The sequence below is a fragment of the Schistocerca piceifrons genome, chromosome 5 (genome assembly GCF_021461385.2).
Source record: "Schistocerca piceifrons isolate TAMUIC-IGC-003096 chromosome 5, iqSchPice1.1, whole genome shotgun sequence".
NCBI lineage: Eukaryota > Metazoa > Arthropoda > Insecta > Orthoptera > Acrididae > Schistocerca > Schistocerca piceifrons.
In genome coordinates this window covers 192,865,882-192,937,970 of record NC_060142.1, presented here as the reverse complement: position 1 = coordinate 192,937,970, position 72,089 = coordinate 192,865,882, and the positions used below count along the sequence as shown (strand labels likewise).

Genomic DNA, 72,089 nt, shown 5'->3' with positions numbered 1-72,089 from the left:
TGACTTCCGTACAAAACTTTCGAAACATTGTTTGGGTCGTGAAGAAGCCACTCTTACAGCTTTTTAATCATTGATTACATTTCGTCTCATCAGCTTTACAGCATCAAATATTCCTTTTTGTAAAAATTAACTGATGAGTTCACGGGCACGATTAGATTTACTGCCGCATTGTATGTACGTTCAATTTAAACTGTTAGTGTATTCATTAAATGATTCACAGTTCCACCTTATTTCGTAAGTTGTACACCCCTCAGGTGATAGCAGTAATCCTTTACAAATGTCTTTCCCTTGTGTCAACACGTAGTACAAGTTTTCCGCATCATAATACCTTTTCCCACATACCGATAGCATGTGATGTAACAGACCAACAAATTTAGGCAACAATGTGAAATTCAGAAAGATTATGGTGATGTGAAAACATTATTTTGAGACACAGAATGACGTCGCCTGCTCTCAGTCACTCGATAGCGCCACCCTCATCAATGTTAGGATTCATGGAGTGAATAATTTTTTGCACTTTTAATAAAGACACCCAGTTCCGAACGTTTATCAACACACCAGAGGTATTGGCTTTCGTTGGCTACGAATTTGGTGTCATATTACTCCGGTAAGGAACCTCAATAATCTTCAAGCTTCTCCGTCTCTACTCACATTTCCACATGCAGATTAAGCCACCAATCCAGGTAAGTAGCAAACATTGTCCGAAACTATTCGCCAGACAATTACGCCAATATTCCAGTCTTACTCGCCTACCGGAACAGCACTGTGTCACAGCACCGACATCCACCGCTCGACTTCTCGCTGCCTTCACATTGCTTCCCTTTACGACTTCGGACGGCGCCAACAGCGTCGTTCAAGAAGGGGATAATTCGTAGTTCTGCCACTCATCGGCCCATCATGTAGTGAAACAAACAGAAAAGCGTCTCTCTTCACTTTAAACTAATCTGATGAAACCTTAGATGATACAGAATAATCAGTATCAGCACAATAAACAATAACAGTGTTAGTAACTGAGATATTGTTGATTGGTAACTGCTTATTCATAAATTTCACAATGATTTATTTTACTTAACTCTTATTCTGTTACCTGCAATGGTGTTAGCGTAAGGTAGCTCGAATTGGAATATTAGTTAACACATACGATAATATAGATATAACGTAGATATCAGCTACTTCCAATTTTCGTGGTAGAAGTGATATGAGGTGAAGAGCAGGCGTTACACGTAGGGGCTTAAATAATATTATTCGATTCCGAGCGGAAAAATCGTAATTTTTTAAATAGGTTTTCTTTACATTTAACGATAATTTGTTCTTCTTTAACTATGGCTTTTTAAGTAACAGTGATAGCTGTGAATTGCATTGTAGCTTATTCAGCGACACTTTTTTTTTTCTTTCTTATATCTCTCCATTCGTTCTTACAGGCATTCTCCTGGTCATAATACATTTCACCGAGAGGCTTTTCAACAAAGTTGTGTTCACGAAATTACGTTGTGTCTTTTGTTCTATCTTCATTCACCTCTTCATGAATGGTCTCTAGTTATAAGATATGATTAATATTGATGCTAGCCAACAGTTCGGTAACTCATTAAAAATGGTTTAGAATATTTTTTCTAAGTTTGTTCCTATCAAGTGCTTACAATATTTTTGTTGCGGCTGTTAACTTAATATGAGATTTGCTTTTAACAAGAAAATTATTTGTTCATTACATTTGGATACACTCAGTTCAGACTGTTTTAAAGTGTCTGATCATATGAAAATCTGTGGATCTGCATGCATCTCCAACCCGGTAATTATTATCCGACGAAATGAAGTCTTAAAATATTAATATTTTGCTATCATTATATACGATACATCAAGCATAGGCAGAAGTCATCCATTTAGTACAATTCACTGCATTTTTCAATAATTCGGAGACTCAGAATAATTGTTTTACTCATCCCAGGGAGCATCAATAGTAGACTTACTTACATCTGACAACGTGACTTGGTCCAATACACTGACTTCAAACTATACCACACGCCCTACTAGCGCTTTCGTGAGTCTGTCGACTTCTTCTGCACATTGTACTTCGATCAGTGACTGTTTATGTCGGTCTGTTAGAATGCCTTTTGACTCCTGGGTGATGTCTGTTTCATACTGGTGAAAAATTAATTTTATATTCTTAAAGTTATAAAGCTATATCAAGTCTCATGTACCGCACACTTTCAACCGCAAATATCATCTAATACTTGATACTTAAAAGTAATTTGACGAAACATGGAAACTTAATAACAATGAATTCATCAAATAAGACCTGATATGTTTTTATAAGCAAGCAAACAGTCCAGATATCCTTGTTGCTGAATTATACGTTGTCTCCATTGGTCACATCGTAAGTGTCCCACAAAAATTCCTCAAACACATTTGTTGCCTCTTTCAGGTGGCTGCTGATCGCTGCTGCTCTGCTCAGACCGTGTACTGTATACGTTGGCCGTTACCATTTCCTGCACTTTGCTTTCGTCTCTGCCCGTGCAGCTGCGGTGAGTGTTGACGGAACTGAGGGTAGCAACGCCCAGCTGCGAAATACGGTCCCCAGTCTCCGTGCTAAAGCCGTCGCGTGCGGAACACACTGTACGGGAATATTTTACATTCTAACCGCATAGTGCAGTGCTCCACGCCTGACTCAGTTGTAGATCGCTGTCTTTATTAATCAGACCATCTCGGACAGTAGTTTCTTTGACTTTATTCATCATGTAATTCTAGTAAGAAGAAGACTGCATAAGTATTTTGGTTTTGTTTTAATCTGTTACATGGCCACGGCTGATTTGATGTAATACTTTGTGCGTCTATGTTCACGGCACTCGTCCTGTTTCATACATACAGCCTTAATGTATGCCTCGCCGCACTGGCAGAGAATTTTCTAGACTCCTGGTTTGCGAAGGGCTAGTTCATCCTTTACCGTACCTATGGGTAGTAGTGCCAAGGTTAGTTCCAAGGTCTTAAGGGCGGTAGCTCCAAGAATCTGCTGACTTTTCTGGAGGTATTGCCGACAAATGAAATACAGGCTAGTGATTTCTACCCCTCTTTCTCTTCTTCCTGTTATGTACGTATAGCCCGTCTAAAACGCACACCTTGTGTGCTTGTTGCTTTACCAACTGCTTTGCAAGATTGTTTCCAGGTGCTTGAGCACAGCCGGATGGTTCGCGTCCTGTGAACTAGTGTACGTAAAATGCCCCCACGGAGGAAGTTGTGGTGACTACTGGAGGCGTATAAACACAGATTATTGTGTGTATGCTTTCTGTACACACTGTGTCCCGGCTTACAACCTGGTTTCTGTTCAACTGGATTTCAAGACACGGGAGGACGGTATTCCACCTCCATGACAAACTTTACGCTGGGGTCAAGCGAGTTGAGGCTATTGAGAGATTCACCTACGCTGTCCTGTCTATGTGACCAAATGAAGAACGTGCCATCTGCGGAAAGGGGGAAACAGGCAGGTTGCAGCTGTACTTTCTCCAGTGCCTTCTTCAAAAAATCTTCCATGCACAAATTCGCACAGAGGACACTTCGTGGCGACGCAGTTCATTCGTTTATAATATTTTCTATAGAACGAGAAGTACAGGTCACCACTAGCTCGAAGAGTCTCGTCAGACTGCGCTAGAATTTATCAATTCCATGGATTCTTTTGTGGTATTGTTGTGAATAGGGACATTGTTTCAAACGAACCAATAGTGCACTATCATCGAGGCGAATTTCTTGCAGATTCTGTGCAAAATGAATGTAGCTGTGGATTTGATGTTGCATTGGATGGACTATGGTAAACCGTCAAATGTTTGCCTAGCCGCCTGTTGCTGGCCCTATATTCCTTATCATGAGCTACAGTCCCCATCTTTCTGGACTTTTTGCAGCCCATAACGTCATTGCGGAGCCGCACCTCGTGGTCGACGTTCCTTGACAGTTTCGCATCGAAGGTCATGCAATGAGAACTATTTCGCAGCACTTTCGATGCGGAAAGCGTCAAGAATCTTCCACCACGAGGTGATGGTTTGCGTCTGAAACTGACTTGTCGGATTTCCTTCTGTTTACTTGTACTACTATAATTTCAACACAACACCTTTCCTAAACCGTAACGCTCCTGTGTTCAACGTATGAGCCACGCAGTCTTGGGTGCCTTGTCACTGTTCGAGCGGCTCCCTCCGTCGGAGGTTCGAGTCCTCCCTCGGGCATTGGTGTGTGTCTTGTCCTCAGCGTAAGTTAGTTTAAGTTAGATTAAGGAGTGTGTAAGTCTAGGGACCGATGACCTCAGCAGTTTGGTCCCATTGAAGTTTACCACAAATTTCCAACGTATGTTAATTTTTTATTGTTCGACACCACAATCGTGTTTAATTTGGGCATACGTTCTAAGTAATAAGCAAGTATATTACAGTAAGTAAGGCGACCGTTGTTGAGTTTAGATGTAGATAAACCAGTTGTAAGTAATTTTGATCCAAACTAAATAACCGTGTTACAAAAAGGTACGGCCAAACTTTCAGGAAACATTCCTCACACACAAAGAAAGAAAATATGTTATGTGGACATGTGTCCGGAAACGCTTACTTTCCATGTTAGAGCTCATTTTATTACTTTTCTTAAAATCACATTAATCATGGAATGGAAACACAGCAACAGAACGTGCCAGCGTGACTTCAAACACTTTGTTACAGGAAATGTTCAACATGTCCTCCGTTAGCGAGGATACATGCATCCACCCTCCGTCGCATGGAATCCCTGATGCGCTGATGCAGCCCTGGAGAATGGCGTATTGTATCACAGCCGTCCACAATACGAGCACGAAGAGTCTCTACATTTGGTACCGGGGTTGCGTAGACAATAGCTTTCAAATGCCCCCATAAATGAAAGTCAAGAGGGTCGAGGTCAGGAGAGCGTGGAGGCCATGGAATTGGGCCGCCTCTACCAATTCATCGGTCACCAAATCTGTTGTTGAGAAGCGTACGAACACTTCGACTGAATTGTGCAGGAGCTCCATCGTGCATGAACCACATGTTGTGTCGTACTTGTAAGGGCACATCTTCTAGCAGCACAGGTAGAGTATCCCGTATGAAATCATTATGATAACGTGCGGTGAATCGAGGAAGTGCAGTACATACTGACGAAACTAAAATGAGCTCTAACATGGAAAATATAGCGGTTCCGGACACATGTCCACATAACATCTTTTATTTATTTGTGTGTGAGGAAAGTTTCCTGAAAGTTTGGCCGTACCTTTTTGTAAAACCCTGTATATGAGCGAGGTTTCTACGGCTGCCGCCGCCTCTCGCATCCCAATCTCCATCGTTCACGGTCATTCCAGTCTCCTTCATTAAGACCTCTCGCCGCCATTGCTTTGTTGACTTCGTCTTTCCAGCATCTCGCAGGTCTACCGCGCTTTCTTCTTTGATGTGGATTCCATTGCCATACCCGTTTTGGCCATCTTGTATCTGGCATACGCTGTAAGTGACCATACCAGAGTAGGCGCTTCAATTCTATGTAGTCTAGGATTGTGCTGTTGACATTCATAACCTCTCTGATCCTATCATTTCCACAACTCCGTCTCCAGAAATCCATCTCGACAGCCAGCAGGCGATCTTTCTGCCTCTGAGTTAGTTCTCACAACTCTGCACGATATGTTGTGATACTTTCAATAGTTGTGTGGTAGATGGTATGGTTTGTTCTGCGCATTAAGTTTTTGTTCCAGAGAATACCATTTAGTTGTTTTATGACTCGTTTGTCCTGTCCTATTTTATTGTTTACATCATCCATACTTCTATCATTGGACGACAGTGTCACTCCAAAGTACTTAAAATTATGACACCCTTTAACAGTATCAGAACCGAGCTGTAAGTCGTTAACAGTATTTTCTCCCACTTTCAGGTATTCTGTTTTAGATACGTTTATGACAAGATCCCATTTCTCATATTCTTCTTTTAATTTGCGGATCATTTAATTTGCATCTTCCTCATCTCCAGCTACTAACACTTGGTCGTCAGCAAAACATGGAGTGAACAAGATCTCGTCATCTATGCGGGAAAAGGAAATGCGGAGGAATGGGTGTCCCTGCTTGCTTATTATAACATATATATGTCACTCTTAGTTCAATGTGGCATCGGCCAGTATTGGCCAATAGTCATGGAGGTATACTTGTTGTAACTGAAGATTGCGTAAAATAGTTGTACAGGATAACCAGTGGCAGGAGGCACATGCACAGGGTCCTTTGATTGGTAGTAGAGCTAAGGCAATAAAAGTCTGAGAATGTAGGCTGCAGCACAGCGTTGAGTGATAGTGAATCACTGACGGTGGAAAAACTGGAACAAAAGAAAATCGAAGGGTTAGAGATGTGGTGATACAGAAGAATGTCGAAATTTAGTTGATTGATCAGGTATGTAATGTGTGGGTTCAGTGGAGAATCGGAGTGTACGGTAAACACTGACAAGAAGACTCGACAGAATGACAGGGCATCTGTTAAGACATCATGGCATAACTTCCATGACAGTGGAGGGAGCTGTAGAGGATCAAAACAGTAGAGAAAGATACAGACTTAAATACATCCAGCAAATATATGAGAACTTAGGATGCAGATGAGGCTCAGAGACACAGAAGAATTCGGGGCAAGTCACATTAACCAGTAATAAGAGAGACGAACCGTAAAAAAATTAAAACCCTAAGGGAACTGAAAGAGAAGCAAGATTTTAAACTTCTAAAACATACCTTCTTTTGTATCGAAAGGAGTACGTTCTTTGTTATGTGTGAGTACGTAAGTCTAGCTATGGACTGTTTACATGTGCACGAACCAACAGCAAGCCGTTGCCGAGCCGTCCTATGAAAGCATTCGGCGTGTGCCATCGGACAGGCGGAACACTGCTCGTCAAGACACACAGTAGGGCAAGTTTGGATATCTGAGACCCGATCTTGGCAATCCTCGTGTTCCTGTAATCCTTTCAGCCATGTGTATGTTATCGTGTGTGTAAACCCCTAGTTCTCTCGTTAGTATGAAAATAACCAACTGTTGAACGTTACATACATGATTTTAAGCACACGCTAACGAATTACTGGACAGGATGATAGGACTGAACTGTTGAAGCTTTTTTTTCATTTGTGTCCCAGACATCACCACCAAGTTGTAGCGTAGAAGCCATAAGATACTGCGTAGAGCAATTGCGCTTACTCAGTGAAGATCAACTGTCCTCTAACGCTTACGGTGTTTGGTCAGAGGAGTGATACAATATGTCTCCATACCACACAACTTCTACTCAGAAGTAATTGAGGTGATTTCAGTGTCCAGCAAAGATTCACATGTTCGTATTTGTACATAGAAATAATGTGATATAGGAAAGGTCTAGTTGAACAGAAAGAGTCACCTATATCAGTTGTTTGGAGGCAAGGCAAACATTCCCATTTACATGAGTACCATCATGTCTCTTGCATTTGTATCCTGGAAACATAGTGCTTTCACATTTACTGTATCTACAGCAAGTCCTACGTAAAACAGATCGATCGTTTAATATGAACTAAACGTTTATGTTCTCATTGTTTTGATAGTGAGGAATATTGTATCATAACTTGCAGTACTATGAATGCTTTCTGTAAGGGATAATATCAGACAAATGGAAAACGGTGAATGTCCCAACTTCATATTTGCAGAAAAAACATAATCAAGGTAATATGCCAAGTTATTATATCTCGAAAGTCACGTTGATCTCTCACTCTCTCTCTTTTTCCAAAATACTGGAGCTTGGAATTGGGCCGTTATAATTTCCCAGCTTCCGTAAATTATGTTTTACGTGACTATTCCCCGCGAGCAAACTCTGCTGTCAGTACTAACTACCGTTTCTGGTATAATAGTTTCTCCTGATTAAGATCTTTGAGCTGGAAGCGGCCTCCAGCCACTGAGGACTAAGGATGCTGTAACGGTCCGCAAGGCTTACAGATTCGAAATGGAACAAAGTTATCTTGTTCAGGCTATTCTGTTCGACTCTGTTCTGGAGTGAAAGTGTGCTTTTGCTTATATCTGATGTGGTGTGCTAATTAGTGTGACTGTAATTGAATTAATGTCCGCCCCCGGTAGGTGAGTGGTCAGCGCCACAGAATGTCAATCCTAACGGCCCGGGTTCGATTCCCAGCTGTGTCGGAGATTTTCTCCGCATCAGGGACTTGGTGTTATGTTGTCCCTAATCATCATCATTTCATCCCCATCGATGCGCAAGTTGTGGAAGTGGCATCAAATCGAAAGAGTTGCACCCGGAGAACGGTCTACCCGGCGGGAGGCCCTAGTCAGACGACATTTTTTATTGAATTAATCTGAGAAAAAAGGAGAGTAATGTAAGAAAGCAGCAGCGGGTTTATATTCATGAAGATATACTAAGAAATGTAAGCAACACACTACCTTATGTCTGTTCTGGAAGACAAGGAAATGTTTGTCTGTAATTACGCGCGTGGTGAGCCATAGTGAAAAAGTAGTAGTCCATGGGTACTCAAGCAGAACGAACAGCGGAGTGGTATTTGTGGCTACGTTTAAAGTGGGCAACTTTCAGTTTCGTTTTCATGGTGTGTTTGATTCGTAAGCGAGTTTAACAGGCTTTTAGGATTTAATAATCACAAGCTCAAGGAGAATTTCATATCTTTATTTACATTTTGTGTCTTCATCAACTTAATTAAACTGAATTTACTTTTCCATTGTGGTGGCAATGAGGCTTGCACTACTGCCTTTTACAGGAATAATCAGAGAAATAATCTTGTGACTTTAGTTCAATCATTAGTTCGATAAGAACCACTTCTCACATCGTGTGAAATGTACGAACGGAAAATATTTCTACTACTTCAATAAACTGTTTTCAGTTTCCAGTTGGTAAGTTTACCTCGAGAATTCCAGAGCAGCAGTTGTTCTGCAATATTGATTCAACGGATTGTGGAAGCGTTCTGTTGTCAGGTGCGAAAATCAGATTGCTGCAAAACTCTAATTTAGTACACAATTATGGTAGGTCTCTGGTCTACTCAGATTCTTATGGAATTCAAGGTTAGGTTCAGTGAAGATAAATTGGCTCAGTTGTATATCTACATTTATATCGACATGAATACTCTGCAATTCACACTTAAGTGCTTGGAATAGGTTTCTTCGAACCACCTTCAGGCTATTTCTCTACTGTTACTCCTCTAACAGCACGTGGGAAAAATGAGTACTTCATTTTCTCTATACGACCTCTTGTTTCTCTTATTTTAATATGATCATTTCTCCCTATCAAGAACGGCAGAGTAAAATACTTTCAAACTAAAGGAGAAAGTTTGTGACTGAAATTTCGTGAAATGATCTCGCCGCAGAGGAAAACGTCTTTGTTTTAATTATTGTCACAGCAGTTCGCTTGTCATATCCGTAGCTCTCTCTTCCCTATTTCGCGATAATACCGATCGGCACGCCCTTCTTTCATTTTTTTCGATGTCCTCCGTCAATCCTCTCTGGTAACGATCCCATACCGTATAGAAGTGCTCCAGCAGAGACAAACAGGCAAAGTATTGGCCTGTTGCATTTTTAAGTCTTCTGTCAACAAAATACAGCCTTTTGTTTGCCTTTCCCACAACACTATCTGTGTGATCGTTCAACTTAAGCTGCTCCTAACTGTAACTAGCCGAACTGACAGCATTTAAGTTTGTGTGTTGTTTGCTGTAACCGAAATTTAAAGTGTTTCTTTTTGTACTCGTGTGAATTAGCTAATACTTCCTTATTCAGACACAATTACCACTTTTTGCACCATACAGAAATCATATCTAAGTCAGTTTGTAACTGGTTTTGATTCTGATGAGCTTACTAGACGGTAAATGGCAGCATCATCTGCAAACGGATCTAAGAGGCTGCTCTAACTGTCTCCTAAATCCGTTATATATATATCAGAACCGCTGAGGGACAATTAACGTTTTCTTTGGGAACGCCGGATATCACTTCTGTTTTAGTCGATGATCTTCCGTCGATTACTACGTACTGTGACCCTTCCGATATGAAATTACGAATCCAGTCTCACAACAGAAGCGATAATCCATAGGCACGCAATGTGATTAGAAGTCTCTAGTGAGGAATGGTGTCAAACGGCTTCTGGAAATCTAGAAATATGGAATCAATTCGAGATATCATATCGATAGCAATCATTACTTCGTGTGAATAAAAAGCAAGTTTTGTTTTACACGACATTTTCTGAATTCCTATTGACGGTGTTTGAATAGAAATTTACCTTCCAGGTTCGAACATGGGATACGAGTAAGTTTCAAAATCCTACTGCAAATCGTCGTTACTGACCTGGGCCTCTAATTCAGCGGATTACTCCTGTTCCCGTTCTTGAGTAGAGGAGAGTGAGTGAATCACGGACGTAGGATAATGTCGGACAAGTATATTCGGCTATGTTGGAGAAGGATGGAAGTCATTTCCAGTTGTGCAATCGTAGGTGTAACTGGGTTTCCTCTTTTGATGCTGGTCAATTGTCAGGATGAGCATTACTGCAAAGGGCATTTGATTCTAAAGCATTATGACAGCGCGAAAAAACACTAAATAAATTACTTTTTCTCCCTTAACAACATGTGGGCAAGGTGGGTTCTTCCTTGGCTCAGGTATGAGGTAGAATGAAACAGCATTTTTACATAAGATAACTTTTATTGAAGATTTGTACAACGGTTTTCTTACTGGATTGTTCTGGCTGGGAGAGCGGTAGCTGTGTCGTTTGCGAAGCCTTCATGCTACGTGAGCGGCGGCGTCTGATTACGCCTGGCGGTGTGTATCTCGTGTCGCCGTCTCGCCCAGTTGACTGGAGACGCGCATCGTGCTGTGGCCCGTTTAATTATTGAGAACGAAGTCGTGAATCGGATGGTGACACCTATGGTGTGGCGTCCCAGTGTTTTTCTTCTGTATGAGGCCGCGTGTGACAGTGTTGTGCGTCGGCCAGCGGAGCGGTGCGGCGGGCGAATGCCAGCGTCCTGAACTCGAACAACGGACTCCAGCTTGCCAGTCTTCGGCTGTCAGATCTTCATCCCCAGCTCACAGGTGACTGCAGATGTGAGGTCGTCTCCTTCCCGCCCTCATGAGTCACCCGGGTATGTACAAATCAGTCTTCAAATACCTTATAACTTCTGTTTTCTGGCGGCGAGGCTGCTGCTTGCTATTCCATTACAGCGGCGGACTTCGTGCTTCTGTGTACGATGTTATCTCTTCCTGCATGACGGTCTTCAGCTCCGAAACTGAACTGAAAACTACTCTTTTTGGGCCCAGTGCGTCTCGCGTATTTATTCACTTCAGTTCACTGGAGGTAAACGACTTCACGGTCATTGCCTCTTCTGTCACGTTGAAAAGCTTCTCGAAGAATCTTCTTAACGTCATCCATTGGCTCTTGGAAGGTAGGCGAGGGCCTGTGATCACATGTGACAATTGAGAAACACGTGAGCTGGTCGGGCGATGCCCTGACGGCTGAATCGACAGCGTCCACTTATGTGAGGTGGGCAATGGCTTCTCTTGAACGTGCTGACTTGCATGCGATGGACGTTGCCACTGCTGCTCTGTCCGCTATTTGCTAGTGTGTAATTCTTCTAAACTAAACTAAGTTTTTCATTTATTTTCTAATTTCTACTTCACTTCACATTGATTTCACTAATTTATTTACCTATCTTCAGTACCACTCAACATTCCTCCACTCTTTGGAGAAATTCGCCTTCGAATTTACCACTCAACATAGGATCGAGTAAAAGCGTATTTACTAATCGGCGCATGGCTTGCTATACAAGGTAGCATTTACTTCGTATTATTTCAGTAATTTCGTGTAACTTGCGAGTAAACTCGAGTAGATGTATAACATTCTAGGAATAACATAGCAACGCGGTATCATTTTTGAGAATTAACGTCTAATTAAACAACGTTTTACACAATCGTCGTATCAAGCGATTATAACCTCAAATGAAAACATTGTTTTGTGTTATTCTATGTGTCCGGAAATGCCGGAAGTTTTGAGTGGGGTAATACTGACCGTCCGTAATCACTCCTACACAATTACTCACATCCGTTTCAGATGCTACAAAATTATCAAAGAAAGATAAAGACCAAATACAAATTAGACGACTTAGAGAGAGACATTGAGGACTGTTGTTGTTGTTGTTTTTATGGTCTTCAGTCCAGAGACTGGTTTGATGCTGCTCTCTATGCTACTATATCCTGTGCAAGCCTTTTCATCTCCAAGTAACTACTGCAACCTACGTCCTTCTGAATCTGCTTAGTGTAATGCCTTGGTCTCCCTCTACGATTTTCATCTTTCATACTTCCCACCAATACTAAATTGGTGATCCCTCGATGCCTCAGAACGTGTCCTACCAATCAGTCCCTTCTTCTAGCCAAGTTGTTCCACAAATTTCTTTTCTCCCCAGTTCTGTTCAGTACCTCCTCATTAGTTACGTGATCTACCCATATAATCTTTGGCATTCTTTTGTAGCACCATATTTCGAAAGCTTCTATTCTCTTCTTGTATAAAATACTTATCGTCCATGTTTCACTTTCATAGATGGCTACACTCCATACAAATACTTTCAGAAAAGACTTTATATCACTTAAACCTATACTCTATGTTAACAGATTACTCTTCTTCGGAAACGCTTTCCTTGCCATTACCAGTCTACATTTTATATCTTCTCTACTTTGACCATCATTAGTTATTTTGCACCCCAAGTAGCAAAACTCATCTACTATTTTAAGTGTCTCTTTCCTAATGTAATTCCTTCGGCGTCACCTGATTTATTTCAGCTACATACCATCATCCTCGTTCTGCTTTTGTTGATTTTCATCTTATATCCTCCCTTCAAGACACTGTCCATTCGGTTCAACTGCTCTTCCAGGTCCTTTGCTGTCTCTGCCAGAATTATAATGTCATCGGGAAACCTCAAAGTTTTTATTTCTTCTCCATGGATTTTAATTCCTACTCCGAATTTTTCTTTTGTTTCCTTTACTGGTAACTCTTATAACTGCCGTTTGGTACCTGTACAAATTGTAAATAGCATTTCGCTCCCCGTATTTTACAGCTGCCACTTTCAGAATTTGAAAGAGTGTATTCCAGTCAATATCGCCAAAAGCTCTCTCTAAGTCTACAAATGCTAGAAATCTAAGTTTGCCTTCCTTAATCTATCTTCTAAGATAAGTCTCAGGGTAAGCATTGCTTCACGTGTTCCAACATTTCTGCGGAATCCAAACTGATCTTCCCCAAGCTCGGCTTCTACCACTTTTTCCATTCGTCTGTAAAGTATTCGTGCTAGTATTTTGCAGCCGTGACTTATTAAACGGATAATTCGGTAATTTTCACAACTGTCAACGCCTGCTTTCTTTGGGATTGGAATTATTACATTCTTCTTCAGGTCTGAGGGTATTTCGCCTGTCTCATATATCTTGCTCACCAGATGGAAGAGTTTTGTCGTGACTGGCTCTCCCAAGGCTATCAGTAGTTCTAATGGAATGTTGTCTACTCCCGGGTCCTTGTTTCGACATAAGTCTTTCAGTGCCTATCAAATTCTTCACGCAGTATCACATCTCACATTTCATCTTCACCTACGTCCTCTTCCATTTCCATAATATTGCCTTCAAGTACATGACCCTTGTATAGACCCTGTATGTACTCCTACCTTCTTTACTTAGAATTGATTTTCCATCTGAGCTCTTGACATTCATACAGGTAATTCTCCTGTCTCCAAAGGTCTCTTTAACTTTCCTGTAGGCAGTATCTATCTTACTTCTAGTGATATATGGCTATACATTCTTACATTTGTCCTCTACCCATCCCTGCTTAGCCATTTTGCACTTCCTGTCGATCACGTTTTTGAGACGTTTGTATTTCTTTTCGCCCGCTTCATTTACTGCATTTTTTATATTTTCTACTTTCATCAATCACTTCAGTATCTCTTCTGTTACCCAATGATTCCTACTAGCCCTCGTCTTTTTACCGACTTGATCCTCTGCTGCCTTAACTATTTCATCTCTCAAAGCTACCCATTATCCTTTTACTGTATTTCTTTCCCCCTTTCTTATCAATCGTTCCCCAATGCTCTCTTTGAAACTCTCTACAAACTCCGGTTCTTTCAGTTTATCCAGGTCCCATCTCCTTAAATTCCCTCCTTTCTGCAGTTTATTCAGTTTTAATCTACAGTTCATAACGAATAGATTGTGGTCAGAGTCCACATCTGCCTCTAATGACTTACACTTGAAAACCTGGTTCATAAATGTCTTTCTTACCACTGTATAGTCTATTTGATACGTTACAGTGTCTCAAGGCCCCTCCCGTGAATACAACCTGCTTTCATGATTCTTAAACCAAGTGTTGGCAATGATTAAGTGATGCTCTTTGTAAAATTCGACCAGGCGGCTTCCTCTTTCATTCCTTACCCCCATTCCATTTTGTCCTACTACTTTTCCTTCTCTTCCTCTTCATACTATTGAATCCCGTGCCCATGGCTATTAAATTTTGATCTCCCTTCACTGTCTGAATAATTCCTTTTATCGCGTCATACATTTCTTCAATCTCTTCATCATCTGTGGGGGCAGTTGGCATATAAACTTGTACTACTGTGGTAGGAGTGGGCTTCGTGTCTATCTTGGTTACAATAATGTGTTGACTATACTGTTCGTAACAGCTTACCCGCGCTCCTATTTTTTATTCTTTATTAAACCTACTCCTGCATTACCCACATTTGATTTTGTATTTATAACCCTGTATTCACCTCACCAGAAGTCTTATTCCTCCTGCCACCGAACGTCACAAATTCCCACTATATCTAACTATAACCTATCCATTTCCCTTTTTAAATTTTCTAACCTACCTGCCCGATTAAGGGATCTGACAGTCCACGCTCCAACCCGTAGAATACCAGTTTTCTTTCTCCTGATAACGACGTCCTCTTCAGTAGTCCCCGCCCGGAGATCCGAATGGGGGCCTATTTTACCTCAGGAATATTTTACCCAAGAGGACGCCATCATCATTTAACCATATAGTAAAGCTCCATGCCATCGGGAAAAATTACGGCAGTTTGCAGTACCAGCATATCAAGGCCGTTTAGCTTAAAGTTACAATGCCAGATCAGTCAATCATCCAGGCTGTAGCCCTTGCAACTACTGAAAAGGCTGCTGCCCCTCTTCAGGAACCACACATTTGTTTGGCATCTCAACAGATACCTCTCAAGGTTGCACCTACGGTACGGCTATCTGTGTCGCTGAGGCACGCAAGCCTCCTCATCAACGGCAACATCAATGGTTCATGAAGGATATCAAGAATAAAACGAGTTGTCTAGGAGGTGAAACCGAGGCCTAGGGATAGCGTCTGTGATTAATATTGGAAACGTCGTCTGTCCCGGTTTCGAAATCTGTGATTAATGGTCAGCATTTTCGGCCGAAGATAAGCGACATTATAAGTCACCCTCATTCTATCAACGGCCTTATCAAAGAGGGCGGAGAAGCATACAGAGTTTTGGGGCACTCTGTTATCTTTGGGGTTGGGACCTGCCCCAAAAGGCGGGGGAATCAGTAATGACCAACGATATGAGGATGCAACAGGCAGTGGAAACCACTGTATTAAAGATACATAACGTATATCCACAGACATACGACCTGTAATTGAGGAAGTATCATGATGATCTCTCCACTGGCAAAAGATTCCGGAATAGCCCCCATTCGGATCTCCGGGAGGGAACTGCCAAGTGGGGATGATGATGAGAAAAAGATTGAATAATCAACGGAAGGATAACGTTCTACGAGTTGGGGCGTGGAATATCAGAAGTTTGAATGTGGTAGAGAAGTCTGAAAAGGGAAATGCAAAGTCTCAAATTTAGATATAGCACTGGTCAGTGAAGCGGATAGAAGATGATGTGTTGGCAGAAGAGCATATGTCAGTTATGTCAGTTATGTCAGTTATGTAGAATATAAATGGGTATGTGACAAATATTTTTTTGGGATTAAAAATTCTATTGTTGGAGAAGGAATACATGTCTGGAACTTTAGTGGTCTTATAGAAGAGTTGATCGTGTTCTAGACTAGGAAATGGCAGAATTTAATGGATCATTCAGTTTTGATAACATGTGGTGTTGAATTGATAACAACACCCACCACCCCCAAATGGACCATAAAGCTCTTGTGCTAGGAGCTTGACTAAGAAGACGTTGTCAGATGTGTGAGAAATTTTGGAGACTGTTAATTATTTATTTGTAGATTCTGAGCAAATATTTGATGGGAGCTAAATTCTGACTTATGTGCATAGTACCTGACGTGTTGATTCTAGCCTGAGGAACTATTGAAAGAATTCAGATTCTCGAGTATCAATGGACAGTGTTTATGTTGAAAATTCTGCAGGGGATTTTTAGCTGTCTCCATTCTATGAAGATGTTTTAGATGTTCTAAGTTTTTCATATAGCTTTATTTTCTGCTGTAATTTGGTTTTGCTGGAGAGAGGTTCTGAGCTATATTCTTCAATTTTTTCACAATTAAATTGTTTGCTTTTGCTTATTAGGAAGTTTTAAGGATAATTGAGCAGTTTGGGAGGAGAGGAGATTAGTATTTAACGTCCCGTCGACAACGAGGTCATTAGAGACGGAGCGCAAGCTCGGGTAAGGGGAAGGATGGGGAAGGATGTCGGCCGTGCCCTTTCAAAGGAACCATCACATTTGCCTGAAGCGATTTAGAGAAATCACGGGAAACCTAAATCAGGATGGCTGGAGACGGGATTGAACCGTCGTCCTCCCGAATGCGAGTCCAGTGTGCTAACCACTGTGCCACCTCGCTCGGTGAGCAATTTGGGAATTGTAAGAGTTTTTTGCAACTTGATGTCTTGAAAATTAGTTATCAGGTTGTAATTAATTTTTTATCGTTTTAATAGTCTTATGATTTCGTTTTTAGATTGCAACTCGATTTTTAGTTTTATTGATAGTCATTAAATAATGGAGACTTGTAAATTTAGTGGCAGAGGGACCAGAAGTGTCCGTTTTGAAAGAAAAGATAAGAATCTCATCTTGTAGAACATTCTGATTCAGTTATCTCAGTTGCTGCTTCTCAAGGAAGCGAGAATGTATTTGATACTTATTACGCCTATTAGTGAAAGAGGGTTGTTATAGGCAGATATTGAAATCTAGAAACCAGCGATGTTGTCATGAATGAGAATATAGTTGTCTCTAGCCTGGTTTAGCCACTTTAGTCCGGTATTGATACTTCAGTGCATATTTCTTCAACTTATGTAGCAAATGCTAGTCAATTAACATCGACTGTGGAACTTAGCGGCTTATTTGCACAGTATTTACTAATTCTCAAGTGACAGGTCAGGCGTCTTGTCTCTTTATACGCATTATGGAGCTTCTAGGAAAAAAGCGTTCAAGGCCGGGAAAAAGCAAGTGTGCACTCGATACGTCTGCCATTCGCCCCATCTGAGATGTAGAGGAGGCGATGCGTGGGACTGTCGAGCGTGCAGGGTGCCTTCGTCTGCAAGTTGTGGCTCACGTCGGAACCGACGATGCCTGTTGCTTGGATTTCGATGCCATCCTAAGTTCACACAGGCTGCTGGTGGAAGTGGAGAAGGCTGTCGGCTCTGTAAGTGGCCAGTTGATCGGGGCCTTCGTTTTGGAACCGAGTGGAAGGTCTCAGTCAAAGGCTTCATCGACTTTGTGACGATCTAAGCTGCAGATTTCTGGACCTGTATAATCTGGTGGAGAGTTAGAGGACTCCTCTTAATAACTGAAATGTGCATTACAGAATGAAAGCAGTTGCTCGGGTACCAGAGTATTGTGCAGTGCACACTGGAATTTTCTAAGCTAGCCGATAGTTTGAGGTACCCTGCTGAACACCCGTCAGATAACAAGCAGATGGCGAATTCAGACTGCGTTTAGAGGTAAGACACTTTTACTTTCACTATTTTATCGGATAACTGTCGAATAGTTCGTAGCAGTTTGCTGCTCTTGAGGACATTTCTTGTGCTCAAATTACTCTTGAGTCATGTGTAACAGATCTAGGTGAAATAAAGTTAAATATGGGATGTTTTTACCAGACACCGATTCCATGACGACTGTTTTACACCATTAAAAGAGGGTTTACTGTCTGTAGCGCGGAAATACCCAGATCATGAAGTATTAGTTGCAGGCGATTTCAACTCATCGGGTATAGACTCAGACGTCTATAGGTTAAATGCACAGGTTACAGACAGACGGTCTCGTGAAGTACTTTTGAACACGTTATCAGACAACTGTCTGGAACAGTTACTTCGACAGCCTAGATGCAACGGAAATATTTTAGATCTCGCACCTAAAAACAGGTTTGACCTTATAGTCGGCGTCATTATAGAGACAAGGATCAGTGATCATGATGTCATCATACCAACTATAGTTATTAAATATAATAAATTAATCAAAGAGTCTAGGAAAAAATATCTGCTAGAAAGAGCTGGTAAGCAGTTGTTAGCATCCTACTTACACACTGAATTTACATAATTTAGTTCCACTGTAGTGGACGTACAGGAATTATAGGCAAAGTTAAACGGATTGTAAGTCATGGTCTGGAGAAATATGTGCCGAGTAAGTGAGTTAAGGTCCGAAAAGACCCACTGTATTTGAACAGCGAAATACGGAAAATTCTGAGGAAGGATCGGCTGTTGCGCTCTCACTTCAAAAGAGAACGCACGAAAGACGCAAAGCAAAAGATAGTAGAGATTTGTGTGTCTGTAACAAGATCATTACGCGAAGCATACAACTTCAACCGCCATAACTTAGCAAAATCTGTTGCCGAGAACCTACGAAAATTCTGCCCGTCGGTAAAACCGCTAAGCGTGTCTTAGGCTTCTATGCAGTCACAGGTTGACTAGTTTGATGTGGTAGCAGATGATGGGAAAAGGAAAAATAAAGTTCTCAATTTCACATTTGAGAAATCGTTCACGTGATAAAATCGTAGAAACATATTATCTTTTGACCACCGCACAGAGTCGAATGTGGAGGACATGGTTATAGGCATCCATTGCGTGCAGAAACATCTGAAAGATTTGAAATAAGATACTTCGCCATGTGTGGATAGAATCCCAGATAACTTTTACAAATATTACCCTTCGGCCTTGGCCCGTTACTTATCTCGCCATTATCGCGGATCTCTAGCTCAGTGCAAAGTTCCATACGACTGGAAGAAAGCACAGGTGAAGGGTAAAAGAAGGGTAAAAGAACGGACCTGCAAAATTACTGACCAATACCCTCAATTTCAGTTTGCTGAAGAATTCTTGAACATATTTTCATTTCGTAAAAAACAAATTTCCTTGAGACCGATAAGCGTCTGTCTACGAATCAGCACGGTTTTAGAAAACGTCAGTCGTGCAAAATTCAGCTCGCACTTATATCACATAGTGTCTTTACTGCTGTAGAACAGGAAAATTTCACATTCCTAGGTTTCGAAAACCATTTGACACGATGCCTCACCACAGGCTGTTAACGTAGCTACGAACATACGGAATAGGTCTCAGGATAGGTGAATGGCTCGACGACTTCCTGCGTAACAGAAATCAGTACGTTGTCCTCGACGGCGAATGTTCATCAGGGAGAAGGGTATCGTTAGGAGTTCCACAGGGAAGAGTGATAGGACCACTGTTAATTTCTTTATACACAAATTATTCAGTGCACAAGGTGAGCAGCAAATGTGCTGCTGTCTGCTGAAGGTGTCGTCCTTGGGTGATTGTACGAAATTTAAGGGAAGAATGTGTGAAGATTAAAACAGATTTATCAGAGAAACTTGAGAGGTTAGCTTGCCAGTAATTAGTTATTCGAATTAAAGAACAGAATTCAAATCATACCACACCATTACAAGATTTAGAGAAGCATTCTGACTAACTAAAGTTTACTTCTGAGGAGAGATTAAACAGTTAAGAAGTATGACGAGTTGAGTTTTTCCGTTGTGTGATTGGTAGTTAATACCGAACAGAGTTCTATTGGTACAATTCCCGCCAGAATTGATGAGTTACAGGAAGTTAGATGATTGTAAATATTTTGAGAGGGTTAAATAGAGATTGATAGGCGAAGAAGTGGATCAGCAGAAGAGTTAACTCAGAGATTATCAAAGGTCGAGGAGAAAAACGAAAAGGTGTTGAAGTTAATTTTTACAGTTGAGTTCATGTGTCTGATGATGATGTGGTTTGAAGTCATGAAAATGAGACAAGTATTGTGTCTCATTACAAAAGAAGGAGAACCTATCAAAGTCATTAAGATTTTCATTGGGGGAATGTGTGCCGTGATGGCTTGTTGTGAAAATTCGTTCAATGTGTGTATTACAAATAAACTTCTGCAGTAGTCGTTAAACGTGATTGTCTAGTAAATCAGTATTGTGGCAACTTGAAGTAACAATAGGAAATTATTCTACATTGACTACACAACAGACGATAGATTAGTCATAGGCATCTGCCTTTGTGCTAGGCTACTTCAGTCTCTGATATTCCAATAACTGAAGAAATGCCGTTTCAAAAACATTCAGTATGAGTTGAAGTTGTTGCAATATACCATTTTCGAGTCACTGATATTCCTTGGAGCCGAGTTAGGTGCAGGAATCCCTTTGTTGTACTTGTGATGACTTCAAGTACTGTGCTACAGATCTCGTTCTCATATAAAGCTCATAATGAATACCTCAGGCAAATAAAGCAAATAAACCAAACAGAAAGTTCTCGACAATAAATCTTCATGTATAACGAAAATATGCTGATTTGATGCATGCTGGATCGGGATGGTAGGTCCACAATTACTCGTGTTGAAGAAATTAGGTAATTTTTATTTTGTTGGTCTCAGTTGCATGAATATGTAGTATTTGCTACCGTGTTTACCAGTTTCAGGCTGGCACACCCATTCTCAAACAAGATTTCTGGTTTGACAATCTGACTGTCAGACCAAATCCAGTAATCAGTGTAGTATAAATTAAGTATTCATGCGATTAAGATGGATCAAATGAAAAATTATCCAGTATCCTCATAATAATGATTGTTCTAACACTCAAAATGACCTCCCTACTCAACTTTACCTATACAGACAACTGTGTCACGTCTTCGTGTGAAGTAATTGTATAACGATTGGAATTCACGATATCCAGTGATTTAAGGAGCTATACGACAAGATCGGTTATTTGGATAGAAGTGTATGGAGCCGGAAGATGGCATAATGAAATACAATAAAATAATATCTTGAAGTATACATCTGTTGGTGAATTTGATTGACATTGACAATTACTTACCAGCCGAAGCCCCCTGGCTATGATGGACCAACAGAGACTATGTATGTTTGTCCATTTATACATCAAACGATACATGATTTTCAAATTAATGAAAATGTTTTATAGAAACTGTTACCACTAAACTAGTTGAAACTCTCATACCCTCCCAATGTCTGCTTTTTGTTATATTCCTTTTTTATTTGTCAAAAAATTTCAAGTGTTTCGATATTCAAAAATTATTACTCATCATCATGCTTCATTGGAAAGAATCCGACTTTTCACTTCCACCTGTTTGGCCTACTGAATATTGAATCTGTGGTTACTTAGTTGGAAGGTGAAACTCCTGTACACGTGGTCACACTGATTAAACTTGTCCTGGTCTGCAGCTTGCTCTGAGGCAGAACAAGGCACATTAAACATGGACTTCTAGTAACGCAAAACTTAAGCAATTCTTGTTTTAGCAGTCCTGCATGAGTCTTTGGACACATGTTGCCGAAAAAACAATTCTTAAAAAATTCTTACATTCGTGTGAATTTGATTTGCATCTGTTTTATGAAATTTCTTTCTCATTTATGTTGCATTATTATCGCTGTTCGAGTGAACCATGACTTGGAAAGTTTCCATACCTTAGTACAATTACGCTAATGATCATAACAGTCATTGTAGAAGAAGTAATCAGCTTATTTTTCCTGAAGGCCACAATAAAGTAGGAAGTATGATCATGAGCAATATGATTCGTAATGTGATAAGTAGAAAAATGATGGAGACACTGAGATGAACGACCAGATCGCAATGAGAACGACAATTCTAGAAGAGATAGAGGCAGTGGCATGGTAGAAGTTTTTGTAACTACATAGGTACGAGAGATAACAGCAGAGGCAGTCACTGACACTATAGCGTTTCAGGTCCATGTGTTGTAGAAGTGTGGTGAGTCGACCTGCGGAATAATGTGCATGCAGAAAACCTACAGACGCACAATTGGTAATTGCCATCTGCAGCCAGAGTCTGTGCTGCAAATATGCTTAACAACAGCCATGAACAACTAGGCGTAATACATTTCAAACACGTGAGGAATATTTTGTTTGGTGCGAGACAGGAGGATGTAGATACTTTATTGTGGTGAGACCATTGATTAAGTGATTAAGGTGGATGTTACTGGAATTATTTGTTCCTGATTCGGGAAGGTAGTTGCCTGTGGCGAGGTAGCATTTCAGAGATGTGAAAGTGTAGTTTCTTGGCCTTTTCTTCCTTTGTAGAGGACTAAAGTGAGGGGGACAATTCTTGAGAAAAAGTGTCGAGTTGAAGAGACAGGTGTATGCTGAATTTTTGTGACAGAGTAAGAGATTTCTTACGAATTCTGTAATTGTGTTGAGGCTGGTGGTAAATTCTGTGTTGTGAATTGATTGTTAGTCTATTAACGAAGAAGTGATGGGCTTAGAGTGTGATGAAATGTTGTTGACTTGCAGTGCGCCTACCTTGATGTTATGTTTTGAAGAATGAACAGTATGGGGCCAGAATCTGAACCAATCACTTTCTTAAACTTCTCACAAGGTCTATGTTATATTTTGAATGGACATCTGTCGTGACTGAGAATATGGCTAATGCAGTTCTATTACTAGACTGCTAAAGAAGAGTTTGTACTGAACAAGAGATATGAAGATGGGGTGACTGTATTGAGGAGGCAGAGGAGCCAGCGAAAGGAAATTTGTTTTAAGTATTGTATCGTTATTGTTCTATTTCTTCTAAACACTCTACTACTATTAAAGAATTTCCTCACCAGTTTAAGGTTAAACAATGTAATAGACTTTTTTAGGCCATAACCTACAACTATACCAGTAATTTACAAAGAGAGGGCTGAAGCAGAAACTGAGAAGTCATTGCAGTAAGTAGTGATTGTACCTGCTGTCGGCAGTGTCACAGAAGGAAATGTAGGTTGGTGTTGGCCCCGAGGTAAATTAGTTCTTTTATTGTGTTAGCAACTGATACGCCATCGACATTAGATGAGTTATGCCAAAATTTCATGGTATTAAAATTCTGTCTCCAGTTGATTATCAGAAGACACTGGCAGATTGAGGTTTATCCTTCATATTTGAAGTTCGCAACATTCTTATGTTATGGCTTTTGCTATCAATTTCGCATATTACCCTTCAGCTTGAATGTTTTTATGCATTTATCACAAGTTTTAATGGTATTCTTCCATTAGATTTGAGAAAGAGGTAGACCACATATGTTGATGACACATTAATTGCAGAGGAAATTTAAAAGGAACTTAATGAGATTTATGATTGTCTTTGAAGAGCTCAGTGAAACTGTTAACTTGCAAAAAAAAAAAAAAAAAGAATTTGGAGGGAAGCAAGTGAAATTTCTTGGGCTTATTATGAACGCATCAGGGATTTTACCTACTCCAGGGCCGGCGGTGGTGGCGAGCAGTTCTAGGCGCTTCAGTCTGGAACCGTGCGACCGCTACGGTCGCAGGTTCGAATCCTGCCTTGGGCATGGATATGTGTTGCGTTCTTAGGTTAGTTTGGTTGAAGTAGTTCTAAGTTATAGGGGACTGATGACCTCAGATGTTAAGTTCCATACTGCTCAGAGCCATTTGAACCTACTCCATAGGAAACAGAGGCAATTAAATACTTCCCTGTTCCTAAGATGAGGAAGCTGATTCATACGTTTTCGGGGTTAATGAAATTTTGGAAAAGGTTTATGATTTTGACTCTTCTGGCTATGCCACACTTCTGTGCACTGACAGACTAAAATCTCCTCCGGTGTGGGACATCCAGGTACAGACAGTTTTGAGAGTATAAAGTTGATTCTTCTGGAGGCTCTTCTCCTTTCTCACAATTAAGTAAGGACTTCGGTATACGTTCATACGATTCTAAGACGAGTCTTGGTACCGCGCTATTCTATAAATTTGAAGTAGTTGGAGTGGTGAAACGTCATACTAACAGCTTTGTGGAACAGGTGCTCACAAACTGTGAACATAACTAATATTTGACTGAGCTTAAGGATGTAGCTGTTGTACGGAGATTTCTGAAATTTAGGTGTTATTTATTTGGTCAGACAACTGACCACAGAAATATGGAATTTCAGTTAGTGTGAAATTGACTCATAGTTGCTGAGCAAGATGAGCATTATATCTTCCAGAGTTTAATTTCACAGTTGCACACATTCCCAGTGAGGTTAATGTCATTGCTGATGGTCTACCTAGATCTTCTCTAGGGTTGAATCATGGCACCAAGGATGATCTCATATAAGACACTTTCAGTATCACGTATTTGCAAAATATTGCACTTTTTGATTTCGTTACGACTTTTCTTGAAAACGCTCCTGAGTAGCAATGCAAGGACCCATGATAAAAAAAGGATATTACAACAACACTGGTATTAGAAAATTACGCATTCTTTAATCATATTCCGATACAGTCAGACCTGGTATCTGACAATAGTCCACAATTCAGACGAATCTCTCTGAGTATGTCATGAAAGAACTGTGGAAATTATGTAGACTTTACTGTCAAAAGTGGCTCAAGTCGTCGATTTCTCATAATTCAATCTCCCTACCAACCATTCAGTTCTTGAGGATCCGGCTTCCACAGGATAAATTCGAGAGACAGTTCAAATGGTTCAAATGGCTCTGAGCACTATGGAACTTAACATCTATGGTCATCAGTCCCCTAGAACTTAGAACTACTTAAACCTAACTAACCTAAGGACATCACACAACACCCAGTCATCACGAGGCAGAGAAAATCCCTGACCCCGCCGGGAATCGAAACCGGGAACCCGGGCCCGGGAAGCGAGAACGCTACCGCACGACCACGAGCTGCGGACGAGAGAGAGTACTATTTCCAATTAACGCTTAGTTGAGTCACATAGAAGTGATGAGACTGATTGTGTCAGGAGTACAGAAGATAGCGAAGTCAGTCACATGGTGACCAAGATATTGATAAAGTCCCATAAATTATCTAGCATATGGCTTTCGGTAATGTACATATATTCTCAGATGTATTTAGGAGTGAGGCATTTTGTGCATCCAAAAACAGTACTCTCTCAGGAGCATGGAAAGCCAAACGTCCATTGTATTTGCATGTGAAAATACTTATAGAGTAAAATGTTAAGAGCAATGCCTCAAATTAATGAGCATCGTGCTCATAGATTATGGTAATACTCACATGTTCATGACTGTTTGTAATATGTTATAACATTTTCAAATGGTTGAGGTTTTGTAAGTATTTTGTAACTGAAAACAATGTTTTCTCCAGTTCAATAAGAATAGTTGCATAAAATACGACAATTGTAACTTCATCTCGCAAACTTTCTTGTCATAACACCACAATCAGGTAGTAACCTGAGGTGCAAACTGTTTCATTTAACAAATTTTTCTCTGTACTATTCAGTGCAGCACGTATATTTGTGAGCATAGTTAGGTCATTAAACAAGTCCACGAGGCATTCGAGGAACGACTATAGGTATTAATTCCAGAAACGTGTCGCTGCAAGTGCTGCTCTGACTGAGGACTGTATTTGGTGAATAAGGAAGTGGAAGTGAAGTCGACTGGCGCGATAAAGAGGAGTTCAGTCTGTCGCTTGAAGAAAACGATGCGGGTGCGGCCTTGAAGCGCTGTGAGCAAGTGGCAGACACCCAGCAACAGCGATGGACTGTTGATAGTTTGCTGGTGCAAGTTCATTGTTACTGTGCGTAATGAGAAACAGTTTACAAATGTGAAGTGAAAATGCGAAAGTGCAAGAAATACTGCAGATTGGCAAAAACTGACAAGTACAAGTGTGAATCGAAGTCTTTCGATGGTAACCACTGCTAGCAAGGAGGGAAGGAGCAGAATGTGTAAGTAAACACCAACCACCAGCGAAGATGCCTCATAAATAAAAGCAAAACGCTTCTAGTGTGATGTAATTAGACTGCAGTCAGCACAAGACGGATAACCAACAGTAACAGATTTTAACAGCTGCTGCGGAAGATGGCCACGCAAACAAAGGTAAAAACAGTACAACTTCCTCACAAAAATTAAAGTGTACTGTGTAAACCTGAGGACGATATAAACAAAAACCGCAAGTTTGGAAACACAACGAACAGCCAAAGACGTTTTAATACAATTACGGGAGTGAAACAACTGAAACTAGGTTAGCGAAAAACCGTAAATGTGTACGTAAAGGTAATTTATCTCTGCGCAGCTTTGACGGGTAGAAATAAACCATGAACTCGTAGAAACAGCATCCTGAGAATCGACGGTATTTTGCAAATACGGAGACAGTTTCTACAACACTCACATCAATGTGTACGTAGTAAACTCATGAAGGATCGTCGGTGTAAATTACCGCCAACAACAATCTGCTTGCCTACAGGAACTGATTGTGAGAGAGCATATTCCAGTGTTTGAATTTAAACTTTTCTCTGTACTCGACTGATAATATATATAGAAAAGACACTTGTGTGCACAGAGAAATTATTTTATTTTGAAGTGAAAATATTGAATAATGAACTGCTGTAGCAGCAAAATGAACCAATTTAGTATTGGCCGATGTGGTTTGTGAAGACACGACCCAGTATCAAATTTGGGTCTGTAAACAACACCAGTTCCCACACCTACAAGTCGTGATCACATAAATTAACTGCGAATTCGGTGTCAACAAACTGTTCAAGAGCGATAATTTTGTTGGCAGGTTAGCGATTTACAAACAGTTACAAGCACCTGATGCTGCTGTTTCATCTTTTTATAAACAAACTCGGACGTCGATGCAGACAGTTGTCGCCGCGATCGTCAGTTGTCAGCGCAAACTACGATATCTGATACGGCCATGTGCTGCCGTGTTCCTATCGCCAAAAGCTTGTCCGAGGATGTGGGGGTGGCCTCCCACTTCTCTGCGCCACGCCCACATCCACTGTCGCCAAAATCCAAAACAACAACAAATGCTCCAGAAACCAAACTGTATCACCTGTTTACTGTAAACTCATCAACTGTCGGGACTCAACGAGCCAACATGGCATTCTGTTTAACATAAAAACAGACTACTCAGAATTGTCTAAATTTTCATAAACCATCAAAAAGACTCAAATGAAAGATCTCTCAACGAAAGAAGTTTGTTTACTTGCCATTTATTCAACATATATATACCTGTAAAGTCATATTGTATGTACGTCTATGTAAGTTATTGTTTTCATTTTTCACATGTATAAATTTACAATACATTAATTGGTGAACGAAAGCAGTACCGAATATTTAAAGGTGACAACATCACCTACAAATTATAATCCAACACTGCAATCAAAAGGATATTTTTTCAAAATCAACTCAACATAACGAACATGTCCAAAAAATTTGTCCAAGCTTTCAATGTAATTTGTATGCACAATATCTTCAAGTTTTTGAGGAGTCGTTGCAGCATTAATTGAGGAATGTCGTTTCTTTTATGTGTGAATTATTCGAAAGAATTTTCTTTTTTGCATATGTGCGCCTTGTAATTCAAGAAATGTTTTAAATTGAATATAAAAAGTGTAATGAAACGTATAGAAGCGGAATACTGCGCACAGAAAATTATATGAACTGTATATTAAGATCAACGATATCGGGGAAACCAGCCTGTGGCTGAAACGAATGACAGACTGTTTAATTTCAAATGTTTTAGAAAAAGTGAGGAGTGAAAATCTTCACAGAAAACTTGACTTTCTTGTGATGTCTGCATTGATCTGAGAAGACGTATTTTGTGTGTCTCTGTAGTAGCTTATGGATTTAATTTATATTCATATATGTTTAAATTCTCTACGCTTCTTGCTATAATTTATAACTAGAAGTTCTCTCCCCAGTTATTAAGGTGTACGTGAATTTTAATTCTGCGATATTTGTTTCGTCAATGTTTGCTGGAACTACAAGCTCAGCAGACCACACCAAAGAGACACCGTGGTCGAATGCATTTCGCATTCAGCCATTGATTTTTTTCTGCCATAAGCGTAGTACGTCATTGAGATTATTTGCTGGCCGTTTAATAGTGTCTTACGGTTATTTTGAGCAAGAGCAAATTACCTATGATCTGACTATTGTCTCCAAACTGTGAATCTCTTTTTCTGGCGACTTTCTGATCCATTCTCAATAAAGCTGATGGTTTTGTAAATTTGCTACGACTGGTGAATGGTGATAACTTCATGAACCTATTTTATATTGAAAACGCTGCTTTCTTTTTGTATGCATATGTGAAGCAATATATGGAATATACGCAGCTATCGACAATGATCGTTGGTCCTATGCTCAATGAGAAAGGAATTAAATCCATTTAAGCAGTTTATTATTATAAATTTTGCTACACCGGAGCAAGAATGTCAGTGTTTTGATAATTCCTCTATATAACAGATTCCAAATCTGTTCTCTAATTCCAGGGCAGTCTAATAAATGTTATCTTTTATAATTTGGCAACTTCCATAAACAATGGCTGTCTACTACACATTAGCAATCCTTGCTGTCATATCAGCAATCACTGATCGATTTTGTGAATACTCATTCCTGTTTCTGCTATACTAGTTTTTCTTGACTAAATTTTTGAGTAGAGAGTGAGGCTCAGCCAATGAGGATTGAAGATGGTGTTACGGCCCGCATGGCTTCCAAGTATGAATGGAAACAAAGTTTTCTCTTCACGGTGCTCCGTTCAGTTGTTTGTCGGGAATGTGTGCTTTTGCTTGCATGTGATGTGGTGTGCTGATGGACATGGCTGCAGTTGAATTATACTGAGAAACAAGGGAGTGATGTATGACAGCAGTCTTGGGTTTGTATTCATGATGCTACAATGAGAGACGTACCCAACATCTCGCCAAGTGTCTACTCTGAAAGACAGGATAATGTTTTTCAATAATTGCGAACTTTTTGGGCTAAACTGGAGAAGTAATATTTCTTGGGTACTAAAGCTTAACCGGTAACAAAGTCGTATTCGTGGTCAAGAGTAAATGTGGGGAGGTAACTATTCTGTTTTCGTGTTGTACTTGATACATAACTGAGTTTAGCAAGCTAGTATTTCATTCACAAAACGTTTCTTGCACTTTGTATCATTAACGACTAGCTTGAATACCAGGTCATGTTACGAAAGTGATATGTGTACCATGACATTCACGTAATATTAGTCATATTGTTCTGTATTAAAAGCCTTCATTCTTTGGGGTTTAGGAATCACAAATAGAAAGAGAATCTCGTATCTTTATTTATATTTCGTTCCTTTCATTTAATTAAATGAAATACACTTTTCAGTGAAGGTGCTGTGAAGTGTTTTGGTTGAGCTCTTTAGCAAACTCCTAAGATACTGCAAGTCTGATTCCCGGTGACCTTCAGGGAAGCACACCACAAGATAATGCTAATTTAAGAGAAATAATAGCGTTCAATGGACAACGCCTTATTGAAGGAAATCCACTAGGAGTGGCCCAGTTAAGCATGAAACTACAGGTACCACAACTCATTTCCATATATTAACGAATAGTGTTGTCTAACTACAAAACTAGTGGTCACTGTAACAATTTGGTGTACTGTCAGAAAACATGAAACTAACGAATTATCCACTGAATTAAGCTGTAAATCACTCAATAATTGAAGAAAAGGTTGTAATTATGAAATATAGCGTTGGCACAAGTTGGTAGACACGTGAAAGCATAAGGATATATCGCGATACGTCTAATGATTGCAAAAATATTTAATGGTTTACAGAAAGAATCCCAGAAAAGCATGTACGAACAGCAACAGAATCGCCAAAGTGCAACTAAAGAGCTAGTACGTCATAGCTGCACAAATGAAACCTGAAATAAATTAATTCATCTCGAGTCTCCCTCGACTCGATGTTGGCAATACCGGCTCATGATTATCACTCGTAAACAGTCTCAGTATGGAAGGCGCCAGCAGTAGTGGCTCGAAATCCTGAGTCCAGTTCAGCGTCTGCACACTGGTCTAAGATGGCAACATCCCTCTCTGTAGTTCTCTGCAAAAACTCATCGATCTACTGGCAGGATGTGTCTACTGTTCGATACCCCAACAGTAAATCTGTTCTGACTTCAATCTCTGATACTTAGCTATTTCATCCAACATAGGAATTATGCTAGACAATTTCAGCAAATCTTTCATGTTCTGACCAATAATAATTTTATAAACATTTATAACAAATTCTCAGTCCTATGGATTTTGTCATGGTTAACCAATACTGGCGTGGCATGGGACGGACGGCAGGAAGTCTCTTCCACTACATGATAACTTTCAGATTCCATCCTAGTAAAAGGCTTGCCCATAGTACGCATGTGAAATTCGCCTTGTAACGAAATAATTATTGTGAGCCAGTCACAGCGCTGTTACTCGGATTTAAATTAACATTCTTGGCTGTGGAGAACGGCCGCTACCACTGTCTCAAGTTCTGAGTGTTGGAACTGGCTTTCAGATTTTCAGCTCTCCAAACAGAATTCCTTCTAGCATCTTACACAATGCAGTTTTTTTACGGAATGCAAGCTGTCCTCAGCATGCCTGCCTTGCAGAGATGGGACACAGTGAATTCCCTGTCCTGTACCTGCATAACCGGTTTATAACACCCAGGTCCTGCTAAGTTAACTTTCATCTCGTGATGCAGCTACAGATAACTCCCAACACTGCAGAAAATAACTGGTCCCCTCGCTGCAATAAAAGGAATAGGAGAAGTAATCAGCTGTGCAATCGTTGACAGCAGTGAATATTGCTCCATGAGTAAATGTTTGCACTATATTGACTATTGGGACGACCACACTGAATTATAAAATGGGTTCTGTGACAGGATGGCCTGGAAGAAAATAGTTCCAATTTTGGCCACCAGGTATAAATCTGGCGCTGTACAGCATCTGTTGTGCTCATATGGAAAAAATTGTGTATGAGGCCATTAATAATAAAATCAACATTAGGTCTTTTTCACTTGTTTGAGCTTCCCTGCCCACATCTCATTCCTAAGGCAAGGCATATATAAACATTTCCTTACTGATCTGATAGAATTACACTTTTCTGGGGACATCTGAGACTCAAAAAAAAAAAAAAAATGGAATTGAGCGTCTGGCATCGTTGGCCGGGAGGCCCCATCTGGGGAAGTTCGGCCACCAAGTGCAAGTCTTATTTCAGTCGACGCCACATTGGGCGACTTGCGCGCCGGTGATGAGGATGAAATGATGATGAGGACCCAGTCCGCAAGTGGAGAAAATCTCCAAGTCGGCCGGGAATCGAATCCGGGCCCGCTTGCAGGCGAGGCGAGCACGTTACCACCCAGCTAAGCCGGCGGACATCTGAGACTCAACGTTATCTTTAATAAGGATATAAACTAAAGTAATGAATTAAAATTGTGCCAAGGCACCTGGGTCGCTTATTAGGTGGATGTGCTGCTATCCATTACACCACCTTGGCGTTATGGGTAACAGACCTACATGGATTCCCCTAGTTCAAAGCCCTCCTTGACACAACTGAAATTTGTGTTTGGGGGAAGGGGGGAGGCAGTAGACTAGTAAAATGTCCTCCATAACACCTTCGAAGTTTGTGTTAGAGAGAGCATTGGACTATGGAAATCCATGTAGCTATTTTAGCCACAATGTCAGGGTGGTGTAGGGGTTTAGTGAGTTTGCATAGTAAGCAGGAAAACCAGGTTGAAGTTCGGGCCTTGGCACAAGCTTTGATCTTATGCATTCACAGCAGCTCCGGCCGCAGTGGTCGAGAGGTTCTACGCGCTGCAGTCTGGAACCGCGCGACCGCTACGGTCGCAGGTTCGAATCCTGCCTTGGGCATGGATGTGTGTGATGTCCTTAGGTTAGTTAGGTTTAAGTAGTTCTAAGTTCTAGGGGACTGATGACCTAAGATGTTAAGTCCCATAGTGCTCAGAGCCATTCACAGAAGCAGATTTGCACCTGGTGACCAAAATTGACAGTAATATTTTTCAGCGTAAATCTGTTCCACATTACTGCATTAGAATATCAACCAGGTCTTGCTGCCATACGATAATTACAGCCCACACTGGACCTCTGTGAGTTACTGCACTTTAATTATAACGGCCTGGTATTATTCATTGAAGTAGGTTGAAAAGTCGGAGTGAATCCGTCCACATTTGAATACTTTAGAGCCATTTACGTTTGTTGCGGTAGTTATAAATTCCATCCACATTTGAATACTTTAGAGCCATTTACGTTTGTTGCGGTAGTTATAAATTCCCTGAAATTAACTGTAAAGTGAAAAAATATCTCGTGTAAAGATAATTCAGAAATAGATGTTTACACGGTTTCCTCAAGTCTCTGCAGGAGATTACAAGTTTTTGTCCTTCCGATAAGCTCTTTCTGACTCTTGGTTCCCACTCTGTTCCCAACCATTAGGAGAAGTAAAATTAAATGTTACACTAAATATAAGGGTAGATCCCGTTGATTGTTTGGGAGGAGACATTCAGTACTGCTTGTTCTTTACAGTGTTCTGTCAAGTGAAGTAATTTGTTATGACTTATGCTACTTTTGAAATTATTGTAATTCTCTTTATCATTGTTAGCTGCATTTCGACATTTTCTGGCTTAATAAACCCGATATTCCTTTTTTTATATATAAATAGTTCTTGATATTTAACATGATGATCAAGGACTGTGTGTCATAACGAACATATACTGTAAGGTATACAGATAGATAAATATTTATGCAATGAATTATCAGCTAATCGTGGTATAGTTTGGTGTAAATGCCATTACATGAAAACAAGGAAACACAGAGTTTCAAATAAAGTTCGAAACAAACGGTTTTATTTCCCTTTCAGAGTAGTCCTCCACAAGTACAGGGATTTTGAACAGTCTTCGACGTGTGCCCGCCAGTCGCTACGAGTGGGCGCCCTCACCCTTGCCTTTGCGCCCTCGTGCTCAGACGATGATGCCCTTCTCCCTCCAGCTGTCACCGTACTTGGCGAGCGCCTCGCCCTTGGGGTCGTATTTGGCCAGCAGCTGCTTCATCTCCTCCGGCTTGTTCTTGGCGATGTGCGCCATGAACTTGGCCACGCCCGCCTTCTGATTGTCCGAGCACTCGGCGCAGTTCGTCTTCAGCATCTCAGCAATCAGGCCTGTAACATACAAAAATCTCGATGTCGTAAGCGGCTCTTCTTACCAACTTTCCTGTGAAACTGTTAATGAGCAAAAGAATTCTGCATTGGTTGTAGTACTTGATTTTTATATTATGGGAAACATGAAGAGGAGGGTCGTTGAGAAACAAAGCGGACTTAGTGACAGGACATAAAAAGCACAGACAATACGTATCTTGAGATGTGAACTACACTGACGGAAAAAAATCGCAATATCAAAACGTAATTGGATGGCCTTACGCCAGAGTGAACTAACTACAAATTTGGCGAAATTCTTTTTTTTAACGTATTTGATATAATCGATCTCTATATTTCACATTCCAGAGCGACGTAATGTTCCAGGCATTGCAGCCCACAATATACTATGTTGCCACTACCTGTGCCTGAACAATTGACAGACACTTCATTCAGCAAAGTGAACTAAGTCAGTTGTCAAAATGGCGACCCAGCATGTTGACTTTTTGTCAGGTGTGCTCAATAACAGTGATTTGGATGTAGAAAGTGGTTGAAGTGATGATTATTTGCCCTCATTAGATATTTCAAGTGGTGATGGTATATACATTCATAGAGTTATCCCGTTGCAAAACACCACCTGGAATACTGTTCGTGAGTGACAGCTCAGCTGTCCAAATCACCACACTGACATACAAGCTTGCCGGAAGGGTGTGTGGCATAACACGAGGTTCCCTCTGTCATACTAAATCGAGCACCAGGTGCAGATCCAGTGAGTTTAGCACCCAGATAGGTTGGCTGCAAGCTCTCACCTGGTCTCGTTTTAACCAACACATTGTCTTCACTGACAGCGAGGCAGTACCAGTTTTCATCAGCAAACACAACAGACCTCACACCCAGCCTTCCAATGAGCTCTCTCCTGACACCACTGAACTCGCAAAATGCCGGTGGTTTGCTGTCAGTGGAATGTATGCTCTATGGCTTCTGGCTCGGAGCTGTCCTTGAAGTAACACATTTGTAACAGTTTGTTGTGTCACTGTGGTGCCAACTGCTGCTCAAACAGCTGCCGCAGATGCAGTACGACGCGCCAGAGCCGTACGTTGAACACAGTGGTGTTCCCTCTCGGTAGTGCCATGTGGCCGTCCCTGGTCTTCTTGCGACTGTTCATTTCCGTGACCACCGCTGCCACCAGTCATGTATAGTGGCCACATTCCTGCCAAGTCTTTCTGCAGTATCGCAGAAGGAGCATCTAGCTTCTCGCAGCCTTATCACGCGACTCAGTGGGTTGTTGACAATGGCGTCTTTGTCGCCTTAAAGGAATTCTAGACTAACATCATCACCAAGTCCAGTCTCAAAGATAACTAACACTGACAACCATTATAGCAAGTATTTAAAGCAAACCAGATTTGCATCCTCGTAGTGTCGCTACTAGCACCTCTCTTACGGGAGTGACGCAGAATTGGAATATATACAGAAACACGCCCACCAACGTACGTTTATGTTGCATAGATCCACATTCGTGCTAGGATCTCCATTAGTGTATAACAAACGTATGGTTCGTAGTAGACGAGGAAATAGTATTTACAGAATAATTTCAAATGAACTTAAAGATGAAAATTGACAGGAGACATCTGCCAGTAGCTGATACCCTCGTTAAACGAATAAGCGGGTTATCACTGAGTGCTTCTGCAAATCAGGAGAAAATGCGTAGTCGATATAAAGGGTGTACATAAAGTCCGGGAACACTTTCAATTATTTATTGAGCAAGAACCAAACATCGTCCAGATATCGTAAATAAGTCATTTTGAAGAGAAACCCTGAAAGGTTTTTTATGTATTCCACCACAGCGTAATTTGGTAATTTGCCGATAGTCTGCGCTAGTCAAGAACATGGCGAATTCAGGTGCGGAGCGAGCTGTTTCATGAAATGGCCTCCCCAATCACCAGATCTCACTCCGTGCGACTTTTTTCTGTGGGGATACATTAAAGATATTGTGTATGTACCGCCTCTACCACGTGATTGCAGCAGAGCTTCGGGAGAGAATACGGGTAGCGACTGCCACAGTCGGCAATGCCATGCTGGGACGGGTATTCGACTGCCGTATTGATCTCCGCAGTTCGCACATCGAATGTTTGTAAAACAAAAAAAACCTCATAGTTTCTCTTTGAAATGAGATATGTATGACATCTGTAGAATGTTCAGCTCTTGTGCAATAAATAATTGAAAGTGTTGGCTCTGAGCACTATGGGACTTAACATCTATGGTCATCAGTCCCCTAAAACTTGGAACTACTTAAACCTAACTAACCTAAGGACATCACACAACACCCAGTCATCACGAGGCAGAGAAAACCCCTGACCCCGCCGGGAATCGAACCCGGGAACCCGGGCGCGGGAAGTGAGATCGCTACCGCACGACCACGAGCTGCGGACAATTGTAAGTGTTCCCAGACCTTATGAACACCCTGTATATGGCCATGATGCGAGGATTGTCTAAACCATGCTCATCTATATTTCACTGAAATATTCCTACATTCACTTCAAATTGTTGCATGATTTCTGCCCTTTAAAATTCGTTCTCAGTCATTCTTTTACGGAATAAATTCTACTTCGTAAGTGAACTCATTGTCTACGCGAATTTGAAAACTTTCAAATTAAAAACAAAATTTAAACGTTTGGTGAATAAAACTGTTGTGTCCAGCATGAATGTAGCTGCAGTGTATAGCATACTAGCATACGCATTGCGTAAATGGTGTGGAAATAATTCCAAAAGGAAAAGGGATACAGTAATCTCACTTGCAAAAAAAAGGCTGTTTATTTTTTTAGTCGTCAGTCTTCTGACTGGTTTGATGCAGCCCGCCACGAATTCGTCTCCTGTGCCAACCTCTACACCACAGAGTAGCACTTGCAACCTACGTCTTCAATTATTTGCTGGATGTATTCCAGTCTCTTTCTCTACAGTTTTTGCTCTCTACAGCTCTCGGTAGTATCATGGAAGTCATTCCCTCACGTGTTAACAGATGTCCCATAGTCCTGCCCTTTCTTCTTATCAGTGATTTCCACATATTCCTTTCCTCTTCGATTCTGCGCAGTACCTCCTTATTCCTTACCTAATCGGTCCACCTAATATTCAGCATTCATATGTAGCACCACATTCCTGATGTTTCGATTCCCTTCTGTTTCGGTTTTCGCACAGTCCATGTTTCACTACCATACAACTCTGTGTTCCAAACGTACATTCTCAGAAAGTTCTTCCTCAAATTAATGCCTATGTTTGATACCAGTAGACTTCTCTTGGTCAGGAATGCCCTTTCTGTCAGTGCTAGTCTGCTTCTGATATCCTCTTCGTTCCGTCCGTCATTGATTATTTTCCTGCCCAGGTAGCAGAATTCCTTAACTTCATCTACTTCTCGACCATCCGACCTGATGTTAAGTTTCTCGCTGTCCTGGTTTCTGCTACTTCTCATTACTTTCATATTTCTTCTATTTACTCTCAATCCATATTCTGTACTCATTTGACTTTAAGTGTGTGATGAATGAAACTATTGTGTTCCGCATGAATATAATTGTCATGCATAACACATGCATAACGTAAGTGATGTGTAAATAATTAATTAGAGGAGGCCGGAGTGGCCGAGCGGTTCTAGGCCCTTCAGTCTGGAACCGCGCGACCGCTACGGTCGCAGGTTCGAATCCTGCCTCGGGCATGGATGTGTGTGATATCCTTAACTTAGTTAGGTTTAAGTAGTTCTAAGTTCTGGGGGACTGATGACCTAAGATGTTAAGTCCCATAGTGCTCAGAGCCATTTGAACCATATGAGCCAATAAATTGGAACTAGTGTTACTAGAACAAAGGAAACAAAGAGGTGTAACCTAACCATTAAGCAGATTCCTTGCTATGGAACTAGCGCGCTTTCCTATTTGAATTAGGGTGCAGAAATTAGTTACTTTCTCGGATGAAGAATCACACAGTCTTCAGGCCACAAGTGGCCTATCTGGACCATCCGACAGCCGTGTCATCCTCAGTTAAAGATGCGGATAGGAGGGGCGTGTGGTGAGCACACCGCTCTCCTGGTCGTTATGATGGTTTTGTTTGGCCAGAGCTCCTCAATTGGCATCTCGAGGCTAGGTGCACCCAGAAAAATGGCAACAGCGCATGGCGGTCTGGATGGTCACCCATCCAAGTGCCGGCCACTCCCGACAGCGCTTAACTTCGGTGATCTCACGGGAACCGGTGTATCCACTGTAGCAAGGCCATTGCCACTTTTTCAGACGACAATGTGTAATTTTTTTATGCTTCATACTGTTTTCTCAAAAGTACGCTTTCTGTTGTTAAAAGAGCAAAACTTAGTAAAATGAGATCTCTCAATGTTCTATAAATATGCTGGAGACCAGTAAGCAGTAAAGGGGCCGTATTAATGAGAGAACTATATAGTATCTTGAAGTTAACCGGCTACCCACTTTTGCAGTAGGAAAGAAAAGTTAGAAGAGGTAAAGTCAATAGGTTACGTGGCATATTAAAGTTAATTGATAACCTTACGAAATAATATGTCTTGATGCACGTCGTTGTTCAGGATCCCATTTGTTATTCACAATTTGTCTGGAACTGAAAGAAAGCACCGAGCGAGGTGGCGCAGTGGTTAGACACTGGACTCGCATTCGGGAGGACGACGGTTCAATCCCGCGTCCGGCCATCCTGATTTAGGTTTTCCGTGATTTCCCTAAATCGCTCCAGGCAAATGCCGGGATGGTTCCTCTGAAAGGGCACGGCCGACTTCCTTCCCCATCCTTCCCTAATCGGATGAGACCGATGACCGCGTTGTCTGGTTTCCTTCCCCAAAACCAACCAACCAACCAACTGAAAGCAATAGAGATATTCACAAATACGATACAACATGGAAATATGAGCTGCGGTGTCCTCTGACGAGTATGTGATTCTGCTTCCGAAAGGACAGGAATACAGAAGAACCAAAAAGTGACTTTTCCATGGTGTTAAACAACTTTCCCACTTGTAATCGTCAGACGTGACAATGGTTTTCATCTTTCATTCCCTACCGTAGAGGTCAGGGAAAGCTTTTGTAGAACCTGGTTTCTTTGAAGCACTGCTACAGACCTGGAAGTGGACCAGAGGGGTTCGAAGTTAAAAATATTCGAAATGTAATTACCTATTCAAGTATTCTGGTTCGTGTGTATGTATGTGTATGTGTGTGTGTGTGTGTGTGTGTGTGTGTGTGTGTTTTATGTAATACAATCATTCCCCTTCTCCGTGCCCCTCTCTGTTCCATCACGGATGAACCACTGGATGAAAGATTGTCGGTACTATGTGGAAACCCACGGGTTTATTTTATTTTACTCGTGATTTGGGCGCGAGGAGCACAAAAATTTAAGAGTTAGGCTCTGCATAATACATAGTGCCATTCATGTCGGAGTTGAAAGAGAATTTGTATTAATTTTTCACGTTGATTAGGCACACCGCTCTCAAAGCACGTAGCTCTTATTTGGATATTATTTAGTATTGATCCTAGAGCGAGCACTGGTACTCTAAGACAATTTTTTTGTGCTGCCTCCATTATGGGTGAATTCTATTTACTTATATTATTCCGATAATCCTACTGCATGTTTATGTGATATTTCCTTTTAAAACTATTCGGACAGTTACTGCTATATCTATCTATTCGTAATGAGCTCAGGGATCATGTAATCAAGCGATGTCGAGTCTGTTAATCTGTTTACATTCGTGGTATTACTTTTAGCTACGTTGAGAACCAAATGCAAGTCCGCGAACCAGGTGCTGGTCATATATCGCAAGAAGCAAGGCCTGAGTGCTTTTTTCCTGAGGTACATTGGACACTTCTTTCGTTTCTAAAGATCTCTCCGTATCAAAAAGGAAGTAGTGGGTGTCCTAGACGGACTCTGATCAAGGAATCTGTCTAGTCGTCCGTAAAGGTAGACCGAAATTTTGAATGATAATCTGTCTAAGGAAACACGGTGTTTCATATGCAGTAGTACTGTTTCTAGACTCCGAATACAGTGTACACGTGCTTGATGAGCTTAATTAGAAGAGATAAGAAACCAAATAACTTGTTCAAAGAACTGATGGGTTTGGAATATGTAATCTTAAATGCATTGGAAATGAAACAGAAGTTGGCTTTTGAAAGCATTCAGTAGCAACTCTGAGGCGTTGCGCTGAAAATAGTAACACATGGAAAAATCTAGGGAAGGCATTATTTATCTAATAGCGTAGGTCAAATGTGTGCTATTTCCACTCACAGCATAATTTTCATCGTAAATATGATCTATGTAACTCGTGACTAAGCCAAACAGAGGCCAAGTCACTTTTCTAGCAGAAATAGCTCATAAGGAAATTATTGCTCCTTTGTTTCTTCAATCACCATCTGTATATAGAAAGATTTTGAGCCTCGTTTTTCGTAGTACGGTACTAGACATGTGATACCGCAAGTTACGACTCTGAAAGTGGTTTTTACAAGTACAGTGGATTGTGTAGAATGAAATGTGATTCAGCCCTTGCTGCAAGAAAATGTAACATCCAGTAGTTGAATCCTTCACCGAGAGATAATGAATGCGGTAATGATCTGGGTGTCCAATGGTCCACCGCATCACACACCCACCGTATGACAAGGTAGAACCCATCATTTAGCCGAGGCTTCACTATTTGGAAGTCACCATCAGTGTTCAGAAGTATCACGCACAGTTGTGCAAGACACTGTATTCGAAAAATGCGTTTTGGTGAACTCCTTATGCCGCAAGTATTACGAATGCTCATATGCGGTGATTGAGTAAGGAATTGTCCAATAATTGGGAAACACCTCTAGAAATGCTTGGTTGAACCTAAATACAGTTGCTAGCCGAGCCTGCAGATTTCTGTGTTGCATTTGACCGCGAGCGGCTCTTGTCCATTGTCCTCAACAAGTTGCAAGTAACAGTTGAGTTCAGAACAGTGCCCTGTGTAGTTGTGATTGCTTTACGTCAGAGTGACTAAAATCTAACTTGGACAAATTGCTGTTGCTCGTGTGGCGGACACTTTCGAACCAAGTGAGCCGAAGTGTTTAATGTTTCAAGTGGCACCCTATCGAAGATTTGTACCGCGTGAGAGGAAAGCGTATAACATCAGCCGCTAAGTCACGAGTACGAAAGTGTGTGCTGACGGCGCGTGACAGACGGTCCCTGAAGAGGTTTTTTAAGACAAACAAGAGGACGACGGATTCAAAAGTTACTGCGAAAGCGAGGGTGGCACTCATGAATCCTGCCAGCACCAAACAACACGAAGGGAGCTCCGGAAGCAGGGAATTGCAGGACGAACTAGAATTTCAAATCCACTCTTTACTTCAAAATGGTTCAAATGGCTCTGAGCACTATGGGACTCAACTGCTGTGGTCATCAGTCCCCTAGAACTTAAAACTACTTAAACCTAACTAACCTAAGGACATCACACACACCCATGCCCGAAGCAGGATTCGAACCTGCTACCGTAGCAGCAGCGCGGCTCCGGACTGGAGCGCCTAGAACCGCACAGCCACCGCGGCCGGCTCACTCTTTAGTGTTGCAGATGTTCGTAAGAGGTAAACGTGTACCGAAGCAATAAAACCTAGACAGTGGAGCAATGGAAGGAAGTCGTTTGGCTGGATGTGTTTTGTCTCACACTGTTTACGCTTCAGGTCGAGTTTACAGACCAAGAGTCAAAAGACGGGATTCAGTTATGAACTGGAGAGCCATTTCATGATATTCCGCGGTGCCAACAACTACTATATTAGGTCGCATTATTGCCTAGGATTATGTAACTACATTGGCAGATCAGGCCCATCGCACGGTGCAACGTTTGTTCCTCAATGGTGAGACTGTGTTCCAAGACGACAAGGCCACATCGTTCAGGACTGATTTTTTGAGCAAAAGGATGAAACATCGCCGGCCAGAGTGACCGAGCGGTTCTAGGCGCTACTGTCTGGAACCACGCGACCGCTAATGTCGCAGGTTCGAATCCTGCCTCGGGCATGGATGTGTGTGATGTCCTTATGTTAGTTAGGTTTAAGTAGTTCTAAGTTCTAGGGGACTGATGACCAAAGCAGTTAAGTCCCATAGTGCTCAGACCCATTTGAACCATTTTTGATGAAATGTCGCATCGTCCCAGGCCGTACAGTCAACAGATTGCAATTTTATTGAGCCTTTGTGGACTACATTGAAGGGCAAGCGTGTGATTGCTATAGACCACTATCAATGTTATATGAAGTTGCTGCTATTTTTCTGGATTAATGGCATAAAATACCTTTAGAAGTCATACAGTACCTGCATCTATCCGTTCTGTGAAGATTGGAAGTTGTTTTGAATGACAACTCGTTCCCTACACCGTATTAGGTGTAGAGAGTAAAACTAAAGTAGGGAAACAACAGCTGTATCTAGTTTCCTGTCGAACACTGTAGAAGTGTATGAATGTATACGGTTAATAGCGTCCATCTCCCCATCGTTGCTGTTGCTAAATGTAGGTGCGTGTGATGAAACGTTTTATTTCCCGGATAACGTTCGTATTCTTTCTGTCTGAGAAAACTTTTTGAATTAAAGAAAATATTCTAAATTGATTGACTTTATGGCAAGGCGCACGTCCGAACAATTATACTTTGTTGTATGCTTGGTACTCCCATAACTATGTCCTTGTATAACCATTAAAAATATAAACACGATTCTTCACTTTACATATACTTGCCACAGTCAACAGTGGCGATATAATGAAGACTTCTGACACTAAGTACGTCAAAGTTTTGTCGATTAAACAGGGAGCCACTTGTGTAAATAAAAACACGTCTAGCTGTCCTGCTTCATTTTTCATTTCAAATGATCGAGTCTTCAAGTATTTCTGGATACCAGACCTGTTATCTTTCTTTCCACAAATCTGGGTCGGATGAGTTTTGTTTGACACAGTTTCCAACTTGTGGCCAACTTTAAATCCCAAGAGTGAAACGTGTCTGGATTCGCCGAGGATTTGGGCAGCCATATTGTTGTACTCCGAGGGCCCCATAAAACAGACCGTCGTTGCGAGCTACATCGATTCATACAAAGACCTGACAACGATTCTTCAAACTTCAGGATGAATGGAAACGAAATATCGATGAATTTTAGAGAAGCTTCTCCGAAGATTAACTATTATAGTAGAGCCTATATACTACAAAGTCCATAGCTAACTTGTTTGTAACTAGCAGAGATATGCATCTGACGACACAACGCTTTGTCACGGACCTCTTGCGTCTCCATGTGTTACCCCTCAGTGACAGTCCCATGGTGCCATTTTTCAACAGCATCATGCTCATCCACACATAAAATGTGCTTCTATGATCCGTCTGTTCGAATCTGAAGTACTCCCGCGCACAAAAAAATCCCGAGATCTGCCCCCAATAGAACGTGTGTGACACCAGCTCGAACGTCAGTATCCAGGATATCCAGCAGCAGTTACGAAAGTTATCGTCCGCCTTGCTACATCGAAAGATACGACGGTTTTATGAGACCGAATCAGCGCATCGTCCAGGCCAAAAGTATTGGAATGTCACACTGATAAGTGGGTTCGTACTGTTATGTTCTTTGTTCATTTGGTTCGATTTTGTAAACACTGGCATGACGTCAGATACCCTTCTTGACGCTTTACATTTTTTGTCAGACAGTGTACATTTTCAGAGTGGTACACAACTAGTAATGTTGCGTTTTTATGGCCTTGAATCGGAAGACTTGTTTGATATACCTCTCCATGCTACTCTGTCCTGTGCAAGCCTTTTCATCTCCAAATGACTAATGCAACATACATCGTTCTGAATCTGCTTATTGTGTTCATCTTTCATCGTTTGGTCTCCCTCCACAGTCCCCCCCCCCCTCCACACACACACACACACACACACACACACACACACGTCCTTCCAGTAGTAAATCGGTACTCCCTTGGTGTCTCAGGATGCGTATATCAACCGATCCTATCTTCCGGTCAGTTTATGCCATAAGTTTCTTTTCTCCCCAATTCTATTCGGTATCTCCTCACTAGTTACGTGACCTACCCATCTGCTCTTCAGCTTTCTTCTGTAGCATCAAATATCAAAATCTCCTATTTTCTTCTTGTCTAAACTGTTTACTGTCGATGTTTCACTTCCATACATGCCTACACTCCTTAAAAATACTTTCAGGAAAGACTTCCTAACACTTAAATCTATATTCGATGTTAAAAAATTTCTCTTCTTCAGAAAAGCTTTTCTTGTCATTGGCAGTCTACATTTTATATCATCTCTACTTCGGCCATCTTCAGTTATTTTGCTGCCCAAATAACAAATCTCATAAACTACTGTAAGTGTATCGTTTTCTAATCTAATTCTCTCAGCATTAACTGATTTAATTTGACTGTATTCCTTTACCCTCGCTTCGCTTATTTTGTTTCTACATCCTCCTTTCAGGACACGGCCCGTTTCATTAAATTGCTCTTACAAGTGCTTTGCTGTCTCTCAGTTACAGTCTCATTGGCAAACGACAAAGTTTTTCTTTCTTCTCCCTGAACTTTAAGTTGTACTTCTAATTTTTCTTTGCTTTCCTTTACTGCCTGCTCAGCTTACAGATTGAATAAAATCGGTGACTGCCTACAATCCTATCTCACTCCTTCTCAACCACTGCTTACCTTTTACGCCCCTCGACTGCTTTAACTGGCTTCTGGTTTCTGTAAATAGCCTTTCGCCCTGTATTTTACCCCTGGTGTCTTCAGAATCTCAAAGAGAGTATTCCAGCTAGCAATGAAGTTATAAAAATACATTTCTTTCTCTTCAGCTAATCGCGAATAACATTCAAAAAATGTGATCGGCCGAAACTAAGCAATAGGATTCCGGGGGAATGAGGCAGTTCTACCAGATGTCTTCATCAATCAGGTACCAGCTGAGTAATTACCATATACACGATGGATCAGGTTCGATGCAGTTATGAGGAAAACAGAAAAGGAAGGAGTCTCGAGTACAATTGCTAATATCTACTATCAGCAGAAATGGAAATACTGGGCACAAAATTTTGAAGGGGGATTAAAATTGAGGGAGACGAAATTTAAACTTTGAAATTAGCCGATGATATTATAATTCTGTGAGGGACGACAAAGGACATGAATGAGCAGCTGAACTTAATGTTTAATGCCTTGAGAAAGAGACTGCAATAGGAACATCAACAAATGTGCAGCAACTGTAACGCAATGTAGTAGAATTATAACAGGCGATTTTCAGATTTTGATTAGGTAATGAGGAACTAAAAGTAGCAGACGAGTTTTGTTATATGTGCTGCAAAACAGCTGATGACGGCCGAAGCAGAGAGCATATACAATACAGTCTGGAAATACCGACAAAAGCATTTCTAAAAAGAGGGAAATTATTAACATCGCATATAAAGCTGCCTAAAGTTTTTGTTCGATTATTTTGTGAATCATTTCACCCGAGAGGTCATGTTTTGGCAGAACTATCACATTTTTACTGGGTGAATACCACCTGTCCATATCTTTTAAAGGTGATCTACTATTATTTATTGACATGCGATGACAGATTACATTTTAAAATTGTAGACATGTGGTATTTACCATGAAAAAGTTAGAAAGTTCTGCCAAATAAAGAACTCCCGGTTGAGCTAGTCGCAGAACAATAAAACAAAATCTTAATGCAGCCTAAAGTGATTATTCACAGCAAAATGACCAGGCGGCTTGTGTTTGAGATAAATTTAAATATTAGGAATATTTTTGAAGGTATTTGTTTGGAGCATTACCTTGCACCGGGGTGAAATGTGGATGAGAAATTGTTGAGCAGTAAGGTTTTGAAATATGGTGCCACAGAAGAATGTTGAAGGTTAGACTGTCAGATCGGTTAACTAATGAGAAGGTACTGAACCGAATTGGAGTGGAAACATATTTATTGTGTGACTATTGAAAGAGATCGTTTGATAGGAGAAATGTTGAGACATCGAGAAATAATCGTTGTGGTACTGAAGGGAAATGCGAAGTTAACAATTGTGGAGGGTGATCGATGCTTGACTTTGTAAGAATGTTCGAATGGATGCTTTAGTTACACAGAGACGAAGAGGATTGCTAGGGGTAGATTAGCGTGGAGAGATGCATCAAAGCAGCCTTCGGACAGAAGACGTCAACGACCCCCTGCTGGAAAGCTACCTACCCTTGATGACCTTGGCGCGGGTGTTGCAGCTGTCGTCGGTGTCGCTGAGGAAGCACTTGACGGCCGCGTCGACCCTCTCCGGATCGGCGAGCACGGCGTCGACGTCGATGTTCTCCAGCTGGGAGAGCAGCGGGTTTTCCGACGCGGCCAGCGCCGCGAGGGCGCAGAGGAGGACTACGAGTGAGCGAGCCATGTTGCCGAGCGTCTGCGGGCTGTCTCGCCGGTCTGCAGGCGACTCGGCGGGCAACGCTCTTATAGCCGCCGCCTTGACCCCCACCGCCGCCGGCGGCGGTCGCCATTCCGAGAAACGAGAGCGCGCCAGGGGCCGGCAACCTCTACCAGCGGCGGGAGGCGTGGGGCGTGCAGAGGCCGATTTGCGAAGACTGCCGCTCCGCCGCCGGGCTCGCAATGAGTTGCCACAGCTGTAGAGCCAGGAGGTGCCAACATGCCAACGAACGACATTATCGTCTATTGCAGGGGCGGGCAAACGTTGCACGCGGCTCATGAGCGCACGGCGCTGCACGTGTGCTACTCGCGTGCAATCGTCGACCGGGGCAGTGGCGACAACCGGCAGGTTGTGGCAGTGTAGTGCTAGCCTAAGCTGCGGACGTGAATGCGAAGCGACCACTACGTAGTGAACGTTGTATTTCAAGAACCGGAAAATGCAGAGTGAAAGAAGGAAACGGAGAAGTGGATATTTGCTATCTTTTAATAAGTAATGGGAGAATCATTTTTTCTTTGTGCAAAAACGTGAAAATTCGAAATGTTTAATATGTGGCGGTATTCTCGCCGGTCAATGGAAGTTTAGTATTGAAGGCCATTATAATTAATTTCACAAGGACGAGTACAATTTACTGTCGGATTCTGAGCGGATGGGGAAATTGACTGAGCTTAAGAAGAGCGATCTGACGATACCAGATGACTCTGTCGTAGTTGGCCGGCCAGAGTGGCCGAGCGGTTTTAGGCACTACAGTCTGGAACCGCGCGACCGCTACTGTCGCAGGTTCGAATCCTGCCTAGGGCATGGATGTGTGTGATGTCCTTAGGTTTAAGTAGTTCTAAGTTCTAGGGGACTGATGACCACAGCAGTAAAGTCCCATAGTGCTCAGAACCATTTGAATTTGTCGTAGCTGCTGTTGTCATGAGAGATCTGCGACTTTCTTTCGTCATGTATCTCATCTAACTGATTTAACATTTTAGGGAGCACTGTTTTCAATTTTTCAGGACGACAACAATAATAGCCCAGCGCTTAATAGAGCGAGAGCTGGAAAAACATTTGCTGAATTAATAAGTCTCGGTTAAGAGCAAACATCAGTGATGAAAATTTAAGTATCTGTTTGCGTTTGTCTGTATGTAGGAATTTTGTTCCAGATATTAAACGTACTGTAAACTCCACCTGTGATAATTAAATAAAAAGTATCGTAGGTAATAGGTACTCTTTCAAACCATGATTTCTTTCAAGCAATCCTACTAACGTTATTCATTCACTCAATAAAGCAAGCTAGGAAACAAAACACATTACAGAGGGAGGAGCGGACAGAAGGTATGGTGGGTGGGGATGGGAGATAAGCGGGTGCACAGCTTGCCCCTGTGTGCACGCAGAACACCTGTTAACTGCACGCGTGCAAGTGCACCGCACACGTGCAGGATTCCTGCCCGCCCCTGGTCATAATATAGTCTCCTTTACTATTTACAACAGTCTGACAAACGCAGGGCTAACTTTTCGACCAAACAACTGTAGAAATCATGTGTTTTTGAGGCGAATAACTCGTCGAGTCATGTTCTGAGCGTAGTTCCATCCGGAAAGGAAGTTTCTTGAAGGCCATTCGACAGAGAGTGGAAAACATGAAAATCTGAAGGCGCAAGATCTCGTGAACAAAGTGTGTACGGAATGCTTTACCACTCCCACTCCTGTATAGAGTTTTATTTCAGTCTAGCAGAATGCGGGAGAGCCTTATCGTGGAGTAGCGTCACTTCACGCACTCTTCCTGGTCGTTGGTCTTAAACTGCGTCTGCAAGACGTCCCAGTTGTTGACAGTAAATGTTGGTACTGACGGTTTCAATCTCGGGTAAGCAATCCGTGTTACACCAGACCATCACTGTAATACCAAATGCATAACATCCTTTGTGGATGAGCGAAGGCCTTTCTACGGGGAGTTGCTGCTTTGTTTTGGGTCCGCCATTCCCTCCTTTTCCATATGGTAGCATAAAGACACCGTTCCTCGTTACTAGTATAGATACAGCATAGGAATGGTAAAATCCACAAACGAGAAGTGTAAAACTTTAGGTATATATAAACTGTATCAGAGATACCAGAGCTGTAACCATATATGTAATCTCTAAGTGGACGAAGACCATCGACATAAGTGATTATATAAAACATTGTACAACGGTCCTCGATCTCATTTTCTGATTTCATTTTTTGCTTATTTTGCTCACTCGCTTTGTTAGGTCCTTCGATTCCGAATTGCGCCAGCTTTGATCGATCTTAATTTATTTGGGTTTTCAGCCTTAATCCCTGTTTAGAGAATAATGTTTATTCAGATTCTGGGATAATTAAATGTGTATAAAGCATATAAGTGTATTACGATCACAGACAATATCTTTTTTCGGTTTCCCCGTCATAACCATTGATTAGTAACTGTGATGGCCAAATGTAAGTGTGTGTGTCAATTACTTTGAAAATATATTGTTAAATTCATTTTTATTTCATTTAAAATACCACTACTTTACTTACAAAATTAGTAATTGTGGAATAATTAATTATGGAAGTTTTTCTTTTGGTCCGCGTAACTTTAAACAGCCATTTGATGCTCAGCTGTCTTTTGTCTTTAAATTCCGATAAAACCTGCAATCATTTTTACATCACGAAGTCCAGTTATGAATTACGTATTCTTTTCCAAAGGAAAATTTCACATTCAGTTCATGTATTACCCAAAAAACTCCGTTCCAAAATAACTGTGTATCTATTTTAAAGTTTCTACTGAAATTATATAGTGATTTTACGTAAAAAATTAACAGTAGAATCAAAGAAACTGTATTTCATCAAAAAGGGTTCCAGTTTTCCTTAACGTTGCCATCATCCCTAATTATTTCAAGTTAATTTAGAGAAGTTTCATTTAAAGCGAGGATGTGACGTTAACGCGGTACCTGTTTTTGAAGCTACTTTACTGTATGCAAATGCCACACAGCGGTGGAATAATCACAGTTCATGCGATTTGCCACTTCTCGAGTACAATAAAGTGGATCATTGTGGAATAATGCGTCTAAACGGCTTCATCGCAGCCCGAAACTCCTCAACGTGCAGAATCACTAATCTCAAAACGATTGTCCTTAAAACGAGAAAACTATTTTCTTGTCGGGCTCTGTCCAGTGCAATTATCCCCGTGCACGGCGCAAATATTTCTGGCTGCCTCCGCTGTTGCCACCGGTCTATTAAACTCAAATAGAATCATTTGACCGAAATGGTCTGATTTCTCCACTTGGCACTATATTGTAGCGTCCACAGCTTCTCTCAGTATCTCGAAATGACAAAATTACAATATGTAAAGGCAAATAGGATCAGTGAACTACCAATAAGCAATGACAATCGGTAAGTAAACCCTTAGGAACCGGAATACCAACATCCATAACAAATACGCTACGAAATTATGCACCAACCTTATACAAGCATACCGGGCAAACCGTCTTACGGTGCGTGACTGAGACTGCCTCTAGTGTCATTTGCCCCTTTCCTTCTCATACGCAGATATTTCGTAGCAGTAACAATAATTTTTTAAGAAGTTTCATTGTTCTCTTATGATTTAGCATAGTTAATGTAACGTTTTTAATTTGTGCAATCTATAGGTTTTGATACAATAATGGCTAAAAGAATTAATGAAAGATATACCAAAATATGAACATACAAATTATTAATTTGCAAAAAAACAAGTGTTTTTGTGTCACTCATCCGAAATCTGTTACGTTCCATATTCGTGATTCTTGGTAGTATGCGCTGCTGGAGGATCGTTGCCACTGTGTTTTTCTGGATGGGCGACTCTGTGTAGAGTGATTCCTCATTTGTCCGATTGCTTCAGCTTTGCTTTGCTTTACTGCTGCGACTTCATGTTCCTAGCGGCCCATCGGTTTTTTTTTTCACTTGAATGTGCATTTCAGTACTGTTGGAGTACCTTATCTTGCCATATCGTAGTAAGTTGTCTGTAAAAATTTGTCTAAGCACCTATTTGTTGGTCTATTGAAACGTTTTTTTCGTATTACTAGCGTTGTCGAGTCGTTCAAAATTTGTTTCACTGGCTTGCCGTGTAGGGTGGTGGCATGATGATACATAGACACGATTTTCCTGCGTTACTGACTGTAATTTAAATGTCTTCTTGTAAAGATTTTTGTGTATTTGAGATATGCATTTTAAAACGATTGTTACCGCATCTGCGGATACTCACTTACAAAAACTTAAAAAGAGAGAAACACAGAAAATACACAGAAGAGCCAAAGAAACTAATACAGCATCCTAATATCGTATAGGGTCTCCGCAAGCATGCAGAAGTGCGGCAACACGTCGTGACATGGACTCCACTAATGTCTGAAGTACTGTTGGAGGGAATTGACACCATGAATACTGGAGGGCGGTCCATAAATCCGTAAGAGTACGAGAGGGTGGAGATCTCTTCTGAACAGCACGTTGTAAGGCATCCCGGATATGCTCTATAATGAGTTGTGTGGTCAGCGGAAGTGTTTAAACTCAGAAGAGTGTTCCTGGAGCCACTCTGTAGCAATTTTGGAAGTATGGGGTGTCGCATTGTTCTGCTGGAAATGTCTAAGTCCGTCGGAATGCACAATGGACATGAATGGAGGCAGCTGATCAGACAGGACGCTTACGTACATGTCACGTATGAGTCGTATCCAGACGTACGAGGGGTCCCATATAACTCCAACTGCACACGCCCCACACCGTTACAGAGGCTCCACCAGCTTGAACAGTCCCCTCCTGACATGCAGGGTCCATGGATTCATGAGGTTGCCTTCATACCCATACATGTCCCTCTGCTCGATGTAATTTGAAACAGACCTCGTCTGCCCAGGCACCATGTTTCCAGTCATCAACAGGCTAATATCCATGCTGACTGCCACAGGCGAGGGATGAGGCTTTGTGCCGTGCAGTCATCAGGGTGCATGAGTGGGCCTTCGGCACATATCCATGATGTTTCGTTGAGTGGTTCCCATTCTGACACTTGTTGATGACCCTGCACTGAAATCTACAGCAATTTGTGGAAGGGTTGCACTTCTGTCACGTTGAACGATTCTCTTCAGTCGTCATTGTTTCCGTTCTTGCAGGATCTTTTTCCGGCTGCAGTCCGAGATGATGTTTTATCGGATTCCTGACATTCACGGCACACTCGTGAAATGGTTGTTCGGGAAAATCCGCACTTCATCGCTACTTCGGAAATGCTATGTCTCATCTCTCGTGTGTCGACCATAGCGCGACATTCAAAATGACTTGAATCTTGACAGCTTGCCACTGTAGCAGCAGTAGCTGATCTAACAACTGCCCAGACACTTGTCTTATATAGACGTTGCCAACCGCAGTTCCGTATTCTGCCTGTTGATATACACTATGTGATAAAAAGTATCTGGACACCCCCAAAAACATTCGTTTTTCATATTAGGAGCACTGTGTTGCCACCTACTGCCACGTACTCAATATCAGCGACCTCAGTAGTCATTAGACGTAGTGAGAGAGTAGAATGGGGCGCTCCGATGAATTCACGGACTTCGAACTGGTCGGGTGATTGGGTGTTACTTGTGTCATAGATCTGTACGCGGGCTTTCCATACTCCTAAACATCCCAAGGTCCACTGTTTCCGATGTGATAGTGATGTGGAAACGTGAAGGAACACGTACAGCAGAGAAGCGTACAGGCCGACCTCGGCTGCCGACAGTTGAAGAGAGTCGTAATGCGTAATAGTCAGACATTTCTACAGACCATCACACAAGAACTCCAAACTGCAAGTAGTGAGACAGTTAGGCCGAAGGTGAGAAAACTCGAATTTCATGGTCGAACGGCTGCTCATAAGCCACACATCTCGCCGGTAAAAGCCAAACGACGAACGGTGAACAAACGATTTAACGGTGGAAAAACGTTGTGTGGAGTGACGAATCACGGTACACAATGTGGCAATCCGATGACAGGGTGTGGGAATGGTGAATGCCCGGTAAACGTCATCTGCCAGCGTGTGTAGTGCTAACAGTAAAATTCGGAGGCGATGGTGTTATGGTGTGGTGGCGTTTTTCATGGAGGGAGCTTACACCCCTTGTTGTTTTGCGTGGCATTATCGCAGCAAATGCCGACATTGATATTTTGAGCACCTTCTTGCTCCTCACTGTTGAAAAGCAATTCGGGGATGGCGATTCTAACACGATGGAGCACTTGTTCGTAATGCACGGCCTGTGCAGAGTAGTTATACGACAACAGCACCTCTGTAATGGACTGACCTGCACGGAGTCCTATCCTGAATCCTACAGAACACCTTTGAGAGGTATTGGAACGCCGACTTAGTGCCAGACCTCACCGACCGACATCGATACCTCCCCTCAATGCACCACTCCTTGAAGAATGGGCTGCCATTCCCCACGAAACCTCCCAGCTGCTGACTGAATGTATGCCTGCGAGAGTGAAAGCTGTCATCAAGGCTAAGGGTGGGCCAACATAATACTGAATTGCAGCATTACCGATGGAGTGCACCACGAACTTGTAAGTCGTTTTCAGCCAGGTCTGCGGACACGTTTGATCACATAGTGTTCTCTGCATTTGAATACGCATGCTTATACCAGTTTCTTTGGCGCTCCGGTGTATGTCAGTTAATACTGCTGCTAGACGATGTAGTTCCCGTACGTGCCCCCTGTCCTAGTCTTCCTAATACCTTACTGCCTCAGTTACGTGAATGAAGTTCAGCCATGCACTAATTTGCAATATGTTTTTAACTGGAATAAATAGTCATCTGGCTGTCGTGAAGGATGCAAAGCATCGCTTAGTCGTATGTACCTATTCTCATTAGTTATCTTTTTAATGTGTTAATGTTTTGTAATGTACGAGTTACTTACTATTTGGTTTCTATTTTTTAGGGTGTTTGACATTTAGCTTACCCTCGACACTAGTCATCAAGTACTTAAGAAAATTAATACTGCAACAAGGACAGTTCTCTGCAATTTATTGCATAATTTGGTAAACATACAGATGCTGACGTCATGCCTTCCTGAATGCTGGAAATTGCTGAAGACAATAACGTACCAAGGATAACTTTCAAAGAACTCACGAGGGTGAGTCAAATGAAAACCTTAAATTTGTAATAACAAATCGAAATTTCGCGCCGTTCTCCTGTAAGTTGGTAAGCGTGCTACAAACAGCGTGCAAAATGGCCTGTAGGTTTCAGCATAGTGCACATGCACACATATCGTCGCAGCATCAGTATAAAGATGGCCGCCCCACTTGCGACTTGCACCAGGGAGGAACAGCGTTCTGTTATTCGGTTTTTGCGTATTGAAGGTGTGAAACCTATTCAAATTCATCGACGAATGTACAGCGGTGATTCAAGTTTACAAATGGTGTAGGAAGTTCGCAAATGGTGTGACTTGAGTGGAAGATGCTCCTCGTCCAGGTCAGGCACAACGAGTTGTGACTCCACAGAGCATTGCAGTAGTTGAAGCCATAGTGAAGGAAAACCGCCCAGGGACACTGAATGACATTGCAGCATGTTTACAGATTAGTCATGGGTCAGCACACCACATTGTGCATGATGTGCTCCAGTTTCACAAAGTGTCTGCAAGATGGGTGCCACGGCAGCTGACTCCTGAAGTGAGAGAACGATGTGTTGATGCTTGTGAAGAAGTTCTTCGGCGCTTTGAACAAGAATTTGATGGTTTCCTTGCAAGAATGGTTACTGGAGACGAAACCTGGGTTCACTTCCATTTTGAGTGTCTTCCACATCCACCATGCTCACCAGATCTTGTCCCAAGTCATTTCCACATGTTTGGACCATTCAAGGACGCAATGGGAGGAAAGAAGTTTCGTTCTGATTAAGAGGTACACCACGCGGTGCATGAGTCGTTGTAAAGGCTACCAAAAGAATTTTTTTCTAAAGGAATTTATGCACTTTGTAAGCGCTGGAGGACTTGCATTCAGCGTGGGGGAGATTATGTTGAAAAGTGATACAGCTGTGTGCCACTACTGCACAATAAATAATATTTTAAAAAATATTTAAGATTTTCATTTGACTCACCCTCATATATTCATATTAAAATGTAAACTGCTATAATAATCTTTCAGTACATTGAAAATAGAATTTCATGCGGTATTGTAGAAAAGGTTTGTATTAGCATTCATGATTATTATTTTAACCAGTTCTGTTTTAACTGAACTTAAAATCCGTGGATGAGTAACATTTTCGGACTTACCATAATTATCTCTTCCGAGTACATACAAAATCTTCAAATAAACTTCAGATATGACATAAGTATGCTAATAACTGAAACTAATATTGGTACAGTGAGCTCTCCTGCAAAAATTTAGACACCCACGAAATTACACTCAAAAGTTTCTGTAATTTCATTTGAGAAAACTGGTATCGATGGATGCATTGAAGATTACAGAACATGAACCTGGGATCATTACAAACAGTACGATGGTTATTACAGATGAATACAGTAAGCAGATTAAGATGTAGCTTGTAGCAGTTGGCGATGAAGAGGCTTTGACAGGATAGAATAGCATGAGAAGCTGCATCAAACCAGTCTTTGGACTGAAGACAGGAACAGAAACAACAGCCATCATCATCACCTTTCTCCACATCCGTGCGCCTCCATATTTCATCCATGATTGTGTGCTGCTTTCTCCTCAAGATGTTCCCTGACAGCTTGATTGGCAGCTGCTACAGCGCCTCCTCTGAACCCTGTTATCTTTCCTTATGTGCAGATTTGTGAAAGAAGAAGTGTATATTATCCGAGTGACTGGTGTAGCAGATCTACGTGACCGACTTTCGAGTTCGCAGAACTGGTCGCGCCAGAGACAGCTCATTGCCTAGGCCAGGGTGATCCAGTTCGAGTTCCTTCCGGCCACGTGCCAGTGAGAGCCCCCGGTCTGTTTGCGGCATAGGGGTCTCGTATGCTGCTCGAATACGGCCTAGTGAGGAAGATACGACTTAGGGAATGTGAGTGCAACAGGCTCCATTTGGTAGAAAGAAAATTAAGACAAAAAACTTGAATCGTATTTTCCGTCTGAAACAAGAAATTTCTTTTTATTCGAAAATGTCGAATCACTTACGGACAGACCCTGAGCTGTCCCAAAATCGGGACGCTTTATTCTTCTTCGTTGATCCATTATGGACCGTGGGACAACGGCTGGAATGAACTTCTTGATGCAATAATTTACCAACAGCCGTATTTATTGTAGAAATTTATTTTATTTTATGAACTTCTGTGTGCTACCAGTTTCGGCATTACATTGATGCCATCTTCAGGTCCCATACGTCATAGTCGTAAAAGCGCTCTACATGGAAGGAGCCATATAACTGGATCTGTGAATCAAATCGTTATGCAACAGCTCTTGGTGGCCAGGCGACACAGACTGAGGCGGTTTGGAAACATCTGTTGCATAACGATTTGATTCACGGATCCAGTTATATGGCTCCATCCATGTATAGCAATTTTACGACTATGACGTGTGGAGCCTGAAGATGGTATCAATGTAATGCCGAAACTGGTAGCACACAGAAGTTCATAAAATAAAATAAATTTCTACAATACATACGGCTGTTGGTAAATTGATGAATCAAGAAGGAACGCTTTGTGGTGTTGGATCACGAAACTGAAACTTCTCTAAATTTTATTCCATTCATGACAGAAATATATTGATTGCACTTACAAGAATGTTGGCCGAAACATAGGTATTGCAGCCGGATCATGTTGACTCTTTGCAACAACATTTCGGCTGGCAACCGACCAGGCATCTTGAGGTGAAGAAAATGGCTGGACGGTTTTGGGATTGCAGCCGGATCATGTTGACTTCTTGCCACATTACGTCGGCTGGCAACCGTCCAGATGTCTTTAGGCGAGTGTCCGCCACGGCGGACACTCACCCGCAGATGGCTGGACTTTTTCCCGACGAAATATTGTGCCACTAAGTCAAAATGATCCGGCTGCAGTCAAAATGGTTCAAAAGGCTCTGAGCACTATGGGACTTAACATCTGGGTTCATCAGTCCCCTAGAACTTAAAACTACTTAAACCTAACTATCCTAAGGACACCACACACATCCATGCCCGAGGCAGGATTCGAACCTGCGACCGTAGCAGTCGCCGGTTCCGGATTAAAGCGCCTAGAACCGCTTGGCCATAACGGCAGGCCGGCTGCAGTCCCGAAACTTCATACAATCTTCCACATGTACATCAGAATAACATTGTAACTGTTCCATAGTACTATGATAACTGATCTTTAGTGCTGCAGAATTTTGTAAATCAGCTACCTTTTTTTGAATTTCCAGACATGTCTTCGTTCTGGAGTCTCATTTCATTTCATAGCAGGACCCATTTGGGTGTCATACGCACCACCCTTTACACACAACGGTACGTCGACGATACGCTACGCCTCGATTTGTTACCCTTTATTGCAAGGCGTCCTGCGCTTACATTCCAGCAAGACAAAGCTCGCCCATACATGGCGAGTTTTTCTACTGCTCTTGTCCGTGCTTGCCAGTCCCTACCTTGGTGAGCGAGCTCGCCAGATCTGTACCCAGCTGAGAACCTTTGGAGCAATATGGACAGGGACCGCTTGACAATATAAGGTGCCAATCGGACAGAATTCCTCAGGAGGACATCCAACAACTCTTAACAGTCAATACCAAGCCGAATAACTGCTTGCATAAGGACTAACGCGCTGCTGACTTTCTCTGCTGGTGAAGCTCTTTGCCTTGAATAAATCGACAAATTTTTTTCTGAAATTCTAATCATTTGTTTGTCGGTACATTTACATTATATCTATCGGTTTCCATTCCATTCAGGTAGTTCCTTAGTGATGCGACCAGAGTTTACATCAATAATCCTCACCCCGTCTTACGGTGTGGTGGAGGGTACTTGTGTCTCAGTGAGACACACATCCTACTCCAGTTACGAATGGTACGTGTTGGAGTGTTCGATAACCTTCATGTGAGCTCAATCTGTCCTGTACTTTCACCCCCTATTTGCGAGATACGTGTAGAAGTATGAGAAATTTGACAGCTCTTCTACGAATGTAGGTTCTCGTAATTTTAATAGAACACCACGCAACTTCTGTCTTGTAGAGTGTGCCACTAGAGTTGAATCAACATCTCCTATAAACTTTCGCTCCTACTAAACAAACTTTTCCCTCAGTCAATCCTACCTAATAACGGTCCCAGACTGAGTTACAGTACTCAGCTATTGGTCGAACGAGGGTTTTGTAAGTTGTTCCCGTCACAGGTAAGCATTCTCCCAATGAATACCTGTGTGCCGTCTGCCTTTCCTAGTTTAAGCTTTATGTGGTCGTTGCACTTTCAGCTGCTCCATGAAAATGCTCTCAGATATTTAATGGACGTGATTTTTTTCCAGTGACTGGCCGACAATAAAATCGGCAATAAAACAACAACCTTGTTCTCCCACTATTAATGCACAGTGCGTTGCATTTCTTTACGTCGTAGGTTAACTCTCCGCCCAAGCACAGATGTTTTGCTGACCTTCTGTACTTCGCTGCAATTTTACAGCGTAGAAGCTCATTCATATACGATAGTATCGTCTTTAAACGCCCGCCTTCCTTGCTGAGTGGTCAGAGCGTCTGACTGTAATGCAGCGGGCCCGGGTTGGATTTGCGGCCTAGTCGGCGATTTCCTCCTCCTGGGCACAGGATGTTGCGTAGCCCTCATAATTACTCTATCATCATCAACACGAAAGTCGTCAACTAAGAAGACTTGCGAGGGCCGACCCTCTCCAGGTGGGGACTCCCCATCATCAATGCCACACGTTCATTTCATTTTTCGTTCTTAACCAACCATTTTGCATACCAACGCATTTTACATAAGGTGTAATACCAAGAGGAGGAGGGGGGTGCTTTGTGCCCATCACCAAAAAACTAAAAAAAACTAATTAAATCTGCTTAATTTTTATTGATAACATACTTTTGAAATAGGTGATGTAGAGTAGCTTGAAAATATCTTTTAGCACAATCTTAACAACACCAACACATTTTCCGCAGTGTTTAAAATGCGTGAACGGGTGCTTTATGAGCACCACAAAAATCTTTAAGATATGCATTTGTGCGAATGGTCACGTTCACTACTATGACCTAAATTTTTGTGTTAAGTTTTACTGAAGAATTGAAAACAGTTACGGAATCTGACATAAAAAAATTAAAAACATTAAATTTTTATCAAAATTTTAAAATATAAAGTATCAGACTAGATTCAAATTTTTTAAAAGATTGGCACAAAGCCACAAAGCAACCCTGCCCCCGGTACTGCGAGGGTTAAACTGCCTTTTGGAGCTTCCAACGTCATCCACTACGTTATATGTCAGAAGATTCTCCTTAGGACAGCAATATGTTTTCCATGAGGAGCGATCAAAAAGTTTCCATTAGAAGGTTGTAGAAACCAGAATCGGTGTGCCAGTCAGGCAAACTCGTCGTAAACACTGAGGCAACCATTCCACCGACGCACCGAGTTGAAGATGCCCGCTTAATAACGCACCGTGTCCTGCTGCGTGAAGAAGTCTGTAACTGCCCACTGCACATCTTCGCCCGACAAGATCTGTCGACAGATATGAAGACCTTTTTTTAAGGGACCGAACACGTCGTAATTGCCTGGTCAGAGATCAGTACTACAGGGTGAGAGATCAGTACTACAGGGTGGGTGCCTCCCTCTCGATTTAGCGTGACTTCTGCTTTACGTAATTTGCGGTATCAGGACGTCCGTCGTGTGTCGAATCGCGGCCAGCTTGGATCTTGGCACACCAATCCACAAAGGTGGTTTTCGATAGACATGCTGCACCACGATCTTCGTGATGGCGCCAAATTCCACGCCGGGCAAGCTACCGTATGCCAATGGAACAATTTGGTTTGCACACGGTGCTACAAACACGTTCATTTTGAGAGTAGTAAAACTCTGTCTTGATCTATGTAAACCAGACCCAATAAGAAGAGTATCTACAGGATCCTTCCCTCTTTTCTTCACTGTTAGAACGCGGTTCAATCTAGGATATTTCGGAAGCAATCGTGTTTTTACCTTTTCATGTGTGTTACGGTTTATAGCTTCAACCTTCGTGACTGGACGACCTACACCACTGCCACACGAAAAACCCAGATTCCACAGTTAATGAGTTTACATTATAGCATATTGCAAAGAGATTCAATTCAATCTCACGATGTCAACTGAGGTGATACTCGAATAATGAGAAGTAGTTGCAGTTTCAAGCAATGTGCAACACTTTCGTCCAGTAACACCTTTTGTAAAGGTCGAAGTCGAGGACAGCAGTCAACCAAACGTACACTAGGAAAATAGCCCTATCAGCGGATTTTCACATAAAATCCAAATAATGGTATTACAAATCATATGTACGACGTTAACTAATGCAATGAAGGATCAAGATAGTGTCTGGTAGAGAAGACTGTATTCGTCAAAATTTATTCACTTCCCGTCACCAACCATTTTGTGAACTTCCGAAACTTGCGAAACCTGGAACAGGAGCTCAAAATACCAAAGAGTTAATCCTTTTTCGGACATAATTTGTCAATTTTTCATGACTGGAAACAAATGGTTACGCATCTATTCGTTATTTTCATGTAAGAATAGTAGCGCCCCACATTTTCCAAGCAACTGTTTACTCCTAAAACACAGGCTGTACCAGAACGTTCCAGTATATGCTTCCGGTTATCGTATTTACTGATGTACCGTCGCGCTTATCACTCTAAACCTAGCCACTGCTAATTTGCTAATTACCTTTGCTTTCACTGACTGAGTACCCACTTCGAAACAAACATTCCTGCACTTAACATATTTGAAACTCAATAAATAAAGCTTTAATTAGTTTCTAACTGACATTAAACGGAAATTAGTTAGTAATAAATTTAATATATGCGAAGACTGGATGTGCAATGGTAAAAACGAATATCAGTCTCGTTTATTGTGCGCCTTATGACTGAACACTGGCAGAAAGCAGTAAATTTAGTTTGTCATCTTGCAAAGTTATTATCCTGATTTTGTAAGCCCAAACAGCACCTATCTCAATCACATTTACTTCAGACCAACAACAGAAACACAATGTTCTTTACGTACGTGTTGTAACTTTACGACTTTCCTTGATAAACTGGCTTTTCACACTCTTTGACGCTTAGGCAGTAGTAACGTTTACATGTAATAGCTATTTTAATGCTGTGCTTCCGAGAACACGTTTGTAGCACGCCTGTAACTTCACTCTGAAGGTTGCAGAGGCCATTTTCATTTATCGCGATAACACACGCTTAACAGTTTCTAAGATCTCTGGCGTTGAAGTCTCTGCTAACAACCAACGTAGCGTTTCGAGAACAGTTTTCACATTAAAAACCACTTTCTTATTTTTTGTATCAAAGGAAAACAATCAGCTGTGACTGCACAGCTGTAAACAATTAACACCACGAACAGTTCTGAGACTCTTCACGCAAGCTGTGTTTTCCATTGTCCTCCAAATCATGCCAGTGAGAATGTAGAATCGATGAAAACGAAACATTACTTCAAAGAATAAAAACAAGACCCCTGTGACTAATGATATGCGCAGAAGTGAAAAGCAGAGTATTTAGCAAAATGAAAATGAAAATGAATGTAGAATATTATTGAAATAATTTCCATTCCCACTGAATAAAAAAATCTGTACGGTTATAGCAGTATTTAAATGACGTGATACATACAGTAGGTTTTCGCTTCTGCTAATTTAGTCCAGTATAGTAGAAATTGGTGAAAAAAATTGAAATATTTCTCAGTATTGAAAAACCCAGCCCATATTTTACCACCCTTTAAACAGAAAGACCGCATTAATCTCTGACCATAATGCAATAAACTGCCTGAGAAAATTTATGATGTGAAATCAAACACTTTGAAGACATTTACAGTTGGCAATAGCCCATGTGAAGTTACTTTTTATTATGACTGCGTAACAGTAATCTTTTTTCGGTATTTATGCCCGTAGCCAAAATGTTCCAGTTACAAGAAGTGGCCAGAAACTTTCGGTTAACTCTTCCATTTACGACGCATCTTGCACGTGCTACATGCCATACATTGTCCTGCTACTAACGCCTTCCGATTTTATGAAATGGTTGAAATGGCTCTGAGAACTATGGGACTCAACTTCTGAGGTCATCAGTCCCCCAGAACTTAGAACTACTTAAACCTAACTAACTTAAGGACATCACACACATCCATGCCCGAGGCAGGATTCGAACCTGCGACCGTCGCGGTCGCGCGGTTCCAGACCTAGAACCGCTCGGCCACTCCGGCCGGCTTTCCGATTTTGCTTTGCAGGTAACTTATAGGTGTTTGTGGCAATATTGACCATAGCTGTGACTATGTCTTGTAGAGTAGCTGCTCCGTCACAGAAAATTCAACTTTTCAGCTTCATTTCGTTTCATTTTGTGGACAGTGCAACTACGGATCACTGTGATACCATGAAAAATTTGTTTATGGTACGACAGTTTTGCGAAAATATAGCGTCTTGTTTCGATGACAATTTCCTAGTTCTCTGGAAGGATATTTTCTCTTTCCTTCTATGTTCGTTTTTATAAATTTCCCCTCGTACTCTCATTCTTCTGAGCACTTTGATGGCTTCCGAAGTGCTAGCTGCTAACAGATAGCAAACTGCTCTGTATTGCGTCCTCTTTTAGTCTAAGTACAAATGTTGGCTGTGATCCCACATCAGGCTGCTCCAAATAACATACGACGCTGGTTAGAAGACGGAGTATAAATGTCCAGAAGGACCATAAGCCTTTCAGCACCTATTATACCTCCAGTATTCCTTCCCGACGGTAGAGAACATGAAAAATATTGTGATATGCGACCGGTTTGCAGCCGTCTAAGACGTCTAAGGTAAGAACCAAATATTACCTGGTAAGCTGCGTCTAGTCAACGAACATAATAAACGTAAACCTATGCATATCGCAACGTCGAATGCACGTATTCTTTTCCAAGCCATGTTGTTGTTGTTGTTGTTGTTGTGGTCTTCAGTCCAGACACTGGTTTGATGCAGCTCTCCATGCTACTCTATCCTGCGCAAGCTTCTTCATCTCCCAGTATCTACTGCAACCTACGTCCTTCTGAATCTGCTTAGTGTATTCATCTCCTGGCCTCCCTCTACGATTTTTACTCTCCATGCTGCCTCCCAATACTAAATTGATGATCCCTTGACGCCTTAGAACAAGTTCTACCAACCGATCCCTTCTTATAGTCAACGTGTGCCACAAATTTCTCTTCTCCCTCATTCTGTTCAGTACCTCCACATTAGTTATTTGATCTACCCATCTAATCTTCAACATTCTTCTGTAGCATCACATTTCGAAAGCTTCTATTCTCTTCTTGTCCAAACTATTTATGGTCCACGTTTCACTTTCATATGTGGCCACACTCCATACAAATACTTTCAGAAACGACTTCCTGACACTTAGATCTATACTCGATGTTAACAAATTTCTCGTTTTCATAAACGCTTTCGTTGCCATTGCCATCCCACCTTCGACCATCATCAGTTTTTTGCTCCCCAAATAGCAAAACTTATTTACTACTTTAAGCGTCTCATTTCCTAATCTAATACCCTCAGGATCAGCCGACTTAATTCGACTACATTCCATTATCCTCGTTTTGCTTTCGTTGATGTTCATTTTATATCATCCTTTCAAGACACTGCCCATTCCGATCAGCTGCTCCTCCAGGTCCTTTGCCGTCTCTGACAGAATTACAATGTCATCGGCAAACCTCAAAGTTTTTATTTCTTACTTTTGAATGCATTACGGGAACAGCAGTGATCAATGTCTTATAAATAATTACTATTAAAAACAGTCTTGATCACGATTTATTTAACAAGGTGACCGGTTTCGACCACTACTGTGGTCATCTTCAGACCATTGAGTAGGAACCTCTTTCCTACTCAATGGTCTGAAGATGACCACAGTAGTGGTCGAAACCGGTCACCTTGTTAAATAAATCGTGATCAAGACTGTTTTTAATAGTAATTATTTTTATTTCTTCTCCACGGATTTTAATACCTACTCCAAATTCTTGTTTTGTTTCCTTTACTGCTTGGTCAATATACAGATTGAATAACATCGGGGATAGGATACAACCCTGTTTCACTCCCTTCCCAACCACTTCTTCCCTTTCATGCCCCTCGGCTCTTATAACTGCCATCTGGTTTCTGTACAAATTGTAAATAGCCTGTCGCTCGCTGTATTTTACCCCTCCACCTTCAGAATTTGAAAGATAGTATTCCAGTCAACGTTGTCAAAAGCTTTCTCTAAGTCTACAAATGCTAGAAACGTAGGTTTGCCCTACCTTAATCTATTTTCTAAGATAAGTCGTAAGGGCAATACTGACCCTCACGTGTTCCAACATTTCTACGGAATCCAAACTGATCTTCTCCGATGTCGGCTTCTACCAGTTTTTCCATTCTTCTGTAAAGAATTCGTATTAGTATTTTCTCCAAGCCATAAAGCTGAGAAATGCGAACGCAGGAAATGGAAAATTTGGAACTGCACGTCATAGAATTTCGTGAGGTCCGCCGGACATGTATGTGCTATATCTCCCCCTCGAGATGCTTGATAAGCAGTAATAAGATGCAGGTACACAAGAACAGAGGCTTGTTACGACGATAGTAGGGAGATTTAATAACAAAGGAAAAACTCTTCTCGATAAAAATAATACTTGGCAGATAATAATTGGCATATGCCGGGTACACACAGTGGATAAACGTAGTGGCACGTGAAGGCTATGCTACTGATAATAACGACGGAGGCTGAAAGTCCGGCATGTTGACCGACAGGTACATCTCGGGATATCGCTACAAAGTAGTAGGTCCTGATGCGATGGCTTCCGACTGGGCTCTGACTGATGGGCTGCTAAGAGCCAGCGCAAGAATTGGCCCAGAGACCCTATATAGCCGGAGCACGGAGGATTTCGTGCCGATTTAGTTCCGCACACGTGACACGGCGGATGAAACATGTCCCTGGTACGGCTTGTTCTGCCGTCTGTCGTCCCTGGTGTAATCGACACAATCCGGGAGCTAACACCTCGTATATATACAACCCCGTGATGCTCCACTGCCTGAGAGGTTGCCGCGTTATTTAGACAGGTAAGTAGCACTTTGAGTCATCAGTCTTCTGACTGGTTGATGCAGCCCGTATGAATTTCTCTCCTGCACCTACCTCTTTATCTCAGAGTAGCGCTTACAACCTTCGTCCTCAACTACTCTCTGGATGTATTCCAATCTCTGTCTTCCTCTACAGTTTTTGCACTCTGCAGCCCCCTTAAATACCATAGAAGTTATTCCCCGATGCCTTAGTAGGTGTCCTATCATACTATCCCTTCTCCTGGTCGTTGGTTCCTCCTCCTTGTCATTGTTTCCCACATATTCCTTCCCTCTCCGATTTTGCGCAGAACCCCCTCATTCCTTACCTTATCAGTCCATCTAATTTTCAACATTCATCTGTAGCAGCACATCTCAAATGCTTCTATTCTCTTCTGTTTTGGTTTTACAAAAGTCCATGTTTTAGATCTATACAACGCTGTGCTCCAAAAGTACTTTCTCAGAAATTTCTTTCTCTAATCAAGGCTTATGTTTGATATTAATAGACTTCTCTTGGACAGGAATGCACTTTTTTCCAGTGCTAGTCCACTTTTAATGTCCCCTTGCTCCGTCCGTCATTGGTTATTTTGCTACCTAGGTAGCAGAATACCTTAACTTTATCTAATTCGTGACCATCAGTCTTGTTGTTCAGTTTCTCGCTATTATTATTTCTGCTACTTCTCTTTACTTTCGTCTTTCTTTCATATTGTGTAGTGGTTAGAACACTCATTCCATTCAGAAGTTCCTGCAGTTTATCTTCAATTCCATTCAAGACAGCAATATCATCAGCGAATCGTATCATTGTTATCCATTTACCTTTTATTCTGATTCCATTCGTGAACCTTTCTTTATATTTCCATCACTGGTTATTCGATGTACAGATTGAACACTAGGGGTAAAAGACTACATCCCTGTCTTGCACCCTTTTTAATAGGAGCATTTCGTTCTTCGTTATCCACTATTATTGTCCCATGTTGGCTGTTGTACATATTGTATATGACCAGTCTCTTCCTATAGCTTACCCCTACTTTTCTCAGAACTTCCATTTTACATTGTCGTACGCTTTTTTCAGGTCGACAAATCCTACGAATGTGTCTTGATTTTTCTTTAGTCTTCCGTCCATTACCAACGGCAGCTTTAGAATTGCTTCTCTCGTGCCTTTACATTTCCTACAGCCAAACTGATCGTCAGCTAACATACTCTCAATTTTCTTTCCCATTATTCTGTGTATTATTCTTGTAAGCAACTTGGATGCATGAGCTGTTAAGCTGATTGTGTGGTAATTCTCGTAATTGTCAGCTTTTGCAGTCTTCGGGATTATGTAGATGATTTTTCCCGCAAGTGAAATAGTATGTCGCCAGATTCATACATTCTTTACACCAACGTACAGTTTTGTTGCTACTTCCCTCAATGATTTTAGAAATTGTGATGAAATGTTATATATCCCTTCTACCTTGTTTGACCTTAAGTCCTCCAAAGCTCTCTTAAATTATAATTCAAGTACTGGATCCCCTACCTCTTCTAAATCAACTCATCTTTCTTCTATTATCGCATTAAACAAATCTTCCCCCTCAAAGAGGCCTTCAGTATATTCTCTCTATCTGTCTGCTCTCCCGTCTGCAGTTAACGGTGGAATTCCCATTACACTCTTAATTTTACCGCCCTTGCTTTTAATTTCACAGAATGTTATTTTGACATTCCTATAGGCTGAGTGACTCCTTCCGACAATCATTTCTTTTTCGATTTATTCACATTTTTCATGCAGCCATTTCGTCTTAGCTTCCCTGCACTTCTTAAGTATTTCAGTCCTCAGTGACGGTACTTCCGTATTTCTGAATTTCCCTGACCATCTTTATATTTCCTTCTTTCATCGATCAACTTAAGTATTCCTTGTGTTACCCATAGTTTCTTTGTAGTTACCTGCTATGTACCTATGTTTTCCTTTCCAACTTCTGTGATTTTCCGTTTTATAGATGTCCATTCCCCTTCAACTGTACTGCCTACTGGTGCTATTCCTTATTGCTGTGTCTGTAGCCTTAGAGAACTTCAAGCGTACCTCGTCATCCTTTAGTACTTCTATCTACCACTTCTTTACATATTGATTCTTCCTGACTAATCTCTTAAACTTCAGCCTACTCCTCAACACTATGTGATCTGATTCAATATCTCGTCCTGGGTACGCCTTGCAATCCAGTATTAGATTTCGGAATCTCTGCCTGACCGTGATGTGATATAACTGAAATTTTCCCGTATCACCAGGTCTTTTCCAAGTATACCTCCTCTTCTTGTGATTCTTGAACAGTGTATTCGCTGCTAGCTGAGATTTATTACAGAATTCAGTTACTCTTTCTCCTCTCTCATTCCTTGTCTTAAGCCCATATTCTCCTGTAAGCTTTTCTTCTGCTCCTGCCCCTACAACTGCATTCCAGTGCCCCGTGACTATTAGATTTTCATCTCCCCTTATGAACTGTATTATCCTTTCAGTATCCTCATATACTTTCTCTATGTTTTCATCTACAGCTTAGCTATGTCGGCATGTATACGTGAACTATCGTTGACGGTGTTTGTTGTCGATTCTGATAGGAACAACCGTACCATTGAATTGTTAACAGTAACATACTCTCTGTCCTGCCTTCTTAATCATAAAGAATCCGTTATACCATTTTCTGGCGGTCATCAGGCCAGAAATCCTTGTCTTCTTTCCCTTTCACTTCACTGACTTCTACTATATCTATATTTATCCTTTTCATTTTCTTTCCAGATTTTCTAGCTTCTCTAGCACATTCAAACTTCTGACATTCCACGCCACGACTCGTAGAACATTATCTTTTTCTCATGGTCACTTTCCCCTTAGCAGTCCCCTCCCGGAGATTCGAAGGGGGTCTATTCCGGAATCTTTTGCCATTGGAGAAATCATCATGACACTTTTTCAATTACAGACCACATATCTGTGGATATATGTTATGTGTTATGTGTCTCTAGTGCAGTAGTTTCCATTGCCTGCTGCATCCTCATTCCGTTGGTCATTGCTGGTTCTTCTGCCTTTAAGGGAAGTTCCCCATCCCAAGGACAAGGGAGTGCCCTGAACCTCTATCCGCTCTTCCGGTCCCTTTGGTATGGCCGTTGGCAGAATGAGGGTAACTTCTTATGGCGGAAGTCTTCGGCTACCAATGCTGATTATTAATCAAAATTTAAGCGGTGGATCTATTAGAAGGGCACTTTCCAGTAAATGGATTTTCCTCAAGACCACTTCACTCTTGCTAAAAACGGAAACTACAGTAAGGAAACAACTGTGCATTTATCAACTTGAGAATAACTCTACTCGGCGTCTCCCTTTGGAAAACCTCCCGACAGCACATTAACAGAATTGGATCGTATGGAGGTCGTCCAACTGTCTTTTTTCTAGAGCTGGTAGATCCAGGAGTAATCTATTGAAATGCTACCTCCCTGCGGATACTACAAACTGGAATGCGGAGAAGCACAAACCATGGAACACCTGCTTGATTATGAACTATGCCCCTCGTCTTCCAAAGAAAAATATCGTCTGCGTGCGACTCCGAGCGTAACTGAAGTTGCAAGACCTTTTTTCTGCGGTATTGTAGCTTCATAATTTTTTCTTTCATCTGTTTTCTTAATTGGTAGTTATTTATTGTATTTGTTCCTGACCCGAATAAATAATAATTAACTCCTCGATGAACGTCGGATTTATGTAAGGAGACGACAATCAAACAGTAAGACAGTATCTGCTACTGGGTAACTGAAACGTGGGAAACAGTTGTCTCGTTGCTGAGCTGCAGTTTTCATTAAGTGATGCTATTCCTCAGCTCTCATGACGTTCTTCCATCAGCAACGATGTGTAAGGCGATACCGCTCATACCGGTATGATACACTGTTGTTCCATAGATGCATAGACGACTTAATAAAATCTCGTCGACCTTTTAACCATGTCAAGTGGTTCAAGCACTTCGACATTTTGGTCAACAACTCTAGTTTTATTGTCATGTGGCAACTACTGATTCTCATGTCGTCAACGGTAGCGTCTTTTTGTAGATGCATTACCGGTCGTGACATCACTTTTGTCTAGTCTGTCACCCTAAAAGGCATAATTCTCGCTTGAGGTTCGTTCAAAGTGAAGCCATCACCAACATCAAAGCGGCAAACACAACCACAAGCTTCTATAACTCCACTGCAATGACGGAAAAAGAAGCTAACGAGCCACTTTCGTGGCGTACGTTTAGCCTCAGTAATGGCTCAACCATAAATCACAATTCGTCGTCGCAGCCTACTGTCTATGACGAAGTTCACTGCCATTAGTACTCTCTAAAGCCTTTATTTATTTTTTAACTGTAACTGAACCTAATTACTCCATTGGCAATACAGATATTATTAAATAAAATTAATTGCCGTTTTCCGTGGTTGTTGTGAACGAATAATTCTCCGGAATAGCGTCTGCATTGCTGAACTGCTCCAGACCAAGTACTCTAGACCATGGCATCAATAATTTACAAATTTATTATGCCACATCAAAAAGTACCAGGACGATGAAAATAATAAAGGCGCACAGTAAGAAGACACACAAACGATCTGTTATTCGCTGTGCTCCTGAAATTATTACGACACCGGTATACAGCGATACGCCGGTGCACTGCAATTGCTCATAATTATACACTGATGACCCAAAACATTATGACCACCTGGCTCAATAGCTCATTTGTGCGTCTTTGGAACAAAATACATTAGTCATTCTGCGTATCACGGATCCGACAGTTTGTTGGTAGTTTGTGGAGATATGTGGCATTAGATAACTAAGCTTAAATAATGTATTTCGCGTAAAAAGCGGGCCACCGATTCGCGTTCACGTTGATGATACCCGGTAGCCACCCAGATGCGTTCCACAGGATTTATATGAGGCGAAGGTCGCCGAGACATCAACGTAAGTTCACTGTAATGCACCCCAAACCACTGTAGCACGGTTTTGCCTACGAGACACGGACTGTTATACTGCTGAAAGATGACATCGCCGTCGGGTAGGGCATCCAGCATGAAGGGATGCAGGTGGTTGTCAGCCATCAAACGTCTCTTCGATTGCATTCATAGGTCCCAGGCAAACGCAGGAAAATGTCTCCCATAGGACGATACTGCTCCCACCAGCCTGCGTCCAAACCGAGCTGCACGTTCACCTCGATGACGGCGTTTGTGGAGACAATCAGCGACCTAGTTTATCAAAAATATGCTTCATCTGAAGAGTAGACACTTTTCCATTGATCGACGGTCAAATCCCGATGGTCCCGTGTCCACCTCAATCGTAACTTTCGATGGCGCTAGGTCAACACGTAGGTGTGGTCTGCTGTGGAGCTCCGTGTTCAGCAACATACGATGAACGGTGTGCTTGTAATCAGTGGTGCGTGCACTACGATTGTGTTCTTTTGGCAGAGATGCCACAGATTACCATATATCCTACTTTAGAGGAGACAAGCCTCCGAACTTCACGTTGTGTTAAGAGCCGTGGGTGTCTAACCATTTAGCGCCTAGTGTAGTTTCATTGTCCTTCTATCTCTTTCCGCAGATCCTCACGACAGTAGCAAGGGAATATTCGACCAGCTTCGCCATTTTAGAGATGCTCGTTGGCAGGCTCTGCGTAAAAATAATCTGCCCTTTGTCAAAATCGCTTATCTCAATGGATTTCCCCATTTGCATCCCACATCTTTGCTAGGATGTTCCCCCGTTCGTGTCTGTCCTGCTCACGTACCTTTGCTACCGCTTCGAGTACGCAACGCCACCAGGCAGCATTCAACGTCGCTGTGGGCAGTGGTCATAATATTTTTCCTCATTAGTGTAACTAGGAAAAAAGGGGGAGATTTTGTGTTTAACGACAACAAGGTCATTAGAAACGGAGTACAAACTCAGATTAGGGAAGGAAGCGGAAGGATGTCGGCGTGCCCTCTCAAAGGAGCCATCCCGGCGTTCCCGTGAAAGCCGTTTAGGGAAATTACGGAAAACGTAAATCAGCATGGCTGGATGCGGGTTTGAGCTGTCGTCCTCACGAATGCGAGTCTAGTGTGCTAACTTCTTTGCCACCTCGCTCTGTAGTACGTAGCTAGTAGCAATATTTTGAATGATTCTATACCATATGTCACTATCAATTTTTGATTTATTTGCTGCACCACGGCATCACGCTATTTTCAAGTATCTAGATACATTTACTAACGCATGGTCATCAACATCTGTGACGACGTCTACTGGCAGGCTAATGTCTTACATGTTTGTATGAAATGGATGTCCTTAGTCTTGTAATTGTCAGTGCCGGTATCAAACATATAACTAGAACTGTACAGCTTCACGATCACGAGATGCTACCTACCAATGGTTTGGTTGTATCGTTTGTGTTTATATAGGTAGTATCTACACTTAAAAGTACAGGGCCAACGCCATACGTTATGCACAGTATGTGGCAGATTTTAGATGACCCTACATTTACGTTGACTATTAGCCGACCACTATGCATACTTCGCCTATGATCGGTGCTTACGAACTTTGTACGTGATCGGATGGTTCTTCGGTTTAATAAAGACACTGGAACTATTCATGTGTTTCCATTTATGCCAACTCTATTCTCTAAGTCAAATAAAAGCTCCGAAGCAGCAAACACATCCTCAAAAAACAGCAACAAAATCACTGCTTGAACAGTAACGGCGAGTACGAGATGGTCCGAAAAGGTCGTCTGGAGAAGTCTACCTCAGTAATAAATCACCCAGTAAAAGTGAATCGCTTGAAATGCTTTCGGCGATACCTAATACCCAAATCAAACTGAATATATTTTCTGGAAACTTGCTGGAACATTTAAAGGGTGTGCCGGGGTGGACTTCAACGCGGAAACCATGCCTTCATGGCAATGCTCTTTCTCACAGCTTTATTACTGCAGGCAGCAAGGAGAGACCTAGGTGGTCCATAGAGTTGTTTGTGGCAGGGGTTATACTGACAAGGGATGTAGCATCATGTGAGTGTAATGCTTGAAAGTCAAGCTGTCCATCTAGCTTCGTTAAAACAATGCCAACAATTCAAACCACATGGAAAGTTCTGAGCGAAGATTGGCGAAGTTTTACAGAAGCTCGAAGTTTAACGTGGACTTTTAAAAATTTCCACACCTAAACTCTAAATTTCCACACCAAAACTGTGTTACTAAATCTGGTAGACAATCGAAAGAGATTCTGGTCGTATGTAAAGAACGCCAGTGGCAAGACAGAATCAGTACCTTCACTGCAGGGTAGCGATGGTGCTGTATGTTATCGATGTTAGTGCCACAAAAGCGGAGTTCCCAACTCGGTTTTTCCATTCCTTCACTAAAGATGACGAAGTAAATATTCCAGAATTTTCATCAAGAACTGCTGTTAACATAGTAGGTATCCCAGTAGATATTCTTGGCGTAGCGAAGCAACTCAAATGGCTTAAGAAAGACAAGTTTTCAGGTAAAGACTGTATACCAGTTAAGTTGCGTTCCGAATATGCTGATGTAACAGTTCCATGTTTAGCAGTCACATACAACCATTCATTCGACGAAATTCGACGAAAGGACCGTATCTAAAGACTCGAAAGCTCCAGAGGTCACACCAACATACAAAAAAAAAAAAAAAAAAAGACGTTGTCCTCTCACTTAGCTTCCATTTATCGTGAACCTCTTACACATCACAAAGTCCCAAGCGAGTGGAAAAAGGCTCACGTGACTCCAGTGTATAAGAAAGGTAAAAGAACAGACTCACAAAATTATATACCAATATCCCTAACTTATGTTTGCTGCAGAATCCTTGAACACATCCTCATTTAGAATATAATAAACATTCTTGATACAGAGAAGCTTATGACCAAGAATCAGCATGGTTTTAGAAGGCATCCCTCGTGCGAAAGTCACCTTCCCTTTTCTCACATGATACGTTGCGAACTGTGAGTGAAGGGCAACAGGCAGGGTCCATATTTCTAGATTTCCGGAAAGCATTTGGCATGGTTCCCCGATGCAGGATGTTAACGAAGGTGTGAGCATATTGAATAAGTTCGCATATATGTGAGTGGCTGAAAGACTTCTTAAGTAATAGAATCCGGGCGAGTGTTCATCGGATACAAGGGTATTGTTAGGAGTGCTCAGGGAAGTGTGATAGGACCGCTGTTGTTCTATATATACATACATGATTCGCCGGACGGGATGGGCAGAGTCTGCCGTTGTTTGCTTATGTACGGTAAGGTGCCATGGTGTACGGTAAGGTGCCGGAGTTGAGCGACTGTAGAAAGAAACAAGACAACTTGGACAAAATTTCTA

At 41.7% G+C, this 72,089-nt stretch overlaps 1 protein-coding gene across 1 annotated transcript; it reads right to left on the bottom strand.

The window, feature by feature from the left end:
• Window positions 1-32,943: 32,943 nt before the first annotated feature.
• Window positions 32,944-54,571, bottom strand: LOC124798887 (ejaculatory bulb-specific protein 3-like). Its single transcript, XM_047262419.1, has 3 exons — window positions 54,456-54,571; window positions 45,429-45,850; window positions 32,944-33,283 (listed from the first exon to the last, which is right to left on the bottom strand). Exons 1-3 carry the CDS (start codon window positions 54,569-54,571, stop codon window positions 33,087-33,089), a joined length of 735 nt encoding a protein of 244 aa, XP_047118375.1. The 3' UTR covers window positions 32,944-33,086.
• Between the last annotated feature and the right edge of the window lie 17,518 nt (window positions 54,572-72,089).

What these genes read in the sequence shown, in the direction of transcription:
- LOC124798887 (XM_047262419.1), bottom strand. Translation starts at nt 54,571, where the DNA reads ATGCCGCAAACAGACCGGGGGCTCTCACTGGCACGTGGCCGGAAGGAA. An exon ending in CCAGTTCTGCGAACTCGAAA is followed by an intron (nt 45,851 to 54,455) that starts GTCGGTCACGTA and finishes CTGGCTCTACAG; the next exon opens with CTGTGGCAACTCATTGCGAG. An exon ending in CCGCGCCAAGGTCATCAAGG is followed by an intron (nt 33,284 to 45,428) that starts GTAGGTAGCTTT and finishes TGTATGTTACAG; the next exon opens with GCCTGATTGCTGAGATGCTG.